The sequence below is a fragment of the Zootoca vivipara genome, chromosome 2 (assembly GCF_963506605.1).
Source record: "Zootoca vivipara chromosome 2, rZooViv1.1, whole genome shotgun sequence".
NCBI lineage: Eukaryota > Metazoa > Chordata > Lepidosauria > Squamata > Lacertidae > Zootoca > Zootoca vivipara.
This window is the reverse complement of record NC_083277.1, coordinates 112,058,462-112,130,550: the sequence shown is the minus strand read 5'-3', so window position 1 is coordinate 112,130,550 and position 72,089 is coordinate 112,058,462. Positions and strand designations below refer to the sequence as shown.

Sequence of the window (72,089 nt, the reverse complement as noted above, 5' to 3'; positions counted from 1 at the left end):
AGGTAGAGGAGCCAGGGTCCCAGGTGGGACAGGAAGGGGCAAGTAAGGGGGGAAGACCCATCCCCCCAACTCCAGAATTACGCAGGAAGAGGAGGGGCAAGAGGATGGGTCTGCCAAAGCTTTTGTGTTGGAGAAAGACGCGCCAAAAGCCATTAGGAGGTTCTGAAACCGACTGACAACATCGCTCCGTGTAAATAGCAATGACTTGAGCACTGTAAATACGCAGCACCAATAAAAGAATAAAATGCAGAGCTGCGTAGCGTCGTTACTCTGAAGTAGTCCACTCCGGCCACTGTGACAGCAACCTCCTAATCATTTTTGGGCTACTTTGGAGTTGCCGGGATGAGCGTGTCAGAGGCGGAGAAGTGGCGGCAGATCGCTGAGCAAGCCCAGCTAGAACTGCAACAGCTGTCGCTGCAGGCGCAGGGAGAATTGAAGGCAGCTAAAGAGGAGACTAAGAAGGTCCAGGACGACCGGCTACAACTTGCGGAACAGGTGAGAGAGCTCCAGGAAAAAGAGCAGCATTTAAGGGCGGTGGCGGTAGACCTCCAAAACAAGCTGGATGCAGAGAAAAACAAGGCGGGAGGGGCACCCCAAGTCCAAGTGCTGCCAGGAAGGAGAGCCGGGACCCTAGTAAGCAAGTTCAATGGAGACCCGAAGGAGTTTCAGGGCTTTGAGACTGAGATTGTGTATGCTCTTGAGCTGCACCACGATGAGTTCCCTGATGATGAGCACAGAGTAGCGTTTATTGTGGAGCACCTTACAGGGGCGGCCAGGGAGTGGCTAAGACCGTTAATTGCAACAAGGAATCCTTGCATGAAGAATGTCAAACTATTTCTAGAAGGTTTGAAAACGATGTATTCGTCCGATAGTCATATGGACCAGACTAAGGAGGAACTTCATAATTTACGCCAAGGAAATATGACAGTTCGCGCGTATTGGGCGAAATTCACCATGCTGGTGCACAGATTGGGGTGGGATCTGGAGTCTGCCCCAATGCAAGCGGCGTTTTACTTGGGGTTGCATGAGGAGGTGAAGGATGAGCTCTCGAGAGGTCCAAAGCCCAGTAATATGGATCAACTGAGCAAAGCGGCTCTGGCGGTGGGGGTGAGGCAGGAATCCAGATGGAGCGACAAGCAAGCAACGCGCGCAAAGCGGGCTTGGTTCCCACGGTCGCAGGAGAAGCCACTCCCTCAACAACCCTTTCAAGCCACGCCTGGGGCCAGTCAGGACCAGGAACCCATGCAGATTGATAGCGCGCGCGCGCGGGCTTTTCAAACCCCAGCGGCGCCAAGACGCAAGGAGGGAAGGGGTGGGAATTGCTTTCTCTGCAACTCCCCCCAGCATCTCGTCAGAGACTGCCCACATCGCAGGGAGTGGCAAGGAAAGGCGGGAACGGTTGTGCCCTCCCCCACTGACGCAGCACCACAGCAGGGAAACGGGAAAGCCTGGCTGCAGGAGACAAGGGGCGGCAGCCAGGCACAGTCAGCAGACAACAGCCCCAGCCCACCCACCCGCACAGAGAGGAGCAGAGCCAGCCCACCCCTCCCAGAGCAGGAGTGGTTCTAGAAGTGACGCTCACGCTCCCAAATGGCTATCCATTGACGGTCCTCGCCCTAATTGACAGTGGTGCCTCAGCCAACTTCTTCTCGAGAAACTTTGCAGAAGAGCACCAGATCCAGCTTCTGCAGCTGGATTTTCCTCTGCACGTGGCAACCATTGACGGCAGAGAGCTGCTGGGAGGGGCCATCACTCATCAAACCCCCCCCATGAGAATGACGGTTGGAAGGCACTCAGAGACACTGGCATTCAACGTCACCACCATCTCAGACCCCCCAATCGTTTTGGGCATGAGCTGGCTGGCGCGCCACGACCCCTCCATAAGTTGGCATCAGAGATGCATCACTTTTGGATCGGACTTTTGCCTGGAACATTGCATGCAGCACCAACCAGGGGAGGGGCCTCCGATAGCCACGGTGGCCACCATGCACGTCAAAGGGGGTGAGGCGATACCCAAACCATACTGGGACCTGCAGGAGGTCTTCAGTGAAGCGGAGTCCGACCACCTGCCCCCACACAGGCCTTTTGACTGCCAGATCAACCTGGTGCCTGGGGCAACTATACCCCCAGCCAAGCTGTACGCCATGTCAGACCAGGAACTGGAGGATCTGCGCGCTTTTATCGACAAGAACCTCAAGCGGGGGTTCATCAGAGAAAGCAAGGCAGCAGGGGGCAGCCCGGTCTTCTGGGTGGACAAGAAAGACACGCAACAGCGCCGTCTTGTGGTGGATTTTAGACGGCTGAATTCGGTGACAGAGCCAGTGGCTTTCCCCATGCCCAGAGTGGATGATCTCCTGACAGCGGCACGCAGAGGCAAGATTTTCACCAAGCTAGACCTGAGGGGGGCGTACAACTTGATCAGGATCCGGGAAGGCGATGAGTGGAAAACCACGATGTTCACGCCTCTGGGCTCTTTTGAATATCTGGTGATGCCCTTCGGGTTGCAAGGGGGCTCAGCATGCTTCCAGGCCTTCATGCACCACGTCCTGGGGTCCCTACTCTTCAGGAAATGCTTGGTCTTTCTGGATGACATCCTTATTTACTCCAACGACCCAGTGCAGCACGTGAAGGACGTCAGGGAGGTGTTACAGCGCCTGAAGGAGAACCACCTGTATGTGAAGCTGGAGAAGTGCAAGTTTCACACCAAGGAGGTGGACTTCCTGGGCTACAAGCTGTCAGACAAGGGGCTGGCAATGGACAAGGACAAGGTGCAGACCATCCTGGACTGGCACAGCCCCAGGACGCGCAAAGATGCCCAACGCCTACTAGGCTTTGCCAACTTCTACAGGAAGTTCATCAAGAACTTCTCTCGAGTTACGGCTCCCATCACTGACTGCCTGAGAGGCAAGCAGAAGTTCAGGTGGACACCAGAGGCGCAAGCAGCGTTCGAAAGCCTCAAGAGGGTGTTCGCCTCAGACCAGAACCTGTTCCACGTGGTTCAGGACGCGCCCCTACGCATTGAAACAGATGCTTCTGATAAGGCTGTGGGCGCCATTTTGTTGCAACTGGACGCCAACAGAGAGTGGAGACCCTGTGCCTTCTTCTCCAGGAAGTTGACCCAGCCCGAGCGAAACTACACAGTTTTTGATCGGGAACTTCTTGCGATCCACGCGGCGTTCCAGCACTGGAGACACTTCCTGGTGGGCGCCAAGCACCCCATCCAGGTGTGCACAGACCACAAGAACCTGGAGTTCTGGAGAACTGCCAGGGTGCTCAACCAGCGGCAGATACGGTGGGCGGAGTTCTTCTCGAACTTCAACTTCTCCATACACTACATCCCAGGAGAGCAGAATGTCAGGGCGGATGCCCTCTCCCGCAAGCCAGAGTACATGGAGGAGGAGGCGCCACCAGCCCCAAGGCACATTTTCCCCCCGTCGGCATGGTCCTGCGGAGCAGCAGTGGTGAGCGAGGCAGAACTCACAGCACTGACGGCAGCGGATGAATTTGCCAACCGCATCTTCAGAGAACTGAGAGGGGGGAGGGAGCAGGCAAAAGACTTTGCAGAACGCAGAGGGCTGCTTTTCTACAAGGGTGCGCTGTACCTACCCACCACCCAGCTTCGACGTACGGTCCTCAAGCAGATGCACGACAACCCTACAGCGGGGCATTTTGGAAGGGACAAGACCACTCACCTAGTCATGAGACACTTCTGGTGGCCAGGGGTGAGGGAAGATGTTCGAGACTATGTAAGGGGCTGTACCACCTGCCAGCGGGCGAAGGTGGTCAGAGCAGCGCCACCAGGGTTGCTGGAGCCCTTAGCCACACCACACAGGCCGTGGGAAGTGGTGTCCATGGACTTCATCACAGATCTGCCTTCGTCCAGGGGTAAGACTGCAGTGTTGGTGGTGGTGGACCTCATGTCCAAAATGTGTCACTTTATACCGTGTGCCAGGGCAGTCTCGGCAGAAGAGACAGCCAAACTGTTTGTTGATCACATTTTCAGACTGCATGGATTACCTTTAAGGGTTATTTCGGATCGTGGCCGCCAATTTGTTTCCAGGTTCTGGCGGCGGCTCATGAACCTCCTGCAGGTGGAGGTCAGCTTGTCGACGGCTAGACACCCGCAGACCAACGGACAAGCGGAGAGGGTCAACGCCATTCTGCAGCAGTACCTGAGATGCTACGTCAGCCAGCGGCAAACGGACTGGGTGGATCGCTTGCCACTAGCAGAATTTGCCTACAACAATGCAGTGCACGTCTCCACAGGGGTGTCGCCCTTTAAAGCCAATTACGGGCGCGACCTCAGATCTTTCCCAGAGAGGGAGAGGGAGGAGGAGGAGGAGGGCCCACAGGCTGAGGATTGGGCAGAGGAACTGGAGACGGTGCACCAGCAGCTCAGAGAACACTTGGAGAGGGCCAAGGAAGCGTACAAAAAGGGGGCAGATCGCCACAGGCGACAAGGGGAGGTCATCAGGGTGGGGGACAAGGTGTGGTTGTCCTCGGAGGGCCTTCCCACCAGAGGGAGGTGCAAAAAGCTGGCACCCAAATGGCTGGGCCCCTTCACGGTCACGCAACAGGTCAACCCGGTGGCATACAGGCTGGCACTGCCAGAGGACATGAGGGTGCATCCAGTGTTTCATAGATCGCTGCTGTCGCCGTACAGGGAAAGCAGCAGGCTCAGAGACAGCGAACAAACCCCCGAGGGAGGGGGGGAGAGGGAAAGCAGGGAGCAACTCAATGAGGCCACGGCCATCCTGGATTCAAGGTGGGGGGTGGGGGGCCTGGAGTACCTCATGGCATGGGAGGATGCTCCACCGTCCCAGAATGAATGGGTTCCCGCCACTCAGATACAGGAGGAATTCTTGGTGGAAGAATTTCACGCCCTCTTTCCCCACAGACCCAAGCCCTGGCACATGGAAAGGGAGGGGGAGGAGGAGGAGGCACGGGAGAACAGCTCACCATGGCGCTGGGAAGCGGAGTTTGAGGAACCAGAGGATGAGGTATGGGTGTCGCCAAGATCCACCCAGTCAGAGGAAGGAGCAGATTGGCAAAACATTTTTACCCCCACCAGCTCTGACGCCACGGACTTTTTGGGATTCCCGTCCTCCCAGGCGGAAGGGGGGGGCTCGCAGGACTGGGGGGAGGTGTTCACACCAACGGGCTCGGAGAGCACCGAGTTTTTAGGCTTCCAGTCGTCACCGACACATGGGGGGGGCCTGGGGAGGGGTGAAGGAGAGCTTGGGAGGGGGGTGGATGTGAGGGACAGGGGATATCGCGAAGTCCCTCCCCTCCTGAGTTCAAGCCCGTCCCCGAGCAAAGGGGAAAGCAGGGAGAGTTCCGATTCCAGTGGGGAAGCAGGAAGTCGTGTCCGAGGCTCAGGCAAGGTAGAGGAGCCAGGGTCCCAGGTGGGACAGGAAGGGGCAAGTAAGGGGGGAAGACCCATCCCCCCAACTCCAGAATTACGCAGGAAGAGGAGGGGCAAGAGGATGGGTCTGCCAAAGCTTTTGTGTTGGAGAAAGACGCGCCAAAAGCCATTAGGAGGTTCTGAAACCGACTGACAACATCGCTCCGTGTAAATAGCAATGACTTGAGCACTGTAAATACGCAGCACCAATAAAAGAATAAAATGCAGAGCTGCGTAGCGTCGTTACTCTGAAGTAGTCCACTCCGGCCACTGTGACAGTGACCACTGCTACCTGGGCACTATTGATGGACTTGCAGAAATGGCAAAACTGACCAGAAGAATTAGGAATCAGGTAGACCAAAATTTCAATAAGGAATGGGGGAATTATATAATTTATTATATGAAATTATTAGTAGGACTGGAATGGCGCTTGCCTTTACATGTTGGACTATGGTTTTATTGGAGATTTAATAGAATTGGATTAACAGAGAAGATCCAGGTGGAACCCAGGTGGCGCTGTGGGTTAAACCACAGAGTCTAGGGCTTGCTGATCAGAAGGTCGGCGGTTCGAATCCCTGCAACGGGGTGAGCTCCCATTGCTCGGTCCCAGCTCCTGCCAACCTAGCAGTTCGAAACCACGTCAAAGTGCAAGTAGATAAATAGGGACCGCTCCGGCGGGAAGGTAAACGGCGTTTCCGTGCGCTGCTCTGGTTCGCCAGAAGCAGCTTTGTCATGCTGGCCACATGACCCGGAAGCTGTCTGCGGACAAACGCTGGCTCCCTCGGCCTATAGAGCGAGATGAGCGCCGCAACCCCAGAGTTGGACACGACTGGACCTGATGGTCAGGGGCCCCTTTACCTTTAACAGAGAAGATGCAGGAGAAAAAAAGTTAACAAAAGGACCCACAAAGGGGAGGGGGGAAGTGCAAGGGAACTTATGGAAACTATTTTATTTGTTTGCTTGATTAATGTTTGTAAATTTAAATGACTTTAAACAAATTTCAATAAATTTAAATGAATAAATACACTTTGCACTGGTATTCTGAACCCGGTCACATGCATTGATTCATTCCAGTTGGCACTGCTACTCAGCTTCCTCCTCCGTTGTTTTGGTATTGCCCTTCAATAACTCAGCAGGGAGGAGGATGGGAACACATTTTGTTGGTTCTGCCTGTCGTTGCTTCAGGCTGCACCTACCACTGGCTCTGGCGCCACCTACTGTTGGGCTCCTTGCCTTCTGCCCTAGCAGCACTGTTTGGCCCTTTTACACCAGCAGTAACTGGGCGGAGAGGAGGCAGAGAGGCATCAAGAGGGCACCGCCTTGCCCCAGCTACTGCACCAGTGCCAAATCTCTGGACTCAATGCAGATCCTCAGCCTGTTTTTCTTAAATATAAGAAAAAACTGAATACCAAATAAAACATCAAAGTTATGATTGCGCAGGGAAGAATAATAAAGAGTTAATGTGACTCGGCTTACGTGACTTGGAAAAGCTGCATAGATATTAAATACTGGGGAAAGATTGTATTGATTATCTTCATTTTGTTCTGATGTTTACAGAATCTAATAATGATTTTTTTATAAAGTATTGGGTACATTTCCTGCCTTATATGGATGCCTTTTGGGAGTTTTGCCATTTCAGCAGTTTTCCAAACCTTGCATAACTGTTCTTTAATACTTAAGTTGGGAGTTTTAGATGTATCCTGTTTTGAGGCCACTGGTATATTAGATTATGTTTAAGTCCCAATCAGATTGTGGTGGTCTTTTTTTTTTTTTTTTGCTACTCCATCCAGAAAACCTGGTACAGTGTGTGTGTGTGTGTGTGTGTGTGTGTGTGTGTGTGTGTGTACTCCAGTCTTAGCACTGCCACAGTAAATCCTTGGGTTACACCAGTTGGACATGCAAGCCTGCCACTCCCACCTTGTATCACACTGGCTGGGAAATAAACTATGCCAGGGGTAGCCAATGGTGTCGCCTCCAGATATTGTTGCACAATACAATGAGAATTGCAGTTCAAATCTTGATCTCTGTCGACAATTCATCGTGGGCTGTGTCTTTCGGCTCCTCACTGAGGCTTGCTTCTCGCTGGCTTTCAAAATTGTATCTACATACTTAACAATAGTCGACAATTTTTTATACATTTTCAAAACCTGTCCGCATAGACAAAGATTTTGGAGGACAGCTGTGGACAAAGTCAAAGAAAGGCCAGTCTATGATATTCCATTTGGTCAAAAGATACCCTTTCTGTTACTTACTTTCTTTGCTACTGCTGCAATAATAAACACAAATTCCAACAATCTCAGTTTGATTTTTTTTAAAAAACAACAACCCAAAAACCCTGGAACCGATAAAGGAGACTTATTTGTCAAGCAGCAACTGAAGAAAACAATTTGATTTCTTGAAAAACATTCTCCCATTACCAGTCTTTGCAACAATAATTTTAAAGATAAAGGTAGGTAGCCGTGTTGGTCTGAGTCAAAGCAAAATAAAAAAATTCCTTCAGTAGCACCTTAAAGACCAACTAAGTTTTTATTTTGGTATGAGCTTTCTGACGAAGTGTGCATGCACATGAAAACTCATACCAAAATAAAAACTTAGTTGGTCTTTAAGGTGCTACTGAAGGATTTTTTTTTAAAGATAAAGTACAGCCATATGCCTTCCCCCCCTCCCCATGTTGTGAATGCAGTCCGGTTTTGTCCAGTTTATTTTCTTTCTTTCTTTCTTTCTTTGTAAATATTTGTTGCTCTCAACATTCCAACACCACCACCAGCCCTCATCCCGCTTTTGTTAGTTACAGGTTTTCAATAGCAACATGACTTTGGCTAATAACTTATTTCCTTCTTTTCCTATTCCTCTGTGGACTCACATGTGATATTTCCTATGCGTGTGCCTATATCATGCCAGATTGATGCTGCCACCCCAGATGTTGGAGGAGGAGGGGGGCATATTAAACCAGCAAGGCTCTGTGCTCATACACCCTTCCCCCTCGGTACTGCCCTCAGGATGGAGAAGGCAGATCAAACTGATTAGCTGGGAGATAAGCCCATGGAGGAACCAGTTTACTGTTTATCCTTACATCAGTGGATGGGGAAAGAGGTGAGAGAGCAATGGCGAGGTCTCCTTTCCCCAAAGGTGCTACTGCTGCTCGGCAGCTCTTCTGCGCTCTGTGCTCTTCTAAACTCAATCTTTCCAGCTGGCAACCACTTTGCTGCTGCCTTCCCATGCCACCAGGGTAAGCCATAGTCGATGGTTTGTTGTACATGGGCACGTGGTTCCTGCTCCAATCCTTCCCTAGCAGGAGCAACAAACCATGGTCCTTGGCTTAGTGCTACTTCCGAAACAGAAAACTCCAGACAAACCAAAGTCAAGTGGCTGCCCTGTTGTGGTTGGTTGCTCTCCTGCTCACACTAGGAGAGCAGCAAAGCGCTTTACATTATCAGATATAGAGCGAGTTGTGGAAGGGCTGGGCAGAAGAAGTCCCTTGAGATTTTGGGTTGGGACCTAGGCCTTGTTTAGGAGCTGAGTAATGGGGGGCGTGGTTATTTAGCTAGGCATAATTTGATTGGGACCCAGGTGGCGCTGTGGGTTAAACCACAGAGTCTAGGGCTTGCTGATCAGAAGGTCGGCGGTTTGAAACCCTGCAACGGGGTGAGCTCCCGTTGCTCGGTCCCAGCTCCTGCCCACCTAGCAGTTCGAAAGCACATCAAAGTGCAAGTAGATAAATAGGGACCGCTCCGGCGGGAAGGTAAACGGCGTTTCCGTGCGCTGCTCTGGTTCGCCAGAAGCAGCTTTGTCATGCTGGCCACATGACCCGGAAGCTGTCTGCGGACAAACGCCGGCACCCTCGGCCTATAGAGCGAGATGAGCGCCGCAACCCCAGAGTCAGACATGACTGGACCTGATGGTCAGGGGCCCCTTAATTTGATTGGCAGGAGAGCCCCCATTTAATACTTTTGAGCCACTCTTGCATTGGTGTTTGAATCTCCCTCCCACCCGCCGTTTTTTTCTTGCAGGTTTTAGCCTGACCTTGCTTTGCCTGTCATGGGGTCGCCTGTTGAAGGGGCCCAGTAGGAATTTTGCCATTTGGCTGATTGGTTTCTGCCTACTGTTTAGCAAATCGTCACAACTTGTTAGGTTGGCGGTTAGGCTTTTGGTTATTGAATTCGCTTGAAGAAGGGATGTGGCACCCAGATGCCCACCCCACTTCTTAATGTTGCTCCACATAGAAGTATTCCATTAAAGGAATCCTGGGGCTTTCGCTCTAGTCTTTACATCCCCGCCATAGGCGGGGATGGTGGGCCAATTACAGAGTACGAGCCTTGGGGGAAATTATTGGCCAAGAGGGGTGAATGTCTGGACACAGCTACCTCCTCTCCCCATGGGTGTTTACTTGGCTTCCCTATATCCTTGGGGAAGTCGGAGCTGGTACTGTCCCAAGTGGACAGATTGTGAGTCCTGTGCCAAATGGACAGATGATCTGAGTCCTGTCCCAAGCAGGGCAGATGAATATGGTCCTTCCCAGAGAAGGACGAATGGTTAACCAAAAGCCTAAGCCAACACTCAAATTATAATTGTATTTAAATAAAGTTGTGGCCAAAATTAATGCCCAAAACCCAAACCTAAAATATTGTGTCTGTTGTGAGTTATTGGGGGGGGGGGATTTCTGTCGGCCTCGTCACACAAAACGGAAGCGATCTCCTTGATCACGGTAAAACCATTAGCCATGATTTACCGTGACATGCAAATGAGGCCTTTGTCTCTCAGGCTGCTTACAGAAAATCTGTTTATTGAGCAATCCTCCTGTTTTTGTTTTTTGTTTTTTTTTGCGGAGAGGTTTTCACAATGCTGGCTGTGAAGGTTTTAACCGACATGCAACAAATGAACAGTGCAACCTGAATTTGCAACTGAATTCCACCACATAAGAGCAACAGCCTGGAAGGGGCCTTATTCCGGGACTTCTCCCTTGTCCCAGTCAGACCTGCAACTCCAAATGGAGGCTCCATCATCCTGGTTTTCAAATTCCACGCCTCCCTACCCTCTCTGCCCTTTTTGACTCATGCAGAAAGCAAAAACAACAAAGCTAACATGTACTCAGTTGCATCCTAACATTTTTTAAATTACATGGTCCAAAGGTATCTACTTAACAGGTACAGTAATGATTTTTTTTAAACTATGGAAAGGATTGTTGTTTATAAACATGGAAGGAAATGGCTTTTCAGTGTCCTTCTGTTGCAGGTCCAGGCCAGTGGATTTCTTCATCAGCTGTGGGGCACACTTGCATGCTAACTCCTGCTCCCTTCCTGGAGAAAGGGGGTCGCAGACAGAGGAACTTACCATATATATATATATTTTTAAAAAGATGAGGAGTCAACACATGAAAACAAGGCAAAAATAAAAATAAAAGCCACCCCACCAACCAACAACAGGAGAACTAAGCACACAGATTGAATGGGATAAAGTTGCACAGCAGAGACTCCTCAAGAGTCTCAAATATTTAGGCTGTAATCCTAACCAAGTCTATTTACATGGTTAGGATTGCACTGTAAACTGCTGCAGAAATGGCATCTTTTAAATACGGTCATACCTCGGTTTAAGTACGCTTCGGTTTGAGTACTTTCAGTTTAAGTACTCTGCAGACCCATCTGGAACAGATTAATCCACTTTCCGTTACTTTCAATGGGAAAGGTCGCTTCAGGTTAAGTACGCTTCAGGTTAAGTACGGACTTCCAGAACCAATTACACTCATACTTCGGGTTAAGTACGCTTCAGGTTGAGTACTCCGCGGACCCGTCTGGAATGGATTAATCCACTTTCCATTACTTTCGATGGGAAAGTTTGCTTCAGGTTAAGTACGGACTTCCGGAACCAATTGTGTACTTAAACCGAGGTACCACTGTATGCTTATTGTGGAGCATGCCTCCTCCAAATAAATCAATGAATAAAAGGGTGGCAAGTAGCACCCTGCCTCTCCCCTCCCAGTCCTCTCTTCTCACAACGCACAGCTGCCCAGATGCAGCCTTCCCTCTGAAGAGCCATTTCCAAAGGAAAAATTGGTAGCAAAATAAGCACAGCAGCAAACTTTTCTCCCAAAGGAAAGACGAGGTCCTAGCACTACTTCTTCCCACACTTTCCCCTTGGGCAGCATGACTAGTTCATTGCAGTGGCCAGTGAGTTGTGCTACGGTCACTTCCACACATGGTTTCTCTCAAAGTATCCTGGGAACTATAGTTTGTTAAGGGTACTGGGCTATTGCAGCTCTGGGAGGGGTAAACTACGGTTCCCAGGATCCTCTGGGGGAAGCCACGTGCTCAAAAGGTACCGTGTGGGTGTGTCCTTAGTCTACGTGAATTCAAATCGTTGCTCAGTCCTGGGTAGCCTTCAGCCAGTCACCCTCGCTCAGCCTAAGCTACCTTGCAGGATTGTTTTGAAGGCAAAGTGTATGTAGGTCTTTTCTGCTGAGATCTGGGATCATTGTAGGCAGGACAGGATTAAAATACAGCTCAAATATATCTTGCCTTCGGTGGCCGAAGCACAAAACTTTCATTCGGCTTTTGAGTAAATACAACGCACAATAGTTGAACAACTCCTTTCCCAACACGCCACAAAGCTCTCCAGGAAAGTGTCGAGTGGGCAACAAGAGCCTGGGGTGGACAGTGGTAGGGGATACAACTGAAATGACTCTCAATGTGTTCCCTGGGCTGGGTAGTTCTCATCTTTGCCTTCCTGGCTGTGTTCTGTGTGTGTGTGTGTGTGTGTGTGTGTGTGTGTGTGTGTGTGTGTGTGTATGCGCGTGCATGGTTGTTGGTGTGTGTTTTTTAAGGCTTTAATGTCATGCTGGAAAATCAATTTGAGGTCAGGAACGCATGCCACTGTGATCTTTGATTTCTTTTCCCTTCCACCAATCGCTGCTCTCCCCGCCGCCGTCTCCCCCTCCAACTTCAGATGCACAAAAAACTAAACACTTCCAAATGTTAGCAAAGCGCAGACTCCAAATGACCACAAGAGCTGCTGTATCTTTAATTAGTGGCTTTTTCTTTTCCTAACTAAGGAGAAAATACAAGCAAAGGGAAGGCTCGTTGGCTCCACAGCAAGGTCTCCTGTGTCAGGCAGAGGGGATGAGGGTGATCATAAAGAGAGGGAGAGGAGGGGAAAGGGGAAGGAACATTATATTCTGCTCATACATGGCAACTCTGAATAGGAACATCCAAGTGACTTTCAGTTCATGTTAAAATAGAAGGGAACAGTCCCCCAGGAAATTCAGCTGAAACATTCCAAATATACTACGGAAATTATTATTGCTGCTATGCTACTACCATCCCATGAGTAATCATTATTATTACCTGCACTGTGAGAAGAGTCAAGTTGGCAAAGAATCCTGGGAACTGTAGTTTACCCCTCATAGAGCTATAATTCCCAGCACCCTTGACAAACTACAGGACTCCTTGGCAAAAGCTACGTGCTCTAATTTAAAATGCACGGTGCAGATGTGACTTACACTGGGGAGAATCCCTGATTGGCCAGGACTTTGCTTAGACCTATGCATTTATTTAAAATTGTATGTATAAGCTGCTTTTAAGCATAAATACCCTCTCAAGCCTCAAAGTAAGCCCCCAAATGCAAGAAAACCGTAATACTAAAAATGAAGAACAGATCACAACAGGGCCAGCTCTAGATAGAGTCCTGGTGGTGCGGTGCGCCAGGGCGCCGGGCTGGTAGGTGGGGTGCTGCGTGGTGAAGCCGCGCGGAAACCATACTGCGCCCTGCGAGGGCGGGGGCGCCGGAGCGATCTCTGCCCCTCAGCGCCAGGGCGCCCGACCTGCTCGAGACTGCCCTGGATCAGAACCATCCATAAGACACAGCCTGCCCAATTAAAGCACAGAAATCCAATAATATCCACTCATCCCGTTCCTTGGGTGGGCGGGGTTTGCAACACCGCTCAGCCCAGGCAGGCTCACTTGTTTTCCTTCCAGGTTCACCCACCCAACCCTCCCTACATATAAAAATAGTCTTCTTTTGCAGGATAACCTCTTGCTTTACAGGTCAGCAGGCACTGCTATGGTCGTAAGATGGTTGCTGTACTCAGAACCGGGAAGGAATTCCCTTGCATTGGCAGGTTTCGCCTTCCCCATAGCATTTTGTCACAACTTTGGCGGTTTTAAGCCTTGGTCGGTATTCTATAGTCTATCTGTGAGTCGGGGCCAGCATATTGATGCACCCCCATGCGACGGCGTTTGCAGGGGCCGTTAAAGGGTTTATTGTGGGAGTCACTGGCCCTACAGCGGCGGCACGTAGTGTCAAACTCCCGGCTAGGTGAAGTGGGAGGGCACGCTTTCCAGTCCCCTCCCACAAGACCTGATTGCCCTGCACATCCTCAGACCCTGTCGGGTATGAGAGGGATGCCTTCCAAAGCCTAAGCCAAGCTTCCTACACCTGAAATTAAATAAAGTTGTGTCCTAATTTAAACTCATACATTGTTGTCATGTCTCATCTCTTGGGGGTGTGGTGGGCACCGGGGACAGGGTTTAGCACGTGGGCTCACAAAGTATCTGTACTAAAGCAATGTTATAAATTCAGCAACCATATAAAGCCAGTTTAAGAGAATGCAATAGAAAATAAAGAAGTATTCAGGACCTTTTCAAAAAAACCTGCAGTGGCATAGTCCTCTTCTCAGAGCTTTCCACAAATGCCCACAGACATACCCTCCAACATTTCTCCAATGGAAATAGGGATGTCCTATAAAGTATGTACTGTACAGGGGACGCGGGTGATGCTGTGGTCTAAACCACTGAGCCTTGGGCTTGCCGATAGGAAGGTCAACGGTTCGAATCCCTGCGACGGAGTGAGCTCCCGTTGCTCGGTCCCTGCTCCTGCCAACCTAGCAGTTCGAAAGCACGTCAAAGTGCAAGTAGATAAATAGGTACTGCTCCAGTGGGAAGGTAAACAGCATTTCCGTGCGCTGCTCTGATTTGCCAGAAGCGGCTTAGTCATGCTGGCCACATGACCTGGAAGCTGTACGCCGGTTCCCTCGGCCAATAAAGCGAGATGTGCGCCGCAACCCCAGCGTCGGTCACGACTGGACCTAATGGTCAGGGGTCCCTTTACCTTTTTATAAACTATGTACAGCACTCTGAGATCATTCGAAGAATGACGGGACATAAATGTAAAAATATCATTTGCCATTTTAGCCGTTCAACAGCCCTGCCGTGGAGATTAGGAGATAGCAATTAGCCCCAAACCACTCAATGAACTAAGAAGCGGCTGGTTTGAATTCTAATCTCCCTGTACACTGTGCAGAGTTCAGCTCTGCAGGATCGATCAATCTATTCCTATTTACTAGAACCCCAGGATCCACAGACTGGAGCTAGGCTACATACACGCTGCCTTTAAAGCCCGTTCAGAGCACATTTGCCCCCCTCAAAGAATTCTGGGCACTGTCATTTGTTACGGGCTGCTAGAAATTGCAAGTCTTCTGTGGAAGGGCAAACGACAGTGTCCAGAATTCTTGGGTGGAAAGCATGTGCTTCAAATGGACTTTAAGGGCATGGTGTGTGTGTGTGTGCAGTCCCAGGTATAAAACAATGTGCATGTGTGTTGTGTTGTGTTGTGTTGTGTTGTGTGCGTGCGTGCGTGCGTGATGGCGCCAGATGTGACCTGCATATACAGGTACAAACTCTACAACTGATCTGAGTCAGTCAGTCAGTTCCCTGAGCATCTTCCGTCTGTGCATCCCTCCACCACATTCCTCAGCCTTCCTATGAAGAAATATGATGTTTAACTTAATACTCTCTTCTTATCTGAACCCACTGCCTCTTCCTCTTAACACCTTTTCTCTAGGATGGGCATACCCAGAGTGTCTTGTTTGTCTTCAGATCCTCTGTCCTCCTGGAAGCTCCCTTCTGAGTATTTGGACAAATCTTCCTGGAACTGTAAAACCGAAACAGCATTAGTAGCAACTGCTCCAGGCAGCTGCAGCTGACAACTTTTAAACTGGCCCTGCTGCCACACTTTTTCAACGTTTAAACTGGCCCTGTGCTGCCACACTTTTTTTCTTTTCTTTTCCAAACAGCCACCCAATGTACACGGATTTAGATCGCACGAACCCGCTTTCTACTCTTGTTTTTGCTTTATTATGCATTTTGTGCTCTCATTTTGCATTTCTGTGATCTTCAGATGAGGGGCGGTATACAAATTTAACAGTAAAATAATAGTAATAATCCTTCTACTTTGCTTGGCCGAGACCACGGAAGAGTTTGGCTAGAGAGGGTTTCTTTTCTTTTTAAAAGTTTTCTTTTCTTTTTAAAGGTTTTTTATTATTAAAGATTTTCTTCTGTAACAAGGAAACAAACAAAGAAAGAAAAGTACATATAGTATCTCCACTTTCAAATCATAGAGGCTTTTTCGCAGACCATTTACATTTGCTATGAGGCTTTGCTGGAACCTGGGACTTTCTGTTCTCAATCTTCCACTGAACAACGGCCCAAGAAATCACGAAGGTTTCCCTAGAAGGTAGATCAAGTGAAGTTTCACCTGCTAAGTGTCTCCATATCAAGCTGCTGGCAAAGGAGCAGGGCCGGCAAAAAAGAAAAGAAAAAGGGAAAAAGTCGGTTGAGGAATATCCTTGTCAATCAACAATCAACAATTGTATTTCTGCTATGGCATTACTGATTATGCCAAGTGGCTCGCTCAGTCCCAAAGTGGAGAACATGATAAAAGCTGCCTTAAACTATGTTGGGCCATTTGTCCTTTCAGATCAGTATTGTCTACTCTGACTGGCAGCATCTCTCCACACAGAAGTCTTACTAGTCCTTCCCGAAGATGCCTGGGATTAAAGTTAGGGATTTCTGATGGCTCTCTGTCTTTTAAGAGCGAACCCAGCAGAACAGATCGATGGGCTCAAGGAGCAGAAGAGGGGGGGGGAATAAGAAAATGTGCATTTTGAAAGGCTGAAAATGCATTTGGAATGGAATTTATTTGTCGCCTTACAAGAGCACGTAGGCAATGAGTGAAGTTCTAGGTTCAAGCCTCAGCCTGAACTCACTGGGTGGCATTAGGCGTTATCCGTAATAAGGGGGTAACAATGCTGGCCTACCTTACATGGCTGTTGTAAGGAATACAGAAAGGTTGTAGATAATCAGTGTCAGGTGCAATGGCAGTACAACTTTGACTGAGAGCCCAACATTGCACAATGATGGAACTACCTTGCTGTGGCTTTTTTTTGGCGGGGGGGGGGTTATTGGGTTACTGCTTTTGGTTTGATTTTATATGTTGTGGTCTTGTGAACCGCCCTGAGACCTCCAGGTATAGGGCAGTGTATAAGTTGAATAAATATTAATAATGCTTGGGTCTTAGCAGTGCCTGAATGGAAGACTGCCTGGGAATCAGAGGTTCACTGCCTTAAAATTCCACGACGGAAGAAGTGTAGGATATCCGATGTACTTTAAAAAGATTAAAACCATCTTCGGTACCAACCGGCAAAAAGATCTACCGAAAGAAATATACATACTATGAATAAATCTGTTTATTAGTCATTGGAGCTGCAATCTTAGAATCATATATAGTGGTACCTCGGTTTACAAACACAATTGTTTCCGGAAGTCTGTACTTAACCTGAAGCATACTTAACCTGAAGCGAACTTTCCCATTGAAAGTAATGGAAAGTGGATTAATCCGTTCCAGACAGGTCCGCAGAGCACTTAAACGGAAAATACTCAAACCCGGGCGTACTTAAACCGAGGTATGACTGTACTGTAATTGGAGAGTTGGAAGGGTACCCCAAGGGTCATCTAGTCCAACCCCCTGCAATGCAGGACTCCTGCCCACAGCCACCCCTCTGGTAGCCTTCTTAGCTACCTGTCCTGCTTGGCCACTGGCGGGCTCCCCCGCTCACCCCTTAGCACCTTCCTTCTTTACATTTCCAACTTTTTGCCCTTTGCTCCTTTTCCTTCCTCCCTGTGCTTTTGTTTCCTCCATTCTTCTCTTTTTAATCCCTCTCTGTGTGCCTGCTCCCCTCCTCTTTTTTCTCCCTCCAAAGTCTGGGGGGAAGGAGGGGTGGGCGATGGTGGTGGAGGAGGAAAACCCAATCTGAAGATGTTTGACTACATCCCCTCTGCACCACAGTCCCTCCTCTTTTATTGGATACTAGCGGGTCCTCAAAGGCTCCCAGGCTGTAATTAGAGGGTGGATCTTGTAAAGCAGAGGAGCGCTCTCTCTCTCTCTCTCTCTCTCTCTCTCTCTCTCTCTCTCTCTTTGCTTGTCTCTCTCCTTCCTCCTCAAAACTCCGCTGCAAACCCCTCAGGCTGGGATAGCGATGGCATCGCCGGTGCTGGAGGTGATCTCCCTGCTGTGCGGGATCAGGGGCCCCAGAGAGCCCTGACTCGAAGAAGCAAGAGGGATCTTTTGTCAGACCAGGTGGAAACCAAAACCCAGAGAGACCTCAAGGAGCGGAGAAAAAGTAAGGAGCAATTTTACTTCTATTCCCTCCACCACCCACCCGTTCCCTCCTCCGTTTCCTTTTATAAAGGGGCGTTTGCAGCTTTCTAAATAACGCAACAGGGAGAACCTGGAGTTTAAGGGGTTTTTTTTGGGGGGGGGAGGTGTGCAATTGTGCACAATAAAAAGCGAGAGTCGATCGGAGGTTAGCAAAATAGAATAAGGATGTTTTTTGCCTGAACTTTTATATAGAGTCCATTTGATGGTCTAGGGGTACAAGCCCTCCTGAGCTGCCTAGTATTTGTCATCTGTATTTAGTTTGTCATGAAGGGATACTTGGGAAAAAACCAAACTATTCCATTTCCTGATGTGTGATTATGTGTGTGTTGTTATTTCCTCACAACCAGCAGCACCAGAAAAAGATTAGATGGACTGCAAATGTTTCACCAGTTTGATTTTGAAAGAGAGGAGTTTTGTTCTAGAGAAATTGATTCTGTGTTGAGATATCTCCCCCACCCCTCCATAGCTTCTGGAGTGAGGATTGAGAAACACGCAGAGGAAAACCGACTGTTCAGCCACTGTATTCACAAATATTTAGGTTTCGGCTGAGGACAGAATCCCAGTTCAGGGCTATTTTCAGATTTTATTGGCTACAGATATTTTCTTTCCCCCTATCCTGCTCTTCTGTTTACAACTTTGTTATTCAGATTTGTGGGTGGCTTAAAAAAGAAAAAGAAAAAAAAAGATCCAGCAAAGTAAAGGTTTGGGGTTTGAGGACCTGAAAGGGTTAAGATGATAACAAGCCATTTTAATTAAAAATGGAACTAATGATTGACTGGAAAATAAAACCAGCACTGAGCAGTTCTTTTTTTTCCCCCTCTAAAGGAACGGCAAGTTGTTTGAAGTTTGATTTTTTAAAAAAGAAAAGAAAAGTTGTGAGCAATACAGGCTGGAAATAGGTGCATTAATAAGGTCATGTTCCACATTAAAGAAAAGCCTAGAGACAGACACCCCTTCCTTCAAGGCTGAAATGTGCAACTTTGGGAAATAGAGAAGTGGCAATGGACTTCATCAAGGTACTGTAGTAGCATTTGAATGGCCACGATTCCATTCTTAGATTTTTCCTTAGGTGCTCCAAGTTAAAAAGAAGCTGCTTGTTTCAGTGAACTAAATATAATTATCTTGTAAGTATTAGGACTCTTATGCAATCACTAAAAACATTTCAAGTCCACATTTAGTGGACATTTTAAGTCCACTAAAAAAGTTGCACATTTAACCAGCTCTGACATAGAAGATGGTTCTGTGACGGATCCTTGCACACACACACACATTTTGAAATAATGGTACGAATCGTTGAAACCACTCAAACCATTCATAAATCTGATTTTAGTCATCAGGATTATGTCTGCATGGTTGGTCCATTTGGCTAAACCATCTCCCTCCTTTTCAGAGGTTATTCTGTGCATTTCAAATACCAATAACCCTTCGCATCCGTACAACAACCCTGTAAGCTAGGCTAGTATTATTTAACCTCTTGAGTCGAAGATGGGGAATTGAGGCTGAGTGATAGCAGCTTGCGCAAAATGGATGTAAGATTTACCGGTAAGCGGGAGCTTTTCCTGTCCCATGCAGATCAGCTCCTCTGCGTCTCTGGACCCTGCAAGGAAGGCGTTCTTAGTGCTCAGCTGAGTGAGCAGGCCAAACGTTTAAGAATAAACCAGCATGGTGATCCATTCTTGGTTCATTGGAGTGCCAGATTACTTGTTGTTGAATCATAGTATCTCTGCTGAAACTCAACCTAATTAAGAGCTGGCTCCGAGATTTTGTGGGTCCTGGGGCACAACATGCTCAGTGCCTCCGACCTGAGAAGAGTGAAATGCAAAATGAGGCTGCACTGGATCTCCCGTGAAGCGGAGATGGTATTGTTAGGGTGGTGGTCCCTCTGCCGGTCTTGGGGACCTGACAAATGCCCACCATTGCCACCTTCTGTGGCTGCTCCTGCCTGGAACAACCACTGAGGGTTTTTTGAACATCTGGTGTCTTGCACTGCGTCAAGTCATTGCTCAAAAACCCCAGAGCTGTCTGCTCTGACTGGTGGTTTCTCTCAGGCAAGGCTTGCTACCCGACCTGATCACGAGCTGGAGACATGGCGGACTGAACGTACACCTTCCGAGTATCCCTGTTTTCCAGGGAAAGTCCTGGATTTGCAGAAGTCATCCCAGTTTCTGATTTGATCCCGGAATGTCCCGCTTTTCCTTCGGACATCCCTATTTTCATTGGAGAAATCTTGGAGGGTATGGAGTTATGCGACCCCCGAGCCCAGGAGATAAGTAACTACAGTCATACCTTGTTTTTCAAACAGATTAGTCCACCAACAATTTGGGGCTCAAATGCCACAAACTCGGAAGTAGGTGTTCCGGTTTGTGAACTTTGCCTCGGAAGCCGAACATCCGGTGCTGCTTCCGCTGCTTCCGCTTAGTTGCAGGACGCTCCTGGTGCGAATCGGAAGCTGCGCCTTGGTTTTCGAACGTTTTGGAAGTCGAACGGACTTCTGGAACACATTCTCTTCGAAAACCAAAGTACTGTACAACTGTATAAAACTTTTAGAAGATATCTGAAGGCAGCCCTGTACAGGGAAGTTTTTTTAAGGTTTAATGTTTGATTATGTTTTTATATCTGTTGGAAGCCGCCCAGAGTGGCTGGGACAACCCACTCAGATGGGTGGCATATTATTATTATTATTATTATTATTATTATTATTATTATTATTATTATTATTATTGAATAGGGCATCCCTATTTTCATTCGAGAAATGTTGTAGGGTATGTCAATGCATGCCCATAGCACACATTTAAAGCACATAACTTCTCCCACAATATCCCAAGAACTGTTGTTTGTTAAGTGTGCTGGGAATTATCACTCTTTGACGGACAAACTAGGGTTCCCAGGATTATTTGTGGAAAGTCATGTGCTTTAAATCTATGGCGTGGGTGTCACCTAGGGATCATCTATGTGCAAACACCTACTCTTCCAGTGAGCTAAGGACCCTCCCATCAATATTCCCTCGTTTCAACATGAGGTGAACACAATTTTCTTTGGAGCAGAGTCCTGCAATAGCAGAAATTGTTCTTTTTTTGCAAGGGAATTAATTGGTGGTTGAAAGTGGCTTTGTTCTCTTGGTGTCCGTGGGGCTAAATCAGCCGCCATGGTAAATTGCCCTTAAGTTAAGGCCGGTTTTGCTTTACTGGAACCAATGGTAGCAATGTGAAGTAGCTTCTCTTCTCTCTGTAATAAACTAGATGATAAAAAAAAATGAAATCGCTGCAATGGAACCAAGAAAACCCTCTGCTTCGATACCGAATTCGGGCAAAACTAGACATTTCACTTATTGTTGCATTTATATGCCCCCTTTTCTCAAAGGAGCTCGAGGTGGTGTTCATGTCTCTCCATCTCTCCATATCATCTTCATAACAACCCTATGAGGGCGATTAGGCTGGTAGAGAGTGACCCAGTTAGCTTTATGGCTGAGGGAGGATTTGAAACCTGGTCTCCCAGGTTTTACCGTAGCCTCTGCACTCCACCCACACTTGCATGTTATTCACTTATTAAACCTGGCACGGTTTTGTGTGTGTTTTGCTGCATATCTGGCAGTGTGTTAACTAGTTTGGACTGTGCTGTTGGAAGAAGAAGGCCTTTAACCCTTAACGCTGCCACGGTCCTAATCTAACTTGGTGGATATGCAGTTCCACACGTGATGTTTGCTCGGTCCAGTATACCTGAAGGAGCCCTCGGTCCAGTATACCTGAAGGAGCGTCTCCACCTCCATCATTCTGCCCGGACACTGAGGTCCAGCACCGAGGGCCTTCTGGCGGTTCCCTCATTGCGAGATGCGAAGTTGCAGGGAACTAGGCAGAGGGCCTTCTCGGTGGTGGCGCCTGCCCTGTGGAATGCCCTCCCAACAGATGTCAAGGAGGAAAACAACTACCAGACTTTTAGAAGACATCTGAAGGCAGCCCTGTTCAGGGAGGCTTTTAATGTTTAATAGATTATTGTGTTTTATTTTTCTGTTGGAAGCCGCCCAGAGTGGCTGGGGAAACCCAGCCAGATGGGCGGGGTAGAAATAATATATTATTATTATTATTATTATTATTATTATTATTATTATTATTATTATTGCTTCCATCGGCAGCCCTCCTGTGAAATTCTTTGTGAATAGGACACAGTGCCCTCCAGGAGAGGACAGTCTGGGTTTGAAGTGTATCTTGAGGGAGGGGGTGATGGAAGTGGCAGCCCCAAGCGGGGTCTCCTTCCGCAATACAGCGTTGGGATCATGCCCCACAGAGCATCCACGAAGCAGTCTTCTCAAAAGCAGCACGTCGTTCTAAATTTTATTTTGCATTCTGCGCCTGGATCCTTTTGGGCAGGCTTCCTCAACCTCGGCCCTCCAGATGTTTTGAGACTACAATTCCCATCTTCCCTGACCACTGGTCCTGTTAGCTAGGGATCGTGGGAGTTGTAGGCCGAAAACATCTGGAGGGCCGAGGTTGAGGAAGCCTGCTTTTGGGATTCCGATGCTAACCACATGAGTTGCGCAAACCCTTTCAGGGTTTGATCCTTCCAACTCTACAATTCTATGATTACCGTTGCTGCATCTGCTAGGCTCATCTGCCTGGGAGTGGTATTTCTTTTGAGGTGCTAACTTCTCATGGGTTACTGAGGTCCAGGCGTTCTAGAGCAGTCTTCTGCTGCCCTGCCTTAGATATATGTGGAGGACTCATGAGGAGGGAGAACAGAAAGAGACTGACTCTTGGGGATATATCACCTAATTAGGACTAATACCTACCAGCTCCTTTGAATTTACCACTTTCTGAAATGTTCCCTCATGAAAATAAACTCTGATATTATTTTTTGGCTGTAATCTGCCTCAGCAACAGGGACCCAGGTGGCGCTGTGGGCTAAACCACTGAGCCTAGGGCTTGCTGATTAGAAGGTCGGCGGTTCGAATCCCTGTGACGGGGTGAGCTCCCGTTGCTTGGTCCCAGCTCCTGCCAACCTAGCAGTTCGAAAGCACATCAAAATGCAAGTAGATAAATAGGAACCGCTATAGCGGGAAGGTAAACAGCGTTTCCATGTGCTGCTCTGGTTTGCCAGAAGCGGCTTTGTCATGCTGGCCACATGACCTGGAAGCTATACGCCGGCTCCCTCGGCCAATAATGCGAGATGAGCGCGCAACCCCAGAGTCGGTCACGACTGGACCTGATGGTCAGGGGTCCCTTTACCTTTACCTGCCTCAGCAACACGTTGAAGGGCAAGGTAAAATGCTAATAAGAAACACTGATTTATTTCATAAAATGTATACACCGTCTGACTGTAAAAAATAAAAAATAAAGCCTCAAAGCAGTTTACAAACAAGAGAAAACAATAAAATCAATATATGGAGGGAACCAGTTTTGCCACTGCTATATATGTAGTCTGCCCCTCCGCCCAAGGGTCTCAGGGTAGCACACAGTAAAAATTAAAGTAACAATTAACCATAAAAATCCAAAACAAAATAAGCCAAGCAGTATTGCAAAATTTATAACAATCACAGATAAATCATAAACCACAGATAACAATCACAGATAAATCAGACAGCAGAAGCAAATTATCACCATGTATTTCACCCCTCCTCAGAAGGTCTAGGGGGCAAACAGGTGCATCTTTAAGTAAGCATGCAAAAAAATATCAGGTTGCCCATTTGGTCATTGTCCATTTAGTCAACACACTCCTGAGAGTGATGGCCACCAACCTGGATTAGTCAAATTCGTGCACAATAAGGTTATCAATGGCTACTAAACCTGATGGCTATGTTCTGCTCCCACTGTCACAGGCAGTATGCCTCTAAATGCCAGGTGCTGTGCTAAGTGTTTCCTTAAGGCTCAGGTTGTGAGCATTGGACCACCACCAATCAAATTGCAAGGGGAAAGTGGCTACAGTACTTATCTGGCGGAAAGCAATGTGAGATCCAGATGCTAAACCACCACACAGCTGGCATCTGGATGGCTCCAGACTCCCCACTCCTGTGATACATAGAGGTGCATATGGTGATGAATGGTGCAGAGGATGAAAAGTGGGAGAAGGCACCTCCCTGTCCCTCGATCCCTGAACTTGGGGCTTAGCCACACTTATGCTTGGTCGTTGCTCACCGCTGCTCCCTACCCGACCTGGGGGGAACTGCTCTTTAGCGCTCAATTGGAGCAAACAGCAATTTTGATTTTCTCTGGATTGGTGTTTGCTCCAATTTAGCACTAAAGAGTGGGTTTTCCCTGGGAAAGGAGTGGAGCAAGGGGGAAATTGCTCAGACCCTTGCCTTGTGGACACAGGACAAGTGGAAATGCTCACCAAATCAAATTGCCTGGCAATGGCAGCGGTACCCTTAGGTATCTTTTGGGTGCCTGTCACTGTTTCGTGGAAGGGCTTCAGGCGCATCCCGTAAAATTTAGGTTTGTGCAATTGAAGCGGATTAAAGTGTTCTGCCTTCTCCTGTAGTGTGCATGGATTGACTGGCTGTAGTCACCTAGAACAACTTCCCTGACCTTGCTTTCTCCTCATGCACTCTGTGGTCTGAGTTGTCTAGGCAGATAATGGTTGTTGGCCCTGTATTTTGGGCATAGGTTTGACTAGGGAGCCACCGCCATTTTTATCCCTTTCATCTCCTATGATTATGTGATTCTGATGAAGGAAGGAAACCCCTTTGAACTCCCTGGGATTTACTTCAAAGGGGACATGCTTGGAGGATGGGTCAGGAAATCTGATTGAAACTAACTAGATGGTTGAGGTAAACATAGTCCTGGGAATCTGGGCTGGTTATGAAGTGATGGTAGAGGAAGGGGGTAATTTGGAGAAGAAAAGAATACACGCAGAGAGACCCTGCCTTGTGGGAATCCCTTGCAGATGACCACAGTGTTTGGAGACAGGCAGGCAGGTTGTGGATCCCTAGCAGTGACCAGAAGAGGAATGACCGCTGGGAGGAGCACAGAGAGAAGAAATGCCATGGCTGTTCTGCAGCAGTACCATCAGTAGAGCTGGGCGATAAATCAAGAAATTCAGATCACTATACCGGTTTCAGACTTCTCCAGCTGCTGATACATCGCAGCTCCCCAGCCGCCACCAGCACAGAGTGCCTACTGCCGTCTCCCTGCCTGCCTGCGTTGTGCTGCTGACGCTGGCCGGGAACCTGCAGTGTATCGGCAGGTCAAAAAGTCCACTTGTGCAAAGGCTGCGCACCCACTGCCTCTCAGCTGATCTTAGCACGAGGCGGGGGGGGGGAGGGATTCCTTAAACTGCTCCGCTGAGAGTCTGCCTGCCCCCCAGCAGAGTGGTTTAAGGAAGCCTCCCACCTCCGGCTCCTGAAAGTCAGAGTGTGGGGCTTGATCAGCTGAGAGGTGGCGGATATGCAGCCTTCATGGGATGGGCAGGCGGGCTCTTCCTCTCAGTTGGTCACTCCTGGAGCAACTGACTAGGAGGAACAGGTAGACCGGCCGCATGACTGCCTCCGCCTCCCCCCCATCCCTCTGGCTTCTGGTTTAAGAAAGCACACACCCCCTCTGGCTCGTGTGTGCCAGATTTTTTGGGGGGGGCTTGATCAACTGTGGGGCATGCGAAGCTGCCCGCCCCTCAGTTTATCCAGCCCCATTTTGCTCTTGCTCACGCGAGTCGGAGTGGTATGAGGCTGGAGGACGTATCTCAGTTGCTGCTTCTTTCCCTAAATTGGCGAGGAAGAAGCCGCCAAGATACATTTCTGACATTGTGATATATCAGCAAATCTCGGTGTTTAGCTGCTTGTATGCCACAATGTTGGGGATGCGGGTGGCGCTGTGGGTTAAACCACAGAGCCTAGGGCTTGCCGATCAGATGGTTGGCGGTTCGAATCCCCGCGACGGGGTGAGCTCCCGTTGCTCGGTCCCTGCTCCTGCCAGCCTAGCAGTTGGAAAGCATGTCAAATTGCAAGTAGATAAATAGGTACCGCTCTGGTGGGAAGGTAAACGGCGTTTCCGTGCGCTGCTCTGGTTTGCCAGAAGCGGCTTTGCCATGCTGGCCACATGACCTGGAAGCTGTACACTGGCTCCCTCGGCCAATAACGCGAGATGAGCACCACAACCCCAGAGTCGGTCACGACTGGACCTAATGGTAAAAGGCGAAAGATTTATACGATCTGAGGAGGAGCCAGAGTATTGGACCTAATGGTCAGGGGTCCCTTTACCTTTATGCCACAATGTTAACAACCAGGTATCGCCCAGCCCTAACAGCCAGGCACCTTCATCTGCCCCGGCTGCAACAAAACATGTCTCTCCGAAATCAGTCTCTGCAGTCAGAGCAGGCACTTTAACCTTCTAACAGTTTGACTTCATCCACAAAGACACACTCCTTCATGGTCTCCTAAGATAGATGGATGCCAACCTTGGCATATGGCCATCCTGTCTGGCTGGGGCTGATGAAAGTTGGAGTCAAACACCATCTGGAGGGCCATAGATTCCCCATCCTCTGATCTTGTCCACTGGATCTTTCCACATTTCAGTACAGTGGTACCTCGGCTTACAGATGCTTCGGGTTACAGACTCCGCTAAACCAGAAATAGTACCTCGGGTTAAGAACTTTGCTTCAGGTTGAGAACAGAAATTGCGCGGCGGCAGCGTGAGGCCCCTTTAGCTAAAGTGGCACCTCAGGTTAAGAACAGTTTCAGGTTAAGAACGGATCTCCAGAACAAATTAAGTTCTTAACTGTATACAGTGGTGCCTCGCTAGATGAATTTAATTCATTCTGTGAGTCAGTTCATTTTGCGAAAAATTTGTCTAGCGAATCCCATAGGAATGCATTGATTTTTATTTTATTTTTTTGCCCATAGGAACGCATTAATCGAATTTCAATGCATTCCTATGGGAAACCGTGATTCGCTGGATGAATTTTTCGCAAAACGAATTCGTCTAGCGAGGCAACCTCCGCTCGAAAAATCTCTTCATTAAGCAAAAAATTCATCTTACAGGGCATTCGTCTAGCGAGGCACCACTGTACTGTATATCTATTACACAGGAGCACAGCTCTTATATATCTGCCCACATAGTTTTTTCTCTTTTGTCCAGAGTGTTCAGCAGTTGATGGTGGCTGCAACATCACCCAGATTTAAATGTTCCAAAGAGATTTCCAGCAGAGTAGTCTGTTGTTAAGCTGGCATTTCTCCTATGGAGGTTAAGCCTGTGTACACACTATGCATTTAAAGCACATGACTTTCCCCAAAGAATCCTAGGAACTGTAGTTTGGTGCTGGGAATTGTAGTTCTGTGAGGGGTTTTAAACTGCAGTTTCCATGATTCTTTGGGAAAAGTCACGTGCTTTAAATGTTTGGGGTGCACAAAGCCAAATCCTCTTTTATGGGGATTAATAAAATCAATTTTGATTAATAAAATCGAAACATTTTTTTAAAAATAGAAAAAGTAAAGAGACATTTATGCTGTCTCTTGAAAGAAGCAGAGTGACTTTTTGAAAAGCAAAGAAGCAATTTACCTGCGGAACTCCTTGTTACAGGGTTTTGTGAGTTCAGGAGATATAAAATAGTATACCAAAGAGACCACTAAAGACATGGAATATAGGACGATAAGGAACTCTTGACCAAAAAATGTGAAGAGACAGAAAGCTGTTCTCAAAGATCTGATTCCTGCAAAGGGAGGAGCGGATCTCTCCCTAAATGTTAACAGTCCATCGAGTGTGGTGGATTGTTCAATCCATCCCTACGAGAAACCCATCCTGTTGTTCATCCGAAGTGAATTGGAACAGTTGAGCACTGCATAATCATCTCAGTGTGGATCCAAAGAATGCTTTATTTTTCTCAAATAGCAGCCTCTCTCGGCTGCATGGCAAACTGTTTTTGAAATGAAGGGGGAGTTTCGAAAACAATTCGTGATATGGCACGGTGGCCAGCTGTTCAGAGGAGAAGAAAAATAAATTCTGCCGGGGTAGCGCAAGGCCCTCGTGTCAACTTAAGCTGCTCTCTGGATCCTGACCTGTGTCATGAATACGTACATTTGTATGAATCGTCCGATTTCTCTGCATTTGAGATGTTGCTCTATCTGTGTTGATGGGCAGCTGAAATTGGGAACTCAACTGTGCCTGATGTCGTGATATAAAAATCCTGTCTGTTGTGTTCTGTATGCCACAGTCCATTCCCATAGGCAGCGGATCACTTGATTTTGCAAGGCACTGAATGATCAACAGATCCACACATAGTACCCAGTCTTATGTCTTGCTGTGGTGCAGTTCTGCAGTGATAAGGTTGTTTTTTTGGGTCTTTTTAAGTCCAAACAAGTAGTGACTGGCCATTTCCCCCCTTTTCTCGGGGCATCTTCTTGTTGTTCACCTTCCTTTTGATTTCTTGAGACTGAGAGCTCCAGGCTTGTTTAGGAGGTCAGAGGTCAGAGCGCAGGTGTGAGTTTATTCTCCTCACCCCACACCCCATCCTATAGACACCTCCCTTTGATCTCTCTCGCAAATTTCCCAGCACAAAGAGTCCAAGGAATTCCCCAGGGAGCAGCGGCACCATCCCTTCTTGCCAAGATTTTAGAAGTGGGTTTCGCAACTCACGGGTCACAGACCAAAAATGAGTCAACGGGATGTGAAAAAGGACGGCGCTTGTTGTGTTTTGTTTCCCCCAATTCCTCGGCCGTGAGAATTCGGCTGGGTTTTCCACGCGGTAGCTGACTCCAGAAAAACAAAGATCAGCATTAAGTGGTCTAGATTCCAGCATAATTTGATGATACTTGAATTAAGTTTCATTCGGGGTGATATACTTAAGTAATATCGTCTCAAGGAAAGCTACGGTAGGAATTTTTGCGAGGGTTGGCCCCAGTCTTTAGGCTGCTTGACACAGCCTGCCACAAATGGTGGATTTTGGGGAAAGCATTAAAGACCAGCAGGCCTCCTCGGGGGGTAATATTATTTACAGCAATCATATTCATGTTTACTCATGAGTACGTTCCACCGAACTCCCAATTACTGTATAGGAAGCCATGGTGGGTTTTTTTTATTACATTTTACTGCCACTGGAGGGAGCACCACATGACTTCTGGGTCAGTCCCGAAACTTTCTTGGGTTTGCCTCTCTCTGAGGACCAAGCAACACTCTCTCAATCTGGACTCCAAGCTGCGAGGGAAAGCACACACGCCCTTTTAAATATAAGAAAAGCTCCTCGTTTCAAGTGTGGATTGTGACCTCCTGAGACGGTTGGGTTTTGAACCGTTCCCAAGAAATTTTGGTTACATCTCAGAGTCAAACTGGACACACAGACTTATTTAACACCTGGACAGGGTCCCTACCGCGAGCCGGGAGGAAAGAAGGATATAGGTAGCATCTGAAGTAACCCCTGTCAGTGTAGAGAATACAGCCGTACCTTGGTTGCCGAACACCTTGGTACTCGTCTGTTTTGGGCTCCCAAACGTCGCAAACCCGGAAGTGACCGTTCCGGTTTGCAAACGTTCTTTGGAAGCCGAATGTCCGACGGGGTTGCTGCGGCTTCCGATTGGCTACAGGAGCTTCCTGCAACCAATTGGAAGCCGCGCCTTGGTTTCCGAACATTTTGGAAGTTGAACGGACTTCCGAAACGGATTCCATTCGACTTGTGAGGTACCACTGTACTGAGTCAGGTGGACCTAATAATCTAATTCAGCATAAGGCAGCTTCTTATGAAAAACCTAACTAAGTGGTTTGGCTTTGGTGCACAAAATGGCTGGAACTTGGCCAAGAAGAATATGAGTCCTTCTGTACATTATATCAAGTTTCACCGCATTCTGTTTCAAAGTACAGTACAGAGAACATCCTGTGAGGAGACTAGACAATGTAGTCTCCTCATAATAAAACTGCAACTCAGAGGGAGGATCTCTGTTAGACAGAAAAAAAGCATAGCATAAATATTGCAATAAAGTTGCAAATCTATGGCAGTGATAGCCAACATGGTGCCCTCCAGATGTTTTGGAATATAACCCCCATTATTCTTGACCGAGAATAATGGGGTTGGTGCGCTTTAAAGCCCACAATTTCTGGGCTTTAGCCTAAGGCTTTTCTATATAAGAGCTTGCAAGCTTGAAAGTTCGTTTGCTCAAGGGAGAAAAGTGACAAAGGATAAGGACCGTAGCTCTAAGAAGAGACTACAATTTTTTGCATGTAAAAGCCCCAGGTTCAATCCTGAACCTCTCCCAGTTAAAAAAGAATGGGAAAAACATCTGCAGAAGAGACACAGCAAATCAGGATGAAGGCAGGGCATTTTTTTTCAGCTGAAACTCCACGGAATTCAGTTGGGCGCCATTTGCATTCAAGAGAATGAGAGAAGTGTTCATGGTTCTAGAAAAATAACATGAGGTAAATGGTACAAGGGGCGATGGAACAATGGTCTGCCTCTTAAGACAGCGCCTTTTATCTAGGACCTGTAAAAAGGAGGTCTGTGTAGCAGGTTGTGCTGCCTTTACCATTCCTCTGATTAATAATAATAATAAAGCAATAAAAGATCAGACATTAAAAATTCCCTAAACAGGGCTGCCTTCAGATGTCTTCTAAAAGTCAGATAGTTGTTTATTTCCTTGACATCTGATGGGAGGGCGATCCACAGGGCGGGTGCCACCACCGAGAAGGCCCTCTGCCTTGTTCCCTGTAACCTCACTTCTCACAGTGGGGGAACCTCCAGAAGGCCCTCGGAGCTGGACCTCAGTGTCCGGGCTGGACAATGGGGGTGGAGACGCTCCTTCAGGTGTGCTGAGCCGAGGCCATTTAGGGCTTTAAAGGTCTACTGCCTGGACCAAGGATGGGGTGAGAGAGAGAGATTTGCTCTGTTGCTGTGTGGCTCGAATATGCCGAATTATACTTGAGCCTCATCAAAGGCTCTCTGAGGAAAGGTTTGCTTGCACTGGAAGTTACCTGATTCCACTCTACAGTGGTATCTCGAGTTACAAACGCTTCTGGTTACAAACGTTTCAGGTTACAGACTCTGCTAACCCAGAAATAGTACCTCGGGTTAAGAACTTTGCTTCAGGATGAGAACAGAAATCGTGCAGTGGCAGCGCAGCAGCAGCGGGAGGCCCCATTAGCTAAAGTGGTACCTCAGGTTAAGAACAGTTTCAGGTTAAGAACGGACCTCCGGAACGAATTAAGTTCTTAACCAGAGGTGCCACTGTACCTGCTTAGGATGTGTTGTGCTTTAAAAGGCAGCCTATTCCATTTAAAAAAATAAAGCAATAGTATGATTTGGGTTCCTTTGGCTGAACAGAGTATCTGCCTTTGGTTGTCTGCATCTGCTCTGTGTTGTTCTTCCTTATGTTCATATGGTGTATGGACTCCCCCCCTTTTGTTTCTTTATAATATTTCAGAAAGCATGTGCTGCTTGCAATACAACTAGCATCTCCATGCCAAATTCTTTCTGTGGAAGCAAATGGGCTTCTCTCCCCACCCCATCAGGTGGAAAATAGATTCACCTGGGCATATATATAAAGTCCTGATTAGTTCAGTAAGACTTACTCCCTTGTAGGTGTGTAGAAGTTGCCTTTTAACTTACACTGTTGGAAGAAATATGGAAAAGACAACTAGTGAAGTAGCAAAGTTTGTGCTTTTCTTTGGAAATCGGGCACTGGCATATTGGTCCAATTCATTTTAGCTTAAATGAAAGGGGTCAAGAGGGAAGGGTTTGGCTTGAGGAGAAATGCGGGGCAAAGGAGGGGCCCACTGATACCCAGGAGTCCCCGGAAACCTGAGGCTGGCTCTGCATGCTTCTCTATGTATATGTGCTGCCAAAGCGAGCACGCATGCTTCTCTATGTGAAGTGTTGGGAGAGTTTGTTGAGCACCTGTCAAAACGTCATAAAATCATAGAATTGTACAGCTGGAAGGGAACCCAAGGGTCATCTAGTCCAGTCCACTGCATTGCAGGAATCTTGCCCACAGCCGTCCCAGGGTGGACTCAAACCACCAACCTTCTGGTTAACAACCAGACACACTGGCCCATTGCGCCACAGAAGGGCACATCGTTATAACATGGACCCAGTGTTTGAAATTCCCATTGTTCTAGGCGCATTTTGCAACGAGGAATTTCATTAGCGTGAGCAGTTTCTGAGTTCTGGGCGCAGTACTGCGGCTAAGATTTCAGCTTAAAACTGCAGAGTGGAAGGAAAGGAGGACCTTTTTCTGCCTCCACACTCCCAGCTGCTCTCTGAAGACTCGATAAGAGACCCTCTTAAGAATATTAGGGGAGTGTGCAAGGGAAAGACTAGACCATGTGAAAAATGAACATAATATTTTAGCGGCAGTTCATTCATTTCCAGCTTTGTATACTTGTTATTAAAAAAGTGTGCCTAGACATTCTGTTGTTGCACCCATAACCTAGGCTTAAGGTGTCATTTCCCTCCTAGCTTTCATATCTAACACTGCACGGGATCCTATCTGAGTCAGGTGAGCCACAAAGTGTAAGTGGCCATATTTATTTTGGGTAAGTTTTCTGTCTGAAAGGCCCTTGCTGATCCAATCAGTAGGAAGAGGTTGTATCTTCCAATGTCCTTCCGTTTGTTGATTGGAAATAGTGCTGGGAATTCTCTGTCAGAGATCTTTAGGCTCACTCCTGCTACAGAACGGTTGTTCCTAAAGGAGACAAAGTGACAGTGGAACTACTTATCTGTAGTGCAAAGTGACAAATGGTTCCTTGTGTTCTAGACAAGAAATGAACTAGACCAGAGGTCACCATTGTGGTACCCGTGGGTGCAATGGTACCCTTGGTCTTCCCTTGGCACCCACAAAGCCTCTGAGACCCCCTCTCACTGCCCTTGCCCTTTTCTCCCTTAAACGGGACATAGAGCTGAAGGAGGAAGTTGGAAGAGTGACCCGCTTTCCCTCCCACTTCCTCTTTTTTTTTACCAATAAATTTTTATTCAATTCAATTAAACAAGAATACAATAATGCATCTATAGAACGTAAATCCAATACATTGCGGCTTCCCTCCTCCCACCAAATGGTAAACTATTTCAATCCTCTCTCGTATTTTCTAACTTAATTACAGTCTCAGTGATGTAGGAGTTATGCCATTACAACTAGCAATTTCATTCCCTTGTAATTGTCCTTAGCATAATCAATAAATTTACTCCATTCTAACAAAAATTTCTCATCGTCCTGGTCCCAAACTCTATGGGTTAATTTGGCCATTTCCATATACTCCAATACCTTCGTTTGCCACTCTGTAATTGAAGGAATCTCCTGTGATTTCCATTTCTGGGCAATTAATATTGAGGAGGAGGAGGAGTTGAGGGCACTAGGAGAAGGGGACGACAGAGGACGAGATGGTTGGACAGTGTTCTCGAAGCTACGAACATGAGTTTGACCAAACTGCGGGAGGCAGTGCAAGACAGGAGTGCCTGGCGTGCTATGGTTCATGGGGTCACGAAGAGTCGGACACGACTAAACGACTAAACAACAACAACAACAACAACAATATTCTAGCAGCCACAGTGGCGTACATTAAAAAAATATTTGATCCACTTTTAAGATTTCTTTATCTACTAGCCCCAATAGAAACCCTCCCACTTCCTCTTTCCCATCTATGCGCTTTTTGAGGCTCAGGTTAATTCTGTTGCATCCGACTTTCACCCAGCTCCCTTGGAAAAGCAAAGCAGATTCCCACATATATTTCCACTCTTTCTCTTATGGGGAGAAAAGTGACCAGAGGGCCTGTGACCCGTGGCACTCCCCCACCACCCAAAAAAATCCAGTTGTGCTGATGAGCCTTAAATCTTGGGCGACCCCTGGACCAAACTCTTCTTGCCGTCTTAGCGTGCCCAAGTGCCTTCATCTTTTGTGCGAATAACTGAGAGTCCTGGCATTTCTCGCTTCTCCTGGGGCTGAAAGGGAGGCCGTGGTGCTTCCTTGCTTGGCACCTTGCCCAGCCCAGTAGCCAGTAAGATGTGGTAGCCAACCACCTTCCCCAAGGCCATTTTGGCCTGCCTCCACCTCCACTGGCTTGCATGTGATCCGAAGTGGCTTCTGCTTGTGTTGCAGAAGCCAGCAAGAATCTCCAGTCTGTTTGAACAGGCCACATTTGGCTCGGGAGAAGCAGATTTCGGGAGTGTAAGGCTAGGAATGTTTGCAGAGAATCCCAAGGCGACAACAACAACGCCGGCAAATTAAAACGGCGCTGCCAAAATTGTGGGGCACCAGACCTGTGTGAATAAGCCTGGCACTGAATGTCCCAGGGGAGTCTGTAGCCAGCAGGACTCTATTGATCTTGTCTGTGGTGAAAGCAAATAGATGTTAATGCCTCCCCCCTCCAAAAAAAGGGTCCTGTCTCCATTTGCTGGTGATCTCGAGTCTGGGATGGGCTTGCTGTCTCCTCTCTTGGTTTTCTCAGAGTCCAGGAATGTCTCCAGGACACTGCAGAAAACCCACAAGCTGAAACCAACTAGCAAAAGTGAACATGACCTTGTTAGAAATGTAGCTGGTTCTACAGCTATGGGTTTTGAAAGAAGGGCATAGAGATGTGGAGGCTGTTGCCAGGTAGCACATCACTCGTCCCGACTCCTCCCAATCATGCCTTCATTGGATCAGGAGGGCAATCAGTGTTCATTAATTTATTCGTCATTTAAATGCTACCTTCTCTGCCACGATGGTGGTGTGAAAATCAGGGCCTCCTGTGCTTTCAGACAGACCCCAGGGTATGGTTTGAAGGCACTTGAGGCTATTGCCAACTGGATAAGAAACCAACTGGATAGCTCAGTTGGTTAGGGGATGGTGCTGGTAAAGCCAGGGTTGCATGTTTGATCCCCATGTGGGAAAGCTGCATATTCCTGCATTGCAGGGGGTTGGACTAGATGATCCTCAGGGCCCCTTACAACTCTACAATTCTATGATTTATGATTCTATGAAACAAACCTTGCCGAAGCTTGGCAGGTCCAAGCCCGGTCAGGGCTTGGATGGGGGACCACCTGGGTGCCGTATTTATGCTGCCTTGGGCTGTGTGATGGAAGGAATGTCAAATATAAATGCAAGAAAAAATGTTTTAAAAATAAATAAAACATCAAAATCTATCACCGGGGACACTTTTTACAGTTTAAAATTGGTATCAAAATAAACACAGCCCAAAAGACTCCAGCAGAAATCCTGGCCAACCCCACTACCCAAAGAGTTCCAATATAGCCCTTAGCCAACATGCAGCTCCTTCTGAAAAGTCATGTGACCAGCTTGTGTCAAAAAGCCAGTAGAGACGTAGCCAGAATCGCTTCCATTGGCACTGGATTCTGCAAAGTAGGTGCTGCTACAGAGAAAGCATCGCTCCCTAGTGGAGATGGCCATCACCCTTGATCACTGGTGATGCTGGTTCCCTGCTTCTGCAATTTCAGCCAAAGCGTCTTTAGTCCCCCAACCCCCCTCTGAACTCTGAGGCTGTTTCAGATCGAGTGTTGAATGTGCATCGTTTGTTGACTTGATAATGTCAGTGTATCTTTTATTGCTGTGGTTTATCGAAACATTTTGTGAACCGCTCCGGGACTTCTATGAAAAATTGGCACGGAAATTTCATAAATGAAAACGCACTACAATAAATGCTCAGAGAGAGACAACACCAGAAGCTGTGGACTATAAACAACAAAAGAAGGCTGTTGCCTTTGTGCCTTGCTTGTAAGCTTCCTAGAAGTATCTGTTGGGAAGAGAAAGGTAGGCGGACCTTTGGTTTGTTCTAGCAGGCCTTTTTCTAGTGTTCGTAACACTGAGTCAGTTGGGTCAATATATTGGCTTTAAAAGCTGGGAGGTGAATAAGTAATTCCTTCACTCTTCCTTTCACACAAACACCAATTGATCTTCTAAGCCTCTAACCATAGTTTCCCACTTCTACCTGAACCAGGAAAATACGGGTAGCAGCTTCGGAATAAGCCAGGATATTAATCCAACTTCAAACCATGAGTCAATATCCTATCCGGTTACAAAGCTTCCTGATATGGATAAACTGGGTTAATGGAAGACTTCTAAGTTTTCTGGCACATGCTGTGAAAGGAGGATCAAGTGGGCTGTATGTTTGCCTCCATATTGATTTGCTTACAGCTTTCCAGAGGACAGGCTGCTCAGTCCAGGTTCAGTTTGAAGAACCCTAAGAAGGGAACAGTGGTCATCTAGCCCAACCCCCTGCAATGCAGGAACCTTTTTGCCCAATGTGGGGCTCAAACAGGCAACCTTGAGACTAAGAGTCTCATGCTCTACTGACTGAGCTCTCCCCCTCACCAACATTTGGGTATCTGGACAGTAGGCTGAACAGGAACACAGTTCACCTGGTCACACCTTTCTCATTATGGTGAGCTGTATTGCATCTCTAAAGGTAAAGGTAAAGGGACCCCTGACCATTAGGTCCAGTCGCGGATGACTCTGGGGTTGCAGCGGTCACCTCGCTGTATAAGCCGCTTCTGGTGAACCAAAGCAGCGCACGGAAACACTGTTTACCTTCCCTCCGGAGTGGTACCTATTTATCTACTTGCACTTTGACGTGTTTTTGAACTGCTAGGTGGGCAGGAGTAGGGACTGAGCAACGGGAGCTCACCCCGTTGCGGGGATTCGAACCGCCGACCTTCTGATCGGCAAGCCCTAGGCTCTGTGGTTTAACCCACAGCGCCACCTGCATCCCTTATTGCAGGCATCCCCAAACTGCGGCCCTCCAGATGTTTTGGCCTACAACTCCCATGATCCCTAGCTAACAGGACCAGTGGTCGGGAAAGATGGGAAATGTAGTCCAAAACATCTGGAGGGTCGAAGTTTGGGGATGCCTGCCTTATTGCATCTGCATTAAGTAGAGATTGCATCTCTACTTAAATTCTATTAATTATTTCTAAATGTGCCTCTTTCTATTTAATTTCTATTAAGTATTTCTAAATGTGCACCTATACATATAAATTATATTCTGCACATTTTATGCAGATTGTCCTCTTTTTGGGTGATGTGTTTCCTAAATAAGTGGCCATGCTGGGACTGTACCACTGTATATAGAAGGCTATACCCAGCTTACAATGTAAGCCACATTTATGGGTCCCTACTAAGGCCAAGTCTCACTGCGGTGATAAACTTATCCTTCTCCCTCACACTTATTTTTAACAGGGACAGGTTCATATAGCCCAGTTTTCCCACCTCACTTGGCCTAAATTACTGAAAGCTGGTAGGCCAGATGATAGGGCTGTAAAAAGGAATTTATAGCATTGTTGTTTGAGAACCTTACCGTATCTCTAATCCTGGGGTAAACAACTTTCTTTTGGCTGATGGTCACGTTAGGATTTCTAAGTCGGTGCCATAGCTGCCAACCCTCCCCTTTTTTTGCGGGAAACTCCCTTATTCCAAGCCACACCTGTCAACTTCCCCCTTTATAGCTGGGAATTCCCTTATTCCAGCGCTGTCTCCCACTGCTATCCTGGATTGTTAGATATACCGTAGACCAGGCATCCCCAAACTGCGGCCCTCCAGATGTTTTGGCCTACAACTCCCATGATCCCTAGCTAACAGGACCAGCGGTCGGGGAAGATGGGAATTGTAGTCCAAAACATCTGGAGGGCCGAAGTTTGGGGATACCTGCCATAGACTGTTCCCGGGACAGGTGAGGCTGCTGATCCCTTATTTTCAAATCCGAAAGTTTGGCAGCTATGGTCAGTGCCATAGGCCCACACTTGACCACACTTCTCTCCCTTCCCCCAGATCAGCCGCCACAGAAAGAGCGAAAGTGTGCACACAAAGGTCACTTTTCCAAGGGATCTGGGCAAAAATCAGATCTAGTGAAATGAACCGGAGCCTTGAAAATCTGAAAAAGGAAGCAGGAAAGAGTTTACATTTACAATGTTTACATTTCTTCCATTGAAATCAGTGTGACTTTAAAGAGCATAACAGTTTCGGCTAGGTCTTGATCCTAGCTTTCACAGCTGATTTCTCCTTGTGTTAACCTTGCTCAAAAGATTCACTGACATCCCCTGGTTTTTAACTGGTGTGTGTCTTCTATGCAGGAGGCGAGCTTGAATGGTAAAGCCCATCTGCGTTTTGCCCCGCCGTAAAACTGCTACCGTATATTCTGGCGTATAAGACGACTGGGTGTATAAGACGACCCCCAACTTTTCCAGTTAAAATATAGAGTTTGGGATATACCCGCCGTATAAGAAATACGACCTGGCGTATAAGACAACCCCCGACTTTTGAGAAGATTTTCCTGGGTTAAAAAGTAGGGGGGCTCTGGGGCGAGGGAGGGGGGGAGGGGATAAATTCAACTATGAAATGGACCACCTTTGACTGTCCACCTTCACCGGACTTTCTCGTGGCAGGAGGGGGCCTGTGGATGGCAGATGGGAAAAAGGCGGATGTTTTGTTTTTAATGTGTAAAATCAATAAAAAAAAATTTTTTTTACAGTACCTTTTAACCAAAAGTTTTTTAAAGTCCATTTTTGCAAAACAACCCATGTGCGCGCACACCAAAAAGCGCATTTTTCAGCTTATTGTGGGCCCTGTTGACTTGTTATGCTTGGAAAAGACAGCATACCCTGTCAGCCTGACCGGAATCCTCATAAAAAACAGCCCCAGCTCGGGGAGAAAGAGAGGGAGAAAGGGATGGTATAAACCACAAATAACGAAATATGAAACATATAAAAACACAGCTTCTAAGATGACAATTTCTCCTCAGGAGCAAACAAATTCCGAGCCAACTACCCAACGAGCAGGAATAGAAATTACACTCTCCTGCTCCAGCAGGGTAGGAATCTGCTGCTTGACCTCAAGGCAAGTCGCTTGCTGGCTTTTGCAATAGAAGGCCTATGACTCATTGCTCATATTTGCTAGGCTGTAGCCCTAGTTTGAAAAGTCCTGAGGCAGTGAAAGAAGTTGCCACTGCAGAGCCTTCTGTCCTGTTCCCTTCCCAGGCTCTGTTGCTCACTGTCCACCCACAGCTGCCACAGGCATTCAAAGTCCTGCTTGGCTTAGAGGATGGAGGAAAAGTAAACAGTGGGAACCAGGAAGGAATTGTGCAGAAGGCACAGTGATGGCCTCCCACTAAAGGTAAATGCTGGTTCTCTGGATTCTGGCAGGACAGCCTTCACCAACCTGTTGTCCATTAGATGTTGTTGGACTACAACTCCCATCAGCTGCAGCCGTCATGGCTGATGGGAGTTGTAGTCCAAAACAGCTAGAGGGCACCAAGTTGGTGAAGGCTGTGCTAGGGCAACAGTCTTAAATAAGAGCTAGTGGTTTAGTACTTACAGTAATTTCTTTGACTGAAACAAAAATAAAGACTTGGGTTTATGCTTATCTGAAAGTCCAGGTCATCTCAAACCACAATGGCCTTCCCTTCTAAATGCAGATAGGTAGGGGCTTACTGCAGTTCCACAATACATGGTGGTGAATAGCTGACATATTAGATGTGTCTTCATAGGCTCCAGTGATGAACTCCTTCCATACTAAACAATCTTTGATACTGATCCCTGGTGGTGCTGTGGTCTAAACCACTGAGCCTCTTGGGCTTGCCAATCGGAAGGTTGGTGGTTCGAATCCCCGCAACGGGATGAGCTCCCATTGCTCTGTCTCAGCTCCTGCCAGCCTAGCAGTTCGAAAGCACGCAGTGCAAGTAGATAAATAGGTACTGCTGCAGTGGGAAGGTAAACGGTGTTTCCATGCGCTCTGGTTTCTGTCACGGTGTTCCGTTGCGCCAGAAGCTGTTTAGCCATGCTGGCCACATGACCCAGAAAGCTGTTGGTGGACAAACGCTGGCTCCCTCAGCCTGAAAGTGAGATGAGTGCTGCAACCCCTATAGCTGCCTTTGACTGAACTTAACCATCCAGGGGTCCTTTACCTTTTTTTTTTACTGATCCCTGGCTCAAATTAAAGCATTGCTTGTTTAATGTCAGATCACTTGCTTCCCTTGAGGTACAAAAACTTCTTTTCCATAGCTTACAAGGCCTTCCATAGCTTGCATATGCCTTCCATTCCTTCTAGGGCAGGCATCCCCAAACGGCGGCCCTCCAGATGTTTTGGCCTACAACTCCCATGATCCCTAGCTAACAGGACCAGTGGTCAGGGATGATGGGAATTGCAGTCCAAAACATCTGGAGGGCCGAAGTTTGGGGATGCCTGTTATAGGGTGCTCATTTGTTCCCCATGAGAACCAGTGTGGTGTAGTGGTTAAGAGCAGTAGACTCGTAATCTGGGGAACCTGGTTCATGTCTCCGCTCCTCCACATGCAGCTGCTGGGTGACCTTGGACTAGTCACACTTCTCTGAAGTCTCTCAGCCCCACTCACCTCACAGAGTGTCTGTTGTGGGGGAGGAAGGGAAAGGAGAATGTTAGCCGCTTTGAGACTCTTTCGGGTAGTGATAAAGCGGGATATCAAATCCAAACTCTTCTTCTACTACTACTTCATAGAGAACAGTCCTTTATTTGAAGGGCTTGGGGACGGACGGACAGTCCTCTCTTTTCCTTTCGTTCTTTCTTAACCCCTTACTCTCCAAGCAGTGTACAGTAAGATAAAATACAGTACAGTAAGATAAAATAGAGATAAAAGCAGCTAAAACTGATAATTGAAAAACTGACTTAAGACACCTGCTGAGTGTCTTTTTTCGAGGCCTTCATTCAGCATTTTCAAGGAGTCCTGTATTTGAATGGCTGTTTGGTTGGAGGCTGTTTCAAAGATATGGAACCCTAAAGAAGGGAGGAGAGCAGAAATGAGGTCTTGAAGTTGCCCACTGACAACAGCCAACTAAGCAGAGACAGAGGTCACACCTAGTCAGCCTTTCCCACTAAGATGTTGTAGATCTACTTGTATTCTAGTAATTATTTCTGCATTTGACTCTGTGCATATAAATCAGCACATGCAAAATTCATGCAAACGTCTCGTTTTGGTGACACAAAACTGGACACTTTAGTTCTTCATTTGACAGCGCAAGGAACTGAGACTCAGTCAGCACCTGACTTGGCTTCCATTCAGCAGTGCCTGACCAACAATCTATTGGCGTTCTTCAGGACAGCCGTCACTCAGTTCCTAGGTGCCGATATCCAACAACTGTAGACTGAATCCAAACTATTCACACATAGTTCCGATTTGACACCACATTGTGCCACTCAAAAGCTGGCATGTGAAGATTGGATTTCACATTTTGTTTTGGATAGTGGCATTTGTTATCTCAGAATGTGAGTGTGTTGTTGTACACTTGTCAATAATGTTGTAAAGACCATGAGCTCTTGATTTTTACCTCTATGATTCTGGGATTGTCAGTCTTGGTGCACAGTATTTAAAGGCATATGAAGATACACAATATGAGGGCAATAAATGTTTTTTGTAAGGAGTGCTAGCAGCCAACAATGGCAGCCCTATGTTAAGTTCTCCCTCTCGCTGTGCTGTCCTGGCTCGGGCTAATGGGAATTGTAGCTCAAAACATCTGGATGGTAGCAGATTGGCAAAGGCTGACAAAGTGCAATTTACCTAGTATCCTGACAACCCATTGGTGGCAGCTAATAGCATTGAGTTTGGCTAGAGAATCACACAACATATTAGGACATAAGGGATTCGTTCCGACATGTTGTTTTTTCATGTTGAAACACTTTGGAATGCCTTGTTCTTGTACTTGTGGATAACACATCTAAATCTTTAAACAAACTCTTAGTAATGCCCCAGAGTGTTTATGAACTACGAAAGTGGTGGTGTTGGCCAGTATCCCTGTGGGCCGTGACCATCTCCAAAATACTTTTTGTAAGTTGAAATTGAAAGGTCATCTAGTACAGTGTTCATCAACACTGGGTCCCCAGATGCTATTGGACTACAACTCCCATCATCCCTTACCATTGGTTAAGCCATACCTGCCAAGTCCTGGACTGCAGAATCCAGGACCGGCAGCCGTGTGATGTCGCTTTGCCCATCTATGGGCACAAAAGATGGCCGGTGCCGGCAACAGAAGTCACGTCTACGCATGTCCGGAAGTGCGTAGATGCGACTTTCGGCGCCGGCCATTTTTGGTACCCATAGATTGGCAAAGCAGGGGGAAAGAATGGCCGCCGGCAGGAGAATATAAGGGAGAATAACGGGAGACGAAGTGATGCAGGGGACCGTCGGGAAACGGTATGAAAAAACAGGGTTTTCCCGGGGAAAACGGGGTACTTGGCAGCTATGGGTTAAGCTGGCTGGGGATGATGGGAGCTGGAGTCCAAAGCAACATCTGGGAAATCAAGGTTGAAGAACACTTACCTAGTCCACATCATAATAGACACTCCTGCATAAATTAGCCACACCCTTGCTGCTTCGTACAAATTATTATGCACCACGTGGTCAAAGGAGGGTGCAACATGAACTGGGCAGTGTATCCCTTCCTGCAAGGAACTGCTTCATAAAAGGAAACTTTTTCCTTGGTGTAACTAGACACAAAACAGTAGTCCTACACAGCAGGCAACGCTGAGACGCATCAGAGCACAACTCACCCAACTGAAGCTGCTCCTCTTTTTCTGACAGCCATTTCAGAAGCTTCTGAGGACTGCCTTGGTCACAGAAGTCTCCTGGGCCACTAGGGTAGGCATAGGCAAACTCGGCCCTCCAGATGTTTTGGGACTACAACTCCCATCATCCCTAGGGGTGATGGGAATTGTAGTCTCAAAACGTCTGGAGGGCCGAGTTTGCTTATGCCTGCACTAGGGAAACATCCTTCTTCCCCCAAAGATTGACAGATGGATGGTGTTGCTATAACTCACATGTTTTGCATGCAAGAAGTTCAATCTCTAGGTGGGTCTGGGAGAGAACCCTCTCTGAAAGCCTGGGTGCTCTTGCCAGTCAGTGTAGACACAACTGAGCTAGATGGATCAAGGGTTTGACATGGTATAAGGCAGCTTCCTGCATACCTAATGGAGCCTAGAGAAGTGGGCTTCACCTTTCAGGTGAATGATGAAGAGGGAGATGGTCCAGCAGCCGCTGTATCCTCCACATCTTCCATTCCAGGTTCTACACCCTCATCCTCTACCTCCATCTGCTCTGGTGGCAAGAAAAAAACCCTTTTTGGGGTGTTTGGAGGGAAGGAGGATGAATGGAAGTACTAGAATAGTTGGGAGGTGCCGCATTTACGTACCACTCCACCACTAACACTGAATGTAAAAGTCTGGTTCTCCAGGATGTGACCCCTACAAAGGGACCAAAACCAGTTTAAATGTGAATGAACATATCCCTCTATTTTTGTGCCAGTGCTCAAGTTAAGTCCCAGCTGGTCAAGGGAGTTCTCATGAAGGGGGATAATGCATTGCACTCATAGTAATGAATGAGGATTTGAACTAGTATTATTATTGTATTGTTTATTCAATCTGGAAGCATCTTCCGTCATGGAAATGTTCTAATTCTAGAGGAGGCTTCTCCTCTCTCGCTCACGGAAAGGTCTTAAACACGAGTCTTGGTGACGAGAGAAAGGGACCCCACGAGGCTCTAAGTCAGGGTTGGGGACCTGTATTGTCCCCAAATGCTGCTAAATCAATGATTTTGAGAATTGGAGTCTGGCTATATCTGGAGGGCCATAGGTTCCCCGCTCCTGCTTTTTAAACCTTTGAGGGATTAACTGAGAACAGAGCACATTTGGTGTGAATAATAATAATAATAATAATAATAATAATAATAATAATAATAATAATGTGGTACTGTGTGTCGGTATTGGCAAACTGTGCTCATGTGAAACTCCAGACTGAAAAACATAAAGGGGGCAAACGAAGAGGAAGTTGTTTGGGGGAGGGAAAGAGCTTGGTTTAAAATGCCACAACATAATTTAATTAAAAGAAGCCATTAAGCGGGGCAGTGGGGGGAGGGAACCTGGGGAGATTGAAAACAGGAGTTGCTCAGAAGTCGCAACAATAATAAGATGTTCAAAAGCAAGATTTAGATGGCAGGGATGAGTTAGGATATAACTTGGCATTCCTTCCCCACCCACCCCTTACACATTTACTGTTTGCTAGCACAGAAGTGTGTTTTTGAGCAGAGAGAGAGAAAGAGAGAATAGCTTTGAATAGGACAGTTACTGTTATAGGATTTTTTTTGCCATTTCCAGCCCCACAAGTTCTGCCAACCTCTTCATTGGCATTAGACGTCTACCTGAAGTAACTTGAGACCTGACTTAAATATTGTTTATCTAGGCTTGCCAGCTTGCAAACCTGAGATTTCCTTCTCTCCTGCTAAACCTACTGATTAAGCCAGAGACGCCACGGCCTCAGCTTCTCCTGCGTGTTCCTCTTACCCTCCTCTCTTCCTCCGCTTCCTGTGGTCAAAACTGACCATACAACAACTATTCCCTTGCTTATTTTCTTGAGTTCCTTTTGTTCTCTGGTGTACGGCGATGACTTTACAAATAATGTCATGTAAATTGCATGGTTGTCTTAGTCTGTTCTCATCATTATCTTAAGCCTTGTTCTGCATCTGTGAAGTTACACAGAGTTCTTTACGCTGAGAAGTTTTTAAAGCAGATGCATATGATTAATTCCCAAGGGCTAACATGAACCACTTATTGCAGGAGTAGGAAACATGGTCCGTTCCAGATGTTGGTGGACCAACTCCCGTAAGCCCCAGCCAGCCTAGGCCAGTGTTTCCCAACCTTGTGCCTCCAGCTGTTTTCGGACTACAATTCCCATCATTCCTGACCACTGGTCTTGCTAGCTAGGGATGATGGGAGTTGTAGTCCCAAAACATCTGGAGGCACAAGGTTGGGAAACACTGGCCTAGGCAATGCTCAAGGGTGAAGCATAGCTGCCAAGTTATCCCTTTTTTACAGGGATTTTCCCTTATGCTGAATAGGCTTCCTCGCGAGAAAAGGGAAAACTTGGCAGCTATGGGGTGAAGAGTGCTGATGTTGATTCTCCCTAACTTAGGTCACACCCGCATCATATGGGGAAGGCATGTGACTTCCCCAAAGAATCCTGGGAACTCCAGTGCCCATCAGCTGATGAACAGTAAAACTGAAATCACAGCACACAGTGATGCCAGGCACCACCTGATCCACTTTCCAGATCCACCTTCCAGATCCACCATCCGCCTTCTAGGCTAGAATCTGATAAGGATCTGGCTGGCAGAGCCCAAAAATATTTTCCATTCTTACATTAGAGACTCATGATAGTATAAAATTGTGGAAGTTGATGGGTTGCGCTAGTTGTTTATTTGTTAAATTTGTATCCCGCCCTTCATCCCAGGGCAGAAAACAAGAAGGGATAAAGCTGTTTTAAAAAATCTTAAAAACTATTTTAGTACAGGTGCAGACTGGAAAAGGCTTGTTAAAAGAGGAAGGTCTTCCGTAGGCAAGCGGAGGGCAGCCGCCATAATGCTAGGTGTCCAGTTGTGTGGAACAGGCCTCTGGATAAGATGTTATGGGGAGCATGCAGATTGTTGCGTTGAGAGGTAGGGGAGTGAGATTGCACTTGCTTGTGGTCAGAACATGCATAGGCTTTCCCCATGCCTTCATCTGAAGAGATGCCAGTGGCTGTCAGCCCATGTGTTCGTGTTCATCAATGATGTGCGAAATAGGCTCTTCTCATTGGCTCCTCGGTCTTTCAGTCTCCTCTGCCCACCCAGTGGCAACTCTTTTGGTGCAAACTGAGCAACGCCACTCATCCCCAATACCTGATCATCTTCCCCACCCCATATGGGATTGAGAACACATGAATGAGAGTCAGAAAAGGGCGAGTAAGGTGCCTGTAACACCCACTGGCAATTATCCCGCACACCATCACCTGTCAAACCTCTTTGCATCACACGTACCGACTTCTGTGGCCCTCCTGTCTAAGCATAAATTGAGGTTCTTTGGGTGCTGGTTTCTCTAAAAGGTAAAGGGACCCCTGACCATTAGGTCTAGTCACGGACGACTCTGGGGTTGCGGCGCTCATCTCGCTTTATTGGCCGAGGGAGCCAGCATTTGTCCACAGACAGCTTCCGGGTCATGTGGCCAGCATGACTAAGCCGCTTCTGATGAACCAGAGCAGTGCACAGAAACGCCGTTTACCTTCCCGCCGGAGTGGTACCTATTTATCTACTTGCACACAGACGTGCTTTCAAACTGCTAGGTTGGCAGGAGCAGGGACCAAGCAATGGGAGCTCACCCCGTCACGGGGATTCAAACCGCCGACCTTCTGATCGGCAAGCCCTAGGCTCAGTGGTTTAACCCACAGCGCCACCCGCGTCCCTGCTGGTTTCTCTACCACTCGCCAAATGCCATACTTGTAAGGAGCAGCCATGGATGCTCAGAGGACATGGCACCCTGGGTAGAGCTTCTTCAAGCGGTGCTTTGTGTCAGCACATCATGTGCAAAATGAAAGTCTAAATGCCTTCAATCTGATCAAGAGGCTCTCGCCTAAAGCCAGTGGTCTCGATCTCATGCTAATGAAGGAGAAGGCACAAATACAAATACTGCGGCTGCGTAACCCACCCAGGAGAAACCATTGCAGCAGTGAACACAGTTGCCCACTGTTAAGATGTGCCAAGCACGCTCTCTCCCAACGTTTGTGGTTCTCCTGAAAGTCTGGCCTTTTGAAATGGAGATATTTCGTATCGGCCTCAGCAACTTAACCTTTGTACCATTTTAACACAGTCATTTTTTTTAGTCAATGCAGTGGCAGCTACAAGCTTCACCGTGCAAGACAAATTAACGGAGCCCCCAAATACATTATCTTTTCCCCAGCTGTTGTTGATCTCCCAAAGTTTTCAAAATACTTCTGTAGTTACTCCCTGTCTTGCAGAACCTTACCATGAGAACTGAGTTGGAGCAAGGGCCAGGGCCAGATTCAGGATGGGTGCCACACAGGGTGCAGAGTTGAGGGGGAACCAAACAACAACAACAACAACAACAACAACAACAACAACAACAACCCTATATTCATATGGGTACCTGCTGAGAAGATCCATAAAAAAGCAACTGTACCAAAAGGAATTGTTGTGAAAATAAAATTATTATTTTTCTGGGCGGGGGCAAGTTTTGTCCTTGCTCAGAATGCCATAGTACCAAAGTCCACTCCCATAAGGGGCTGTAAAATGCAAGTTTATACCAGGTCAGATTATTTGTCCATCTGACGCAGGGTTGTCTACTCTGTAGGGTTGCCAGACTCAACAGTGGACACTACTTCTGTGCCTTTAATTGCCCTGCTCTCTTTTTGAGTCTGGAAACCTTAAAGAGAAACCAGCAGACCCTTTGCTTGGAAATTAAACAAAGGGTCTGCTGGTTTCTCTTTAAGGTTTCCAGACTCAAAAGAGAGCAGGGCAATTAAAGGCACAGAAGTCCTGCCCACTATTGAGTCTGGCAACCCTACTACTCTGAGTGGCACTGGATCCAGGATCACTAGCAGAGAGTCCTTCCCATCACCTGTCACCCAGTCCTTTAATCCATAGGTTAAAGGGATTAAATATGGAATTAAGCGTGAGACTTTCTCTATGCAAAGCATGCATTCTAACACTAGACTACAGTCCCTTCTTCCCTGTCTTGTAGTCTAGCAACATGTCTTAATGACTGACCAGCCATAGTCTCAGGGATGTATATATAAGCAATGTGTGCCTTAACTCAAGGATAGCGAAATTTTGTCTCTCCAGATGTTGATGGACTGCAACTCCCATCATCCTTGACCATTGGTCATGTTGGTTGGGGCAGATGGGAGCTTCTCTGTCCCTTCTTTATACCTTACAGTCAATTTGGAAGACATTACAGTTCAACTAATTTGAAAATGGTTTTCGTTTAGACAATGTCCTGTGGGTGTTCATAGTATGGTCAATTCTGTCTTAGTCAGGTTGGGTGAATGAAATGAACTTTGTAGGTACATACTAGAATTAAGTAAACAGTTCTTAAAGATAAAATTAATGCATTTGCCCAGACTAATTTCTGATGTCAGAGACAGGCAGACAGACAGACAGACAGACAGACAGACAGACAGACAGACAGACAGACAGACAGACAGACATTGTAATAGTATTTTTCCTTGCTTTTAGAAGCAGGGTTTGAATTTCACCTCTGGCTGTGATGCCACAAGGTGAGATTTGTGAAACAGCCAGAATGAAATGCAAAACTACTTGAATTTCAAGTCTTTTCAAATTTTGTTTCTGGATACGAAATGGGGACCTTTTCCATGATACAGGGCATGATTTTTTCCAGTAAACCTAAAAAGGCCCTCCCTTGACTACCACAGTTATGTGACAACTAGGCACTGTATGGAAGCAGATAGATCTTCCAGACCATATGGTTTACCATCTAATTGAAACCGACAGAACAAAGGGAAGGTGTGGACAGAATTTAACACAGCCAGCAGCCCAGAACAGGAATGGGAAAATTACCTGTTATGAAATGGTTCTGATTCTCTCAGTGAGTGTTGTTGGGGTGTGGAAAACATCTCACAGGAAGGTTAAACCCCATGGCGAATGTAGCTCACAGCTCAGTTCCAAGAAGGGGGAAGGTGACAGAAAAGCAGGCTATCAGCAATTGCAAAAACACTGAGACTAGTTTAATCCAAGTGAAGTTGTGCAAAAATGCCACATGTTTTCATGGCTCATATTTGTTTCAATGTTGAGGGTTTGCTCAATGTCTTATCAGTATCATCACACAGTAGCAGCCTTGGCTGCACATCGCTTAAAGCCATAAGCTAAACTAAAGATTTAAACTTAAGATGCTAGTGCATCTTGTCAAAATCGCAGGTCCTTTGCTCCTCCCCTGCTCTTGTTTCTGGAGCAAAGCTGTGTGCTAAGCCATGGTTTTATCTGAACCCGGCTCATGGTTTTTCCAAACAAACCATGAGCTGTAGCTAAGGCTTGTTCTTGGCTTACCGCTCCTGCTTTCGGGGAGACAAACCACAAGCTGAAGTTCAGACATCATGCTGAACAGCAATTTGTTTTATTTATTTATTTCATTAAATATGTATATACTGCTCTTCCTTTGAAGATCTCAGGGCGTAATACTACAAAATAAAAACACAGTACAGTAATCGCAAACGATATATTCAATTTCCCTTTGCCAAAAATTTTTGCTTTCTTTTTCTCTCTCACCCCCACCCCCCAATCCACATCTAGGAAGAAGCTTCCAATGGCTCCAGCCCCCTGGGAATGTTGACGGACACTTGCCACAAATTGGATTCGACCCTGTTGGGGAAAGCGGAGGACAGCTTGGGGAGGAAACCTTATCTTCTGGGTGTGGAGCCTTTCGCTCCAAAAATCTGGAGCGCAGAAGGCATGGGAGATTCCTATACGGCCACCTTCCCCAACGGGAATGGGCTCCTGTCTCCTTCAGCAAGCCCTCAAGCTTCCACCACTTACAGCAATGATTATAGCCCGTTCTCCCATTCCTTCCCAGCCTCCCCAACATCTCAAGACCCATCATCCCTGCTGGTTTCCAAGGGGCACCCTTCCTCCGACTGCCTCCCCAGTGTCTACACCTCTTTGGACATGGCACACCCTTATGGCTCCTGGTACAAAGCCGGCATCCACCCGGGCATCTCCACCACCTCTAGCAACCCCACGGCTTCCTGGTGGGACATGCACTCCAACAGCAACTGGCTGAGCTCCCAGCCCCAGTCAGATGGACTCCAGAGCTCCCTGCAGACCATGCCCAGCCAGGCTCCCATCAGCCCCCAGCTGCCCAGTTACTCTTCTGAATTCACCACCTTAAACCCTGCTCCATACCCGGCTGTGGGCATCACTTCCTCGTCGCACCTTCTCCCTTCAGGTCAACATGTGCTGCCCCAAGAGATGTACAAGCCCAAGCCGGTGGCCAACAACTCCCTGATGGAAGGTGGGATTGGACTGAAGTCCGGAAGAGGTGGCTCCTTTGGGAGTACGGCGGGCCGGTCGACCTGCGACTGCCCCAACTGCCAAGAGCTGGAGAGGCTCGGGGCCTCGGCAGCCAGCCTGCGGAAGAAGCCCATCCACAGCTGCCATATCCCGGGCTGCGGGAAGGTCTACGGGAAGGCCTCGCACCTCAAGGCCCACCTGCGGTGGCACACCGGGGAGCGCCCCTTCGTCTGCAACTGGCTCTTCTGCGGCAAGCGCTTCACCCGCTCGGACGAGCTGGAGCGCCACGTCCGCACCCACACCCGGGAGAAGAAGTTCACCTGCTTGCTTTGCAACAAGCGCTTCACCCGTAGCGACCACCTCAGCAAGCACCAGAAGACCCACAATGAGATGGGGGTAGGGAAGCCCCCCGATGGGGAAGCAGAACGGGAAGAGGTGGCCGCAGTGGCCGGTTCTCCCAGCGCTGCCTTGCAGGACGGCCTCCCTGGAGACGAGAAAGATGCCACCAGCCCAGAGCAGAGCAACCTGCTGGAGATCTAGGTCGCTGGGGCTGGGCGCTTGCTCCACCTTTGTTTCAGCATACCACCCTTTTTTAATGCCTCTGAGCGAAATAATTTATTTCCCGGGGGAAAGCACAGATGCAGACCTCGTGCCAAATTTCACTTCCCCTCCAACCCCCCGAAACAAACTTTGCTGAGAGATCCCTGAAGGTCCACGACGTTGTGGCCAAAGACACAAATATCCGAGCCAAAATTTTGAAGCTAAGTCTCCGGTCATCCTCTGGATGGTTACAACCAAAGCTCGTCCCTGCCTTGGTCTCGGCATGGTCACTTCAAGGGAATGGACAAGAAATCTGAAGTCATGCCATGCAGAGTCGGCCAACTCAGGCAGGGCACCAATAAAGTGGGTTTTTCTCAGGGTATGTATAGGAATCGCCTTTTGTCTAGCGCAACCCACTGAGCATTCAGTTTGAATCACCTCCTCTAACTTTGTGCAGTGAGCAGCAGTCTTGCAGCAGGTGGAAAGAAGAAGGCGGCGAGAGGTCTGGAGCAGCTTTGAGACTAAGGTGGAATACCTGCCTCCACGGAACATACCCCTGGTCCAGAGCTCTTAAAGAGGCAAGCGCAATCTCTAGCTCAGGACATGGCAAATAGGCTTTATAGGTCCAGATTCGGAAGGGGCTGCTGTTCCTTTAAGGATGGCAAGCTAGGGCAAATTCCACTAGAGGCGGCTTTTCAGGTACACACTGCAGCACTGATAAGAAAAGCCATAACTGGTGATACTCTTAAAGGTACAGAAGCCATCTCCGGGTCTGGACATGCATGGGACTAATGGGGAATAGAACTGACTGGTGGAGCATGGAAAAAATTGAAGCCCTTTTATATGCAATTGGGAGCCATTGTTTGGGGATTTGTACAGGTAATGGGAGCTTTGCCATTAAAATCCCATTCAATTTAAAACGAAGCATGTTGCTCTTGGGCAGTAGCAGGCGAGTTCAGAGGACAGTTTGGAAAGGGGGCGGATGGCGATCCAGTTACACATCTCTCTGTTCTTCACACGCAACAAGGGCGCCATCCTGCACTGCTCCCTCTCCTGTCAATGCAAGTCTGGCAAAGGCCATGCAGTCTGGATGGCAAAGTGACGGTGGTATAACATCGTTCCAGATGTCTTTTGCAAGTGCCAGCTATGCCTCTGCTTCTGGTTTAGAATGCATGTACCAAGCTGAGGACCATGGGAATGGAAGCCGTCCCCACATGGATAAAAGACTATATTCAGACAGTTGGTGGACATGGCGCCATACTGTTAAAAACGGGACTCTTTTCATTGAAATCCAGAGATTTCTTCTGATGCACTCTGCTAGATGCACAGAGGTAAAGAGGGTTGGAGAGGAACAAAGGCCAACCACTCTGTAGAAGTCAAGAAAAGGGGCAAGTTGTCCCGCAAAGGTGCTACAAGACCCTTGGAGCTCCCTCTCCCCATGTATTTAATCTAGAAGTATATTTATGCCTTAAATTATGATGACAAATTAACAGAGGGAAGGAGGCAACTGGGTTCTCCAAGAGGCCTCTTTAATGTGAGGCATCTGTTATCTAATCAGGGTAGTCTCTCTGTTAATTGGGGGGACTTTCTCTGTGCAAAACAGCATGATCTATAACTTGCTCTGTTTCTTTTGTTTTTTGTTTGCTACGTAAAGTGAAAAAAATGGAGTATTTATAATCTTGAAATGCTTTTTGTTGTTGTTTAAGTTCTGTGTCATTTTTTTTACAATCCATTGGGATTTTGAAAACCCCTTGTTAATATCAGAAATACGGAGCCAGATTTTCAATTTGCTAAGTGCACCTATTTGGGGGGGAAGGGTTTAATTTGCTTTAAGACCTCTGGCTTAATCATCAGTGATGGGGAGCTACTGGCAACATGCCCCTATTTTGGGGGGCAGGGCTGGTCTAAGACATTTTGCCGCCTGTGGCGAAGAGCAAAACGGTGTCCCACATTCCATGTTCAGAAGTTGATTTGACTGGCAGGTGAATCTTATTTCAGTGCTGATAATGAGGTAGTGACCTTCACCATACCTGAGGCTCAGCAGGCTAATTTTGGGGTTGTAGGACTGGCAGAGCACAGTGGTCAGAAGTAGCAGAGCAGAAGTAGCAGAGCACAGTGGTCAGAAGTAACAAACAGGGGCTATCTTTGACATATGCCACCATGGGCGTACCCAGCGAGGGGCAGAGGGCAGCTTCCCCCCCCCCCCGAAGCAAAAAATAATAATTACTGTATTTTACGGACCATAACCCGCACTTTTTCCCTCCGAAAACTGAAGGGGGAAAGTCACTGCGGGTTAAGGAAGTCGGGCTGTTTTTGCCCCCTCCGCGGCTGCAGCTAGCGACAGGAACGTGGGAGGGGGGAGGAGCAGCCTGAGCTGGGGGGGGCGGGGCGGACGGAAGCTCCATCCTTCCTTCCATCCTTCCTTCCCACCTCTTCCTTCCTTCCTTCCTTCCTTCCTTTTTCTCTCTCTCTTTCTCCCTCCCTCCCTTCTCTCTCTCTCTCACCCCGTCTCTCCTTCCTTCCTTCCTTCCTTCCTTCCTTCCTTCCTTCCTTCCTTCCTTCCTTCCTTCCTTCCTTCCTTCCTTCCTTCCTTCTCTCTCTTCCTTCTCTCTCTTCCTCCTTCCTTCCTTCCCTCTCTCTTCCCCTCTCTTGCCCCCCCCCCCCAGTTTTGATCCTGGGTACGCCCCTGTATGCCACCTCTCTCTGCCCAATAGTATGGCCAACTCTGATTTGGGGACAGTGCCTTTCTGTGGATGCATATTGCTGAACTGCTTCCATTTTCCTTAGATCCTCCTGCCGTTTCGGTTGGCAGCATGACACATTACAAAGAGGCTGCCATGGAAGATGGCATTCCTGTGTCTGCCGCTTTTCTCCTATAACATTTGGGCACCTTTTTCAGGTTGTGACTTTCTTTATGTTGGGTGCTTCTTCCCACATTGTTCATGGGCTGCACATCATTTGATGGTGTCAGCATGCCTAAACATTCTTGGGAGAGTGAGGGCTACCCATTATTAAGCAAGTATAGAATCATAGAGTTGGAAGAGACCACAAGAGCCATCCAGTCCAACCCCCTACCAAGGAGATATGGTTCAGCATCTGTGTAAGAAGAGCGGTACACTTATTTCAGCAACAGAAGTAAAAAAAATATTAAAAAATAAAAACCTACGTTTTGCCTGCTCAGTGGCACATCTCACATGGATATATTTTTTTTAATAACAGTTTGGACTTTGCTTGTTTTTAATTTAATTAAGAATAAAATATAAGCTATGTTGTGGGGGAAGCTTAAAGAAACTCGATTCTTATGTTTGGAGGAAAGCACAACCCAGTGCTTCTGTACCACAATTCAAATAAAATTGCACTCCGAAGGCTTGCAATGTTGTGGCTATTTATGGGTTGGGCCTTTATAGTTGTTAACAGCCTCACAGTCATGCTGGGTAACCCTGAGGTCTACTTTTATTTATTTTTAAAAGCTGCCTTTTGGTCGCAAAACAAGCCCCAGCAGCAGCGCTGGAGTTACAACACACCATTCGGGGGGAAAACATAATAAATCAAACTCGCAACTCACAAGATTAAATGGGGAAAGAGTCACCGTAGTGGATCTTCCTCTGCAGGGCACAGCTGCAAAGTTTGTTGTGGCTTTTAGGAAAGGGATACACAAGGAGCACACCTATTGGAGCATTACTGGCCAGTTTCTGGTGGAGCACCTGGTGTCTGCCAGTTGCTAGGGCTTCTTCAAAGGATGCTGGACTAGGTGAGGCAAGAAGAAAACTTCGCACTCGGGATCTATTAACATAGACTAGGCGTGCCTCAACTGTTTAAGAGCTGCTTAATAGTATGGCATTCATTCTTGCTTTGTAAATTTAAGACCACATGGGAAGACCACAGGGATTCTAGAAAAGAAGACACACAATATTGAAGTCCCCTCACCCCTGTTCTATGGTACACTGTCAGTTCACAATGGGCAAGTCCAGGGGCCAGCAACCTTTTTCAGCCATGGGCCGGTCCACCACCATCCCTCCAACCATGTGGTGGGTCGGACTATATTGGGGGGGGGGGAATGAATGAATTCCCATGCCCCACCAATAACCCAAAGATGCATTTTAAATAAAATGACACATTCTACTCATGTAAATACACGCTGATTCCCGGACCGTCTGCAGGCCGGATTGAGAAGGCGATTGGGCCACATCTGGCCCCCGGGCCTTAGGTTGCCTACCCCTGGGCAAGTCCCAGATCTTCTACATGTAAGTACCCTTATACATGCCCCCACAATCCCCTGAAATACAGTGACATTCAGGGCCAGACATGTACAGATTCATTGGTAGATGTTCAACTTCCAAGGTGTCTAGCAAATTAGGGTGAGTGTACAATGGGGAAAATATTATAATAATAATAATAATAATAATAATAATAATAATAATAATAATAATAATAATAATTGTCAGAGGGCCTGGTATGGCTACTCTAGAGTAACGACTCCAGCATGGTCTTTTAAGGCTTTTATTAAGTGCTGATTATTTACAGTGTTCAGAGCAGTAAAAATGCATCCTTAAGGTGAGGTGTCAGAACTCCCGAATGGCGATTGGCGCGTTTTCTTCCAGCACCACAGCTTTGGCAGACCCAACCTCTTCCCCCTACGTTTGCGTCGCAATTCGGGAGTTGGGGGGATTGGCCTCCCCCCCCCCCGTGCGTCCAACTTCCTGTCCCACCTGCGGCCTGGGCTCCACAACCTTGCCTGAGCCTCGGACACCACTTCCTGACTCTCCGCTGGAGGCAGAGCTCTCCTTACTCTCTCCAGCGCTTGGGGATGGGCTGGAGCTTAAGATGGGAGGGACTTCCCTGTATCCCTTGTCCCTCACAATAATAATAATAATAATTTATTATTTATACCCCGCCCATCTGGCTGGGTTTCCCCAGCCACTCTGGGCGGCTTCCAACAGAAACATTAAAATACACTAATTTCTTAAACATTAAAAGCCTCCCTGAACAGGGCTGCCTTCAGATGTCTCCTAAAAGTCTGGTAGTTGTTTTCCTTTTTGACATCTGTTGGGAGGGCGTTCCACAGGGCAGGCGCCACCACCGAGAAGGCCCTCTGCCTAGTTCCCTGCAACTTGGCATCTCGCAACGAGGGAACCTCCAGAAGGCCCTCGGTGCTGGACCTCAGTGTCCGGGCAGAAGGATGGAGGTGGAGACGCTCCTTCAGGTATACTAGACCGAGGCCATTTAGGGCTTTAAAGGTCAGCACCAACACCTTGAATTGTGCTCGGAAACGTACTGGGAGCCAATGTAGATCTTTCAAGACCGGTGTTATGTGGTCTTGGCGGCCGCTCCCAGTCACCAAGTCTAGCTGCCGCATTCTGGATTAATTGTAGTTTCCGAGTCACCTTCAGGGGTAGCCCCACATAGAGTGCATTGCAGTAGTCCAAACGGGAGATAACTAGAGAAACTTCAATGGCAATTTTATTTTTTCATGACTTTGAAAATGGGACAAAAAGGCATCCCAATCAGGACAGGGGGCACTGCTGTTTCTTAAGGGATGGGTGGGGGCAGACAGCAGCTGTAGTCCCAGAACTTTTTGGAGCTTTTAAAAAAAATAATGGTAGCAACTGCAGTGCCTCATTAGCCTGAGAATCGGTCGGCTTGCCTGTAGGTAACCTCAGTGACTATGAGGTAGGCATTGCCTCTGGAGGTCAGGCAGGGGGCCATATGGGATTCTCCTGCGTTTAGTTCCCATAGCGGAGAAGGAATCACACCCCCGCAGGGCAATCATCGCAAAGCCCCCAAACTGTTGTTTGGGAAATGGTGACTACCCGAGATCCCAGCCCCCCTTGGAACAAAGGCCTTCTGTCAGCAAGGCTTTCACAAGGGCACAATGGACCTTTGTGAAGAGACAAGCTCCCGTCAGAAGGAGCAGCAATTACAGCTAACACCAGCCAGCCTTGACTTTAACTCCTTGGGATTCGCTATATTGTCCTAGCCCAGCCTAAAGGGAATATATAAGATGCTCAGCAGGTCCTCTTCCTCACAACATTAAGCGATAACTGGGCGCCATTGTGGCTACACTGTTGTGTTGCTGTCTGAAGCCATCTTTACAAGGATGGAAGAAGGGTCTTCAGCAATTCTGGGCCAGTGGGCACATTGGGAACTCTGAGAACGTGCTGTGGACACTGTTACAAATGGCTGCTGTGGACGTGTGCCCATTCGCAATATGGCAGTGCCCATTTCACAAAATCATGGTGAGGCCAAAAGGTAAGTAACTTGCCCAAGAGCCTGGGTATAGTGCAGATGTGAGGTTCTGAGCCCCAAAACACAAAATCACTGCTCTGAACTTACATCAAATAGGAAAACAAAATTTAAAAAATCCTTCTGGTAGCACCTTAGAGACCAACTAAGTTTTTCATGGCGACCCAGGTGGCGCTGTGGTTAAACCACGGAGCCTAGGACTTGCTGATCAGAAGGTCGGCGGTTCGAATCCCTGTGATGGGGTGAGCTCCCGTTGCTCGGTCCCAGCTCCTGCCAACCTAGCAGTTCGAAAGCATGTCAAAATGCAAGTAGATAAATAGGAACCGCTACAGCGGGAAGGTAAACAGCATTTCCATGTGCTGCTCTGGTTTGCCAGAAGTGGCTTTGTCATGCTGGCCACATGACCTGGAAGCTATACGCCGGCTCCCTCGGCCAATAATGTGAGATGAGCGCGCAACCTCAGAGTCGATCACGACTGGACCTAATGGTCAGGGGTCCCTTTACCTTTTACCTTTAAGTTTGTCATAGGTATGAGCTTTCATGTGCATGCACACTTCAAACTTAGTTGGTCTCTAAGGTGCTACTGGAAGGATTTTTTTTATTTTGTTTTGACTGCATCAGACCAACACGGCTACCTACCTGTATCAAATAGGAAGATCATTCTCAAACCAACTTTCCCCAAACAAAGGCTCCCCCCTGTGAAGTCTCTTGTGCCAGCGGAATATCAGCATTGGCTATGACCCAAGCCAGATTTCTTCCTCACCTCCACTGATGTTTCCTCACAGTTAAAAGCACTGCTGCTCAATGACCGGTTCTCCACAATATGTCAGATGTTACAAGTCCAATATACAAAGCCCATCATAAACTATGAAGTGATCCCCCACCGAAAAAATACCATACACGCTTCTCTTCCCCTCTTTTCCTGCAGCCTGATCTCTACTTCTTTAGATGCTGAGACAGAACTGGGGAAAGCAAAGGGGGAAAGTCTACTGAAAGCCGATCAAGAGGAGAGCACAATAAAGGCACTGCAAGATTTTTACTGTGTTCATTTTAATTATACTGTACGTACAGTATACTTCCATGCAGCTCATATAATATGGTTCCAGCTGTTTACGGAAACAGGTTCAGTAGCTGGCTACCTCTCCCCTGTTTATTTTTGGTTTTCATTGAGAGCAGAGGAAGACCCTTGCTAGATCTTACCAAGGTCCCATCTAGTCCAGCATCTGGAGCAGCCGTTCCAACAGGATATACAGTTGTACCTTGGAAGTCAAACAGAATCCGTTCCAGAGGTCCGTTCAACTTCCAAAACATTTGAAAACCAAAGCGCAGCTTCTGACTGGCTGCAGGAAGCTCCTGCAGCTAATCGGAAGCCATGGAAGCCCCATCGTTACATTTGGCTTCCAAAAGAAAGTTCAAAAACCGGAACAGTCACTTCTGGGTTTCGATCGTTCGGGAGCCAAAACGTTCGAGAACTAGGCTGTTCAACTTCCAAGGTATGACTGTATATATAGGAAAGGGAGAGAGGTGGGACTGCAGAACCTGTCCGTCAATCTTGCTGAAAGGCTAGCAATTCATTTCAAGAACCGAGTAAACAATAACTAGTGTATGAATTTGCTCTTTTCCTCCTCACTCCCAACCCTTTTTACTTTTGTGTCGTGTATTTTAGACTGTAAACCTGAGAGCAGGAAAGGGCTGTGTCATCACTGATATTTGTAGACTGAAAAGCAGGATAAAAATGCTTTGGTGAATTAACAAATTCATCAATTAATATAAATTAAGACCATAGCACTTTCCTGCTGTCACTCCCAGCTGCTGGCATTCTGTCTCTGAAGATGAAGACTTCACATAGCTTCCATTGCTTATAGCCACTAATAGACCCCTTTGAATCATTCTCAGGTTGCAACCCATACTGGATGATGACCACCTATCAGGGATGCTGTAGCAAAGGAGTTCTTGCATCAAAAAATAGCGGGTTGGACTAGATGACCTTTGAGTTACCCTCCCACTTCTATAATTTTATGTCCTATTTCTGAGTACGCATAGGACTGCAGCGTGAGCCAGTGGATTCCAAAAAACATGCATTGCGTGAAATGCTTTATTTTGTCTTTCCTAGATCTACTACCAATTGATTTCACCAGGTGATCCCATGCCCACTAAATTCTGTAGGCTTCCAGATCTGTTTGTTATTTGGCAGGTATATCAAATTAACTTGGAGTTTTCATCCTAACATTTTGTAACTGCTGTTATGGGAATAAAGGAGGTGGTGAGGCTTTTCATGGAACTGAAGAGACTTCATTAAAGAAAAGGTGAATTTAGGCACCATTCAGGGCACAGGGAGAGCAGCCATATTTCAAAAAGTAAAATTTCCCCGAAAGTTATTGAGCTTTTTTAAAGACAAGTCCCAAGGTTGTTTTTTTACAAAAACACAAAAGACGCAATTTTCAGGTTTCACTACCTTCCACCTTTGAAATCCCAGTAATATCTGGGAAAATATCCCAGCACTAGCAGAGAGGAGGTTCAAATGTACAGTACTATAGTATTGGGTGTGTGTGTGTGAGTGCAATTTCTCAATTGTTCAGGACTGCATCAATATGCTCCCATGTGGCAAAAACAGGAAATCTAAGTATGTACTGATACCAGGGGAGTAGAACTGCATGCACATTTCACAGCTCTAGTCGATCAGTGTTTACTCAGAAGTAAATCCCATTGAATCCAGTGGGACTTATTTCCAGGTAAATAGTTATAGGATCACATTTTAAATTCCTCTTAATCTTAATGTTTCCATTACCCCATTGGACAGTTGCAACCTTATGGTACTTAAGATGAGCTGTGCCAGAAGCATTAAAACCACCATTTGAAGCAAGATTAATAGATAGGGAGAAGGAAGGACAGATCTAGGCAGAAAGAGTAAAAGTGACAACAGAATTAAATAAATGAAACAGGGGTCACATGCTGCAGCCTGGGATTAAAAGGAGGTTCTGCATTTGGAAAAGATTAAGTCCGCTGCTTTAGTCTTTACCCTGAGCTCCGTTTGCCCCCTTTTCTGGACACAATCCTGCCAATACTTCTCTTTGGTCCAGATCCTGGAAAGATTTACCAACTTTTTGGGTAGCTCATACCCACGCAGTCACATGCCAATGTAACAACAGAGCCAGGGCCGTCTTAAGCACCTCTGGCGCCCTGGCGCCATGGTGCGACGGATCCCTCCGGCACCCCGTCTTCCAGCGCAACGGGCGGGCGGACTGCCGGGCTCAACGCGCAGTGTGGCTGCCGAAGGCACTGCTGCGCAACGGGCGAGTGGGTGGTTTTAGCGCGCAGCGCTGCTGCCGAGGGCGCAGTGGAGCGGCGGAGCAGCCGGCGCTGCTGCGCCCTGTGCCACCCAGCCTGGCCGTAGGGCCGGCCCTGAACAGAGCAAAGAGGCAAAACCAAACAAACCAGGACATGTTTATTTGAGGCTTCCAATCCACAATGGGAAATAAGTCTCTGACATTCAGACATCACGTGCCCCCAAATACTACCCAGTTCCCTGGGACAAAAGTGTGGGGGAAAACGCTCTCCCTATAGTGGCAGGCTTGCCAATTTTAAATTTTTATTCTGTCCCTTTCGGGGGGGGGGTATATAAATCTATGGCTTTTGCATGGAGAATGTAGCCTCCTGTGTAAAACTAGAATCACATCCGTTGCTCTGTCCATTTTTTGCCTCTGGTCCCACTGGCATGTTGTCGACCTGCCTGGAACATTGCCCATGAATGCAGATCCCAGGTCACAGAAAAGTTCCCGACTCCTACTGTAGGAACAGGGACAACAATCTTTTAAAAAACCAATCCTGTAACACTTTACAGTGAAGGATCATAGAATTGCAGAGCTGGAAAGTCCAACCCTCTGCCATTCAGGGATCTTTTGCCCAGTGTGGGGCTCGAACACACAACCCTGAGATGAATAGTCTTGCGCTTTAGCAACTGAGCTATCCCTCGCCTTTAAGGGAAGTTGCTCTGGAACGCAATGGAGCGAATGGCATGGAAGCAAGGCCAGTTTGCATAATTAAAAAGAGCAAACTGGCAATCATACACAACGATGAAAAGGAAAATTGTCCTGGTTCTGAAATCTATGCAGGGCTTTTGGCCAGAAACCCCAATCTGCAGAATGAGCTGCGGGGCAGCAACAAGCCACAGAAAAGCTGGTTTACTACAGTTTACACATTGCTATATAATACTACGGCGCGCGGGGTGGAGATAAGATCATGATGCTTAAGAGTCTAACGTAACCAAACTGCGCCGCCTGATAAAATGCTTCCCTCCAAAAAGAAGCCTCTGGCTTAAGGCATCTGCTGCCTGCAAACGCCAGGGGGCCGCCCAGCCTCCCTCTGGGGCGAAGTCTCCCATGGCGGTTCCAGCAGCCTTCAAAGCGCTCACCAGAACAACCTCTGCGTGGACCACCCACCGTTAATGTACAGTAGCCAGGCGCAGCTGGGAGAGCATCTGTTCTCCCTTTGCCTTATGCGGAAACACATGGCCACGTGCAGCCCTCGCCTCTAACCCCACACGGAAGCCTTGAGCTGGAAGGAAATCGGTACATCGTGAAGGAGTCCAACCCACTGCCTTAAGACAGGATATCCTAGCTCAGCCTAAAGCATCCCTGACAGATGCCTGCCCAGTTCCCTGCCCCCAGCCCAATCCTTGAGGAAAGGAAGGCACAGAAGCTCCCTAAGCAGCTTCTAATTCATAGCTGCCAAGTCTCCCGCTGAAAAATGCAGGATCAGCAGCGGCGCGGCACCGGAAGTCGCTTCTACGCATGTCTGGACATGCGTAGAAGCAACTTCCGGTGCCGCTCTGCCCAATTTCCGGTGCCCAGACATGGGCAGAGCGGCACCCGAAATGGAGCCTCCCTGGCAGGTAGGAAATCCAGGGGATTTCCGGGATTTTTTTCTATTCGGGATAACAGCAGGAAACGGATTAAAATCCGGGGGGGTTCCCACGAAAAACAGGAGACTTGGCAGCTATGTTCCAATTCCATTCCATGGGATAAACCCTGCTGCTGCTACTTCCACAACACCCTAGTATTTACACTATGTATTTACTAGGGTGAGGGACCCAGGTGGCGCTGTGGGTTAAACCACAGAGTCTAGGGCTTGCTGATCAGAAGGTTGGCTGGCGGTTCGAATCCCTGCAACGGGGTGAGCTCCCGTTGCTCGGTCCCAGCTCCTGCCCACCCAGCAGTTCGAAAGCACATCAAAAGTGCAAGTAGATAAATAGGGACCGCTCCGACGGGAAGGTAAACGGCGTTTCCATGCGCTGCTCTGGTTCACCAGAAGCAGCTTTGTCATGCTGGCCACATGAACCGGAAGCTGTCTGCTGACAAATGCCGGCTCCCTCGGCCTATAGAGCGAGATGATCGCTGCAACCCCAGAGTCGGACACGACTGGACCTGATGGTCAGGGGCCGCTTTACCCTTTACTATTTACTAGGGTGGAGCTTCACCACACTTTTTAAAATAGGATGTTTTGCAAAAGCGGGAATAATTTCAGGGACATGCAAACAGGTGGAAGCGTCTACTGCAGGCATCCCCAAACTTCGGCCCTCCAGATGTTTTGGACTACAATTCCCATCTTCCCCGACCACTGGTCTTATTAGCTAGGGATGATGGGAGTTGTAGGCCAAAACATCTAGAGGGCCGCAGTTTGGGGATGCCTGGTCTACTGTCCTTAAAGCAGGAATAGGTAAACTCCATCTCTCCAGGTGATGTTACACTACAACTCCCATCATCCCTGGCCATTGGCCATGCTGGCTGGGCCTCACGGGCGGTGGAGTCCAACAACATCTGGCGGGCCACAGGTTCCTTGCTTTATAGCAGTGGTTCCCAAAGTTGGGCCTCCAGCTGTTTTTGGACTACAACTCCCACCATCCCTAGCTAGCAGGGATGATGGGGGTTGTAGTCCAAAAACAGCTGGAGACCCAATTTTGGGAAATGCTGATTTAAAGTGTCGTGACACTCTGAAGGAGGAGAACCCGTCCTCCAGGCAGCATTTGTTTGACAAATGAAAATGAAGGATTGCAATTTTGCAGCAAAAAAGCAGAAAAATGGAAGCTTCTGAAAACTTGGTTCAACCCTTCCACCTATCTTTCAGCATTTTACCCCTTCTTGTGTGATCCATGGTATATATGGCAAATTATTCATTTAAATAAATATTTGGACACTGTCAGATTCCTTCTCCCACCATCCTCACATAGATCATCAGTGAGGATTGTGGGAGATTTGAAGCCAAATCTAACGATGCATATTCTTGCAAGTTAGTATGTGAAGGAGCTGATAGGCTCCTTGCTTACAGGCAGATTCCGACCATAGAAACGTAATTGGTAGAGAAGGCCCTGTGTGACATCATTTCCCCTTCTCTCTTCAAAGAAGTATTTCCTATTCCTTCCCTCTCTCTCTTCCTCTTTGACCAGCGATGGGAGCAAACATATATCCAATAGCCTGAGGCTGCTTATACTGTAAATATAAGTATTTCACCTGTGTTTATTTTACTGCTGTTGCTGCTGAGAACGAATGCATGACTGTAAGTAAATTGCATTTTAAAACTTACTTCTTAGTCTGTTATCTGATTATCTGGGATAAGAAAGGGGGAGCTGGCTTGCTTCACAGCTGGACTTAATTAAAAGAAGGCGTCAGCCGATTCCTATGCTTTCAACTTTTCTGCTAAGGAGGGGACTTTGAACTCTACTCAGCCCCACATCTTAAACAAAGCGGTAAACCAATCTCTTTGTATGATCAACCCACACATGTGGGGGCCTGGAGGGAAAAATTGCAATTCATATATTCTCTCCCACCTATTAAAACTCATCTCACAAGGAGAGGCTGCAGCTCAGTAGCGGATCACGCACGTCACATGCTAAAGTTCCCAGGTTCAAACCCTAAAATCTGTTGGTAGGGTAGCTAAAGAATCCTGTCTCAAACCCTGGAGAGCCACTAGAAAATACTGAGATAGTAAAATAGTGTGACTAAGTACAAGGCAACAGCAGGTTAATTGCTCCACTCACCTTTGCCTCTGGCCCCACCCACCTTTGGCATACGGCCCCCAGAAAGCAGACCAGAAGGGAACACGGCCCTCAGGTTCCTTGCCCCTAATTCAAAGGATTCATGTTGCCCTTCAGCACAGGTCAGGGACATAAAAATATATTCGCCTGATGCCAGAAATACATCAAACTAGGCGCCAGGTGCAGCTCCCTCAGAAGAGCATTCCCCACGAATGGGGGCTACCACTGAGAAGGCCTTGCTGTTCCAACACCCTCGCCACACCTGCCCTCCATCCCCAACTGTCTCACTTCATTTTAGGGATGGCAATCCTTTCATTTGTGATACCTGGAGCAGGGCTTCCCCTGAAAGAAGCGAGGGAGTATGAGGTAGGAACTGGGGAAGCTATTTTATACCAAGTCAGGCTACTGAGCTGCCTGGACTCTGGAGGGGCCTGTTATCGGAGTTCGAGGCCCATCAGGCAAAAGATGGTCCAAAGCAGGACTGGCGAGGGGTGAGGCCTAGGGAGAGCCCAGAGCGCCAGATAATGAGGTTTGGAAGACCATATTTGGCCCCCAGGTCAGAGGTTCTCCACTCCTTTAAATAAATATATAAATACCAATAGGCAGGGTGGGGGAACTGCTATGCTTTTTCTCCTAATGTTTCTCCTACATCTGCCTCTCTGTATTTCGCTCTCTCTCTCTTTTCACTCTTCCATCTGGCCTGTTTCAAATCTCTGAACGCTGCTAGCATATTCCCTCTCCCCTCATATCAAATTTCCACATGCCTCATGCGTCAAAGCTTAAGATGGAAGTGCAAGGCCTTTTTTTATAGCAACTTATCACTTGTGGAAGGGACGCAAGGTGGTGCTGTGGGTTAAACCACACAGCCTAGGGCTTGCTGATCAGAAGGTCGGTGGTTCGAATCCCCGCGACGGGGTGAGCTCCCGTTGCTCGGTCCCAGCTCCTGCCAACCTAGCAGTTCGAAAGCACATCAAAGTGCAAGTACCTTATATTCCGGCATATAAGACGACTGGGCGTATAAGACGACCCCCAACTTTTCCAGTTAAAATATAGTGTTTGGGATATACTCGCCGTATAAGAAATATGACCCGGCGTATAAGACGACCCCTGACTTTTGAGAAGATTTTCCTGGGTTAAAAAGTAGTCTTATACGTGGGAATATACAGTAGATAAATAGGTACCGCTACAGCAGGAAGGTAAACAGCGTTTCCATGCACTGCTCTGGTTCGCCAGAAGCGGCTTAGTCATGCTGGACACATGACCTGGAAGCTATACGCCGGCTCCCTCGGCCAATAATGTGAGATGAGCACCGCAACCCCAGAGTCGGTCACGACTGGACCTAATGGTCAGGGGTCCCTTTACCTTTACCTTTATCACTTGCGGAACTACCTCCTGCGAGATGAGATACTTCCTTTCTCAGTGCAAGATTCCTGCATTGCAAGGGGTTGGAGATTATTATTATTATTATTATTAGGTCCCTTCCAACTCTACAATTCTATTATTCTTTCTCCCCAAAATCCTTTACAATAATATAATACGAGTGTTTGGTTGTTGTTGTTTTTAAACGTGCTGTTGTTTATGCTTTCCTTTTGTTTTGAAATATTGCTGATTGTATCATTTTAATGGATATTTTATTGCTCTACACTTTTTTTCTATGAGGTTGTGACCTCATCTTAAGGAGAGAACTGAGCTATAGATAGAGTAAAAAAAAACAACCAAACAAAAAAACATTTTCTTTAGGACAAACGTACCCAGTTTATTTGGCTTTTCCTCATAAAATTTGATTGCCAGGCCACAACCCAGAGATCTTGCCTTTACGTTTACAAATTCAGAGACAGCAGAAAGGCATAGAGTTACATTTCTGAAAGAAAGGCATTCAGAAATACAGTTCCAAAAAGGCACGGTAAAGATTAGCACTGCTGTCTATGGAGAAGTATTTTGTGTATTTGCTTGGGAAGAGTGTTGTTACACATCCCATAAATCCCACTCTGCTTACATATGCCAGTAGAATGGACCTTCCTACTTCCCACAAATATGCTGTGAACTGCCCTGAGATGGGTATAGGGCAGTATATAAATATACTACTACTACTACTACTACTACTACTACTACTACTAATAATAATAATAATAGATGTGGAATTAACAGTGCAGTCTTATGCATGGTTTCAATTTCCTTCTATGGAAGTGTGTTTAGTACTGCAACTTCCATTGTGAATGTAATTCCTACAGGCACACATCTGAATACAAGCTGTTGGGAATCACAAACATACCCCCCAACATTTCTCTGATGAAAATAGGGACATCCTAAATAATAATAATAATAATAATAATAATAATAATAATAAATTTATTTGTATCCCACCTATCTGACTGGGTTTCCTCAGCCACTCTGGGAGGTTTCCAACATATATAAAAACATAACAAAACATTAACACTTCCCTATACAGGGCTGCCTTCAGATGTCTTCTGAGAGAGCCAGTGTGGTGTAGTGGTTAAGAGCGGTAGACTTGTAATCTGGGGAACCGGGTTCGCATCTCCGCTCCTCCACATGCAGCTGCTGGGTGACCTTGGGCTAGTCACACGTCTCTGAAGTCTCTCAGCCCCACCCACCTCACAGGGTGTCTGCTGTGGGGGAGGAAGGGAAAGGAGATTGTTAGCCGCTTTGAGACTTCTTCGGGTAGTGATAAAGCCGGATATCAAATCCAAACTCTTCTTCTTCTGAAGGTTGTATAGTTACTTATCTCCTTGTCGCTTATCTCCATACCCACCAATATTTCTCAGATGAAAACAGGGATCTAATCAGAAACTTTAAAAATAATGCTGTGGAAATGTTTTTTTAAAAAACGTTTTGAAAAACACATTGAATTTGGCATAACTCACTGTCGCTATCTAGTGTCGCATTTGTATATTGCGCTTCACAACACATTTTAAACGTTTTATTTGCAGCTGTATAGCTGACTCCTGGGACGGCTTCTGTAAATCAGGGACTGCTCCTGGAAAATAGGGACACTTGGAGGGTCTGCTGTGAACCATGAAGCTCCCATTTTTAATTCACTCCCCCACATAAGGTCCTGTTGTTATGGCCTTATAAGGTGGCATTCAGAGAATCCCAATACAGTATCTCTCTCTCTCAGACTCCCACCCAGCATATCATTTTAATACTACGCTGGCCTACCTTTCAGGGTTATCGTGCAGATTGAATGAGTACTTTGAACACATATGAATTGCAGACGTTAGAGGCAGAGGCAGAATGGTCTCTGCCACGTACCTGGTAGATGGGGCGCAACATCTCTGGAAATGTGACGTTCGCCCTCTTCCCCATCCTTGGCTAAGGTTTTCAAGGCCTCCTCCAAAGTCAAGCTTGTGTGCTGGGTGGCTCCATAGGGGCTGAGCTGTGCCAAGCAAAGTTTGCCGCAGGCCGGCTCTTCACAGCGCCTTGGGCTCCAGCCAGCCCTTTGATCTCTGGGAGTTTCAGTTTGGGGCTTTTTTGGTTTCTGAAAGATTAAAAGAGAGAGAGTGAGAGAGGCCTTCAATTCATCAGCATCTCTTTCTGCCAGTACAAACACAGAAGAGGGAGGGGGCAGGGGCGGGTGGGAGCAACTGCAATGCTGGCTAGGCTGCCGCGGTGAGACATGCAAATGGTTACAACTGCTGCTCCTGATTCCTGATTTTCCTGGCGATAGGATTCCCTGGGGAATGCCCTGATGCCGAAGCTGATGACAGGCATCAAATTCTTCTCTCCTTCTTCCTCCGCTAGGTCATAGCACCAAGAATGATATGGCATTACACTTTGAGCCTGGGCTCCATCCTCAAGATGATGGCCTGTTTATTTGCACACACAAAAAAGTTGTTTGTTATCTCTCTCTCTCTCCCCACCCCCATCCCGTCCCTTTGCAAGCTGCAAAAAACGTCGATAAGGAAAGTGACAGAAAATTGCGACCCAATCTCAAAGATGCTGGGGAGTGATGCATGCATTTTTTAAATTAATGCCCATTTCAGGACGAAATCTCTATAAATAGGTGACATCACGTAACCTTTGTGCAATCCTCCATCCCCCCCCCCGGTTATCCATCTGAATGTTCAACAAACAGCTAGTCTAGAAGCCCCTTGAGCACTGCCCAGCAGTTGTTTATGATGTCAGACAGGAAAACAGACAGGTGTGATGATGTCACAGTAATGACACAGGCTGAATAATACTGCATGTTACAATGACAGAGGGAGCACTCAAGTTTTTTGTTAACAAATCGTGGCTGTTTGGGGTTTGTCTTGAGCTACTTGAGATTACAAGCTGAGCTAGGATTGAACACAGGACGCTAGTTTCCACAGCAGACCCCTTTTGAGCATGATATTTAGCCTCAAACATACCTTCAGGCTACATATTCAAATATGTTTAAATTCTGGCTAAGAGCCAAACAACACTTGACCTGAGTGTGTTTCTGCTTAACTCAGCATTTAAGGTTTTGGTGTGTGTGTGTGTTTTTTAATGCAGATTGTATCAGCAGGTGTGTGTTTGTGTGTGGTCAAAGTATTAAAAAGTGTATACAGTATTTTAAACAATGGCGGAGGTTTGCGTAGAATGAGCAGGGGGTGACACTGGCAGTTAAAAAAAAAGTTTGAGTGCAGCGAAAAGTGAGTTGAGAAAGGAAGGCACTGTTGTGTTAACCTTTTGGTTGTACCCATCTCTGCTATATTTCATTGTTAAAACTGTTTTGTCTAAAAAAACAACAAGCCCCTCAGTGTCCTCCCATCCCTGCTTTACTCTGTCCCTGTTTAAGCGCAGTGAGAGTGGAGCAACACCGAGAGGATAATACAGATATAGCGAAGCAATGATTCTTCAACATCAACTTCGTTGGACTGGTCATGTTGTGCGGATGCCTGATGATCGTCTTCCAAAGCGACTACTCTATTCCGAACTTAAAAATGGAAAGTGTAATGCTGGTGGTCAGCAAAAGAGGTTTAAAGCTCTTTAAACCTTTAAAGAGGTTTAAAGGTTCGGTCCCAGCTCCTGCCAACCTAGCAGTTCAAAAGCATGTCTAAGTGCAAGTAGATAAATAGGTACCGCTCCAGCAGGAAGGTAAACAGTATTTCCGTGCGCTGCTCTGGTTTTACCAGAAGTGGCTTAGTCATGGTGGCCACATGACCCGAAAAAACTGACTGTGGACAAACGCCGGCTTCCTCGGCCAGTAAAGCAAGATGAGCGCCGCAACCCCAGAGTCGTCCGCAACTGGACCTAACAGTCAGAGGTCAAGGTTTAAGATTGTAGCCTCAATCTGGATCAAACTCACAATGCTTAATTTGGCCAGTCCTCGCCTGCTTGCGGCTCCTTACATTTTCCAGGGCAGTTCATTATTTTAGAAATCTTTCCTCAACATCCACACAAATCCTTCTTCTTTTTTACTCTTGGTAATTTGTGAAGCTGGTGAGCTGAGGGGAACCAAAACTCAGGCAAAGTCTTCAAAGCTTTTCTCTAAATCTCCCGTTCACCCTTCCCTTCGTTTTGTTTTTCCCCTAGACATGAGGAACCTTGGCTGTTCCAAAGAACAGGCCTGTGCAGAGGGGTTGGGAGTGAAGGAGGGAGAAACTCATGGCTCCCTGCCCAATTTATGTGGATGATGATTCGTGATTGACTTTCTGGGAGGTCGGCCCTTAATCGGACCATTCGGTGTGTTTTTGATGGTGTGTAGACTATTCCACTAACCACACTCGCCTGAGTGGCTGTTGTGGGTGGCAGCTGGGGGAGAGGGGAGGTCTTCGCCCAAGGTCCAAGGCTGCTGCCTATGAACTGCTTCTCTTTCTCGAATGCTTTGCAGTTCATTCCTTGGCTTTTTGTGGCAGCTTGGCAGAAAAAAAGGGGGTTGGGAGGGAGAAAGTAGCAGTGCTATCTATCTTTCAGAAATGTGTGAGTGTTCAATCTCTGCCATTGCCTGTCGGAATAATTTCATTCTGGTGTGTCACTGGAATGACAGCGAAAAGAATATGGCTTTTACCGCCCCCCCCGCCCCCGATTTCACACATTTTACTCCATGAAACAAAAGGAGGAGGTTCCTTATCCAAAATTCCATTGGCGATAAGGAATGATATGTTCAGTTAATACACAATTACGTCGGAACCAGGGCCGGATTTAGGTTTGATGAGGCCCTAAGCTACTGAAGGTAATAGGGCCCTTTATAGGTCCAGCTGTCCTTTGTCAACAACAAATTGTTGCTGTTTTTTGTGTTGAATATATGCTAGATCAGGCATCCCCAAACCAGCCCTCCAGATGTTTTGGACTACAATTCCCATCATCCCTGACCACTGGTCCTGTTAGCTAGGGATCATGGGAGTTGTAGGCCAAAAATCTGGAGGGCCGCAGTTTGGGGATGCCTGTGCTAGATGGTAATTTATGGACCTAATAGGTATCTAAAGCCATTTGCACATGTTGCCATGCAACCAGTCCATGCAGAATGTAGGCACCCTATATATAGAAATGAGCAAACCAGATATTTTAGGGAGCAGGCTAGCAGGCGGGGCCCATGACTTACATCCTAGGAGCCTACACAACATAAAACACTGTTGCTGCTGTACGTAGGTTTTTAAATTTTGTTTTTAATCTTATATTTTGGAAATGTACATCTAGCTTGTTCAGTTTATACGTAAATCTGGCACTGATTGGAACGGATATAAGAATAAATTCACCTGGAAAAAGAATTCTCAGGAGGAAAGAGGAGTGAGAGTTGGTATCATCTTGCCACCAATGTTCCAATAGCTTTTGAAAGGGGATCACTTTTAACCATGAGTGCTAGCTAAGGATGCTTGTGAAATTAGATCTTTGTGAATTCCAATATGAACGGACCTGGTCCACACCTCGCAGACCAAGGTGCAAATGGGAATTTAGTTATACGCTGGTTTTATTTATACTTCTCCGAATGTGGCAAGAAAGTTATTGGCAGTTTAAACATACTGTATTAAAATGAGGCATACTTGAGGAAGTGGATCGGTCCATATTTCAAAGTGCGCTGACCAGCTCTGCACCTCCCAGACTAGTGTGTGGATTGGAATGTAGCAATCCTTTTTATTTTACACTTTTCTGATTTTTGCGGTGCAGCCTTTGAAAACTTAGTGTTGCAAGGTGGTCTATCTTTTAAAAAAAGAAAAGATTTCTCCTTCCTTCCAGATTATAGCTTCTCCTTCTTCCAGATTAAAGGTAAAGGGACCCCTGACCATTAGGTCCAGTTGTGACCGACTCTGGGGTTGCGGCGCTCATCTCGCATTATTGGCCGAGGGAGCCGGCGTACAGCTTCCAGGTCATGTGGCCAGCATGACAAAGCCACTTCTGGCAAACCAGGGCAGCACATGGAAACGCCGTTTACCTTCCCGCTGTAGCGGTTCCTATTTATCTACTTGCATTTTGACGTTCTTTCGAACTGCTAGGTTGGCAGGAGCTGAGACCAAGCTCCTGTAATCTTACAGATTACAGCTTCCCTAAATAGCTATAACTCCAATTTTGATATGTTTGCAGGCAACTTGAGGTGTGTACATACTTCTGTTTACTCTGCATCAAGTTTGGGCCCATTGCTCTATTGGGAAGCAGGGTACAAACGACATTAGTCACAATCCATATCAATCATATGTATCCATTCCACAATTTCTCATAAAATGCTGTGTTTTGATGCTTCCCTCTATCCCCAAAACCAGGTTCAATCAAAGATTGAGAAAAAGCATCGTCTAACTATGTTTTAAGCTGGTGGCGTGTTCACAGCCTTGAGATGTTTCTGGTAGCTGTTGTTCTGCCGTAGTCGAAACAAAATAAAAAAATTCCTTCCAGTAGCAGATGTTTCTGTTATTGAAAGCTATTGTGGAATATTGCAAACAGGCAAATAGTTCTGTTTTTTAAATGATACATATTTTAGAAACCATTTGGGTGTGCATGCTCTGAAACACTCTGTCAAATTAAGTTGTTGGTTGTTAATTTTTTAAATCAGCCCTGAGTGCTCCCTGGAAGGACAGATCGTGAAGCTGAGGCTCCAATACTTTGGCCACCTCATGAGAAGAGAAGAATCCTTGGAAAAGACCCTGATGTTGGGAAAGATTGAGGGCACTAGGAGAAGGGGACGTCAGAGGACAAGATGGTTGGACAGTGTTCTCGAAGCTACGAACATGAGTTTGACCAAACTGCGGGAGGCAGTGCAAGACAGGAGTGCCTGGCGTGCTCTGGTCCATGGGGTCACGAAGAGTCAGACACGACTAAACGACTAAACAACAACAATTTTTTAAAACAAAACACTGTTGGTTCCCCACCCATGGGGAAAACACTCAACATGAGATACCAGAATCCATTTTGTTATAAGAAAAAAACAGCTCCTTTTGCTTATGGGGTATCCAAGAGCCCGTATAGAGTCCTTAAGTGGGTTCCCTGTTGGTAGGAGAAAATAACAGAGGCCAACCAGAGTATATTGAAAAGCAAAGCAGCTAGTAAGCCTGATCTTTGTTAAAGGAACTATTGCAACTTGGTTCCCACTCATCACACGCAGGAGGGAGGAGAGGTGCACAAACCCTTATATAGACTTTTGAAATTGACCATCCCCCAAAACATCATACATACATCACAGAAGGAGGCTGTCTACATCAGAAATACATCACAGGAGGCAAAAATCCTGTTTGCCAGGATATCTGTTCATGGTCACTGATTGCTTTACCTGGACAGCCTGGCC

At 47.1% G+C, this 72,089-nt stretch overlaps 1 protein-coding gene across 1 annotated transcript; it reads left to right on the top strand.

Annotated features, from left to right (window-relative positions):
- The first annotated feature begins 17,703 nt into the window (after window positions 1-17,703).
- On the top strand, window positions 17,704-52,197 carry SP7 (Sp7 transcription factor). The gene is made up of 2 exons (XM_035101218.2): window positions 17,704-17,852; window positions 48,868-52,197. Exon 2 carries the CDS (start codon window positions 48,901-48,903, stop codon window positions 50,122-50,124), a length of 1,224 nt encoding a protein of 407 aa, XP_034957109.1. The 5' UTR covers window positions 17,704-17,852; window positions 48,868-48,900; the 3' UTR covers window positions 50,125-52,197.
- The last annotated feature ends 19,892 nt before the right edge of the window (window positions 52,198-72,089 follow it).

Excerpts from the sequence above, each read along its gene's own strand:
- SP7 (XM_035101218.2), top strand. The coding sequence starts at position 48,901 with ATGTTGACGGACACTTGCCACAAATTGGATTCGACCCTGTTGGGGAAA.